Source organism: Rhinolophus sinicus, linkage group LG05 (assembly GCF_036562045.2).
Source record: "Rhinolophus sinicus isolate RSC01 linkage group LG05, ASM3656204v1, whole genome shotgun sequence".
In the NCBI taxonomy this organism is placed as follows: Eukaryota; Metazoa; Chordata; class Mammalia; order Chiroptera; family Rhinolophidae; genus Rhinolophus; species Rhinolophus sinicus.
In genome coordinates, this window is record NC_133755.1 from 16,768,970 (window position 1) to 16,829,917 (window position 60,948).

The window sequence follows — 60,948 nt, forward strand, 5'->3', positions numbered from 1 at the left end:
TGTCCTGCAAATTCTTCCCCTAGGTTGTGGTGTCTCCCAGAGGCACCATCCGCTCCGATGTTCTTGGTTCCTCAAAGAAACCTCCTCCTATCCACCACCCACCCCCATTCCACATGTGTTTGCAAGTTGGAGAAAAAGAGGTTCTGAGGTTGTAGGAAATGTGGCTGGTTTCCAACATACCGCTCAGCACTCTGTTCCTGTATATGCTGACAGCTCCTTCCTGCAAGCATCTGGGACTCTGCCGGAGAGTTTTCCCTGATCACTGGAGCAGGTTTGACTCATGAGCAGGGCAGACGGAGGTCTGAATGCTCTTAGGAGCAACTGTCAAACAATGATTGACTGGAGTTAGTGTGGAAATGTATATTTCAGTTACCTATTGCTCTGTAACAAACTACCCCCAAACCAGTGGCTTAAGACAACAACGATTTGTTATTTCTCATGATTCTGTGGGTGGGCTGGGTGGTTCCTCTTCTGCTTTTGCCTGGGTTCACTCACATAACTGCATTCAACTGCAGAGTTAGCTGGGCTGAAAGGTCCAAGCTGACGTCACTTCCATGTCTTGCAATTGGCCTTGGCTGTTGGCTTAGTATTCCTCCACTTTGGTATTCCTTTACATGGCCTTTTCTCCTTTATTGGGTTTCCTTGTCCAGTGGAGATCTCAGCATATCAAGAGGGCAAAGGCAGAAATTGCAAGGAGTCTGTCTCAAGGCCTAGGCTCTGAAGCTGGCACGTCACTTTTGCCATTTTTATTGGTCTAAGCAAGTTACAAGATCACCCTAAACTCAAGGGGCAATGGCTAATAGACCATGGTGCTCCTAGGAACAAGATAGACAGGGAGACAATAGGATGTTGCTCAACGTATATAATAAAAAAAAGATCAAGAATGAATTTGGCAGACACACAGACACACTCTAGTGTGAGCCTCCTTCTCCATGAGTCCCACTTGTGTATAATCCCCTCTCCTTGAGAACCCATGCCTTGCTTCTAGCCAATAAAGTACAGCCGAGGTGATGGGATAGTCACTTCCTTAATTAGGTTATAAAAGACTCCATCCTACTCAACTGGACCAAGTAATCCTCCTGCTGGCCTTGAAGAAGCAACCTGCTAAAAGGTGAAGTGCCTATAAGAGAAAGGACAGTGTGTCAAGAGCAGCCCCTTTGTCCTATGACTACAAGGAACTGAATTTAACCAACCATGTCAACTTGGAAGAGCACTCCAAACTCCGGAAAGGAGTTCCATCCAGAAACGAACATAGCCCATCAGAGACCTTGATCATAACCTTGTGAGTGGAGGATCTAGCTAATCCATACCTAGACTTCTGACCCATGGAAACTGTAAAACAAAGCAGGGTTTGTTTTCTGGTGCTAAGTTTGTGGTAATTTCTTAGGCAGCAATATAAAACTAATACAAGTGAGTAGAAAGCACAGGTCAGCCACTATGATGGAAAATCACAATCCCTCACAAAGTTTCCAGACCTGAGCCAGTTCTCACACCTAGAGCCCATCAATTGAAAGAGATGTTATGTTGAGTCCCCTTAGGAAGGACCCTGCAACAAGTATATACATTAGTGACTCCCTTCCTACTTTCACAAAAGGATTTATGGCCACTTACTACAATAACTGAACAATGCGAGAAAGGGAATATCCAGATTTTTCAAGAGCTCTGTGTTGACAGTGATACCAGGCAACTCAAAAGATCAGCAGGGCTCCCTATTGGAGGATCCACTAGATTGGAAAACTTGGTTCTCAGGTGAGGGCTCAGTAACCTCAAAGATGGGTGGGTGTCTGATGCTCCTCAAAAATGGAGGCAAGCAACAAAAACCAGAAAAGGGGTGACTGAGGGTGAGGAAGATGAAGAACGAGTGGTAGAGGAGGGAGATGATAAATGTCAGTGCAGCTGGGACTGGGTAATCAGTAACAGGGACTGAGACTAGTTCCATCAACTCACCTGAATTAGTTTTTATTGTAGATATTGTTGCTGGCTACCACTTTGAAGACTCAGTGATAAAATGGACTTCATGTGGGATGCGAGGAAATCGGAGTGCAACAAGGTGCGTGGGTGCTGCTTGCCACACACCTCTCCTCATTCTGAGGGCTTCTTCCTGCCAACACCTGCAACCTTGTTTTCTCTGGCCCTAGGTGCCTATGTGGCTCACACTTGGGACCCACTGAGATTGCCAGGGTGTTAATGTACTCAGCTTGCAAGCAATAACTGAAAGGCGTTGGTGTGTAAATAACCCAGCTCTGAAACAGGTCTGCACAGTCTCCTGGAGCTTCCCTGTGGGACTGAGCTCTGCAGTCATTAACTGCTCTGCTGGCTTCCTCTCTTCTGTGTTTCCTTCCCCACTCCCTGAAACTGAAACACTTAGGGAAGAGCTTTATTCTGGGAGTTACAAAGTTGGAATTCAAGCCCCAGGAGCTATAAGATCTGGGGAGAAATGAAAAAGAATATTATCTGCTAACGTAGTGGTCCCTCATGAGAATTGGATGAGAGAAGGCAAATAAAAATGTTTTATTACTGCAAAATGCCACATGAATTTAAGACATTACTAGCAGAAAATAATTAATAATAATTGTAATTGGGGGCAGCCGGTTAGCTCGGTTGGTTAGAGCACGGTGCTCTTAACAACAAGGTTGCTGGTTCGATCCCCACATGGGAAAAATCTAAAAAAGATTGAAACAACTACTTGACTTGGAGCTGATGGGTCCTGGAAAAACACACTTAAATAAAGAAAAGTTTACATAATAATAATAATAATAATAATAATTGTGATTGATAGGCACACAATCTATTTACTCTCCCGTGAATTTTAATACCACACAAAAAAAACAACCAAAAAAAAAAAAAAAAAACCTCTCTAATGGTGATACTTGCAGTCTCTGTGGCGTTGAAGGAAGACATTTCAGAGAGAGAGAGTCTATTCTGAGGGCCAAGAGAGGGTCATCTATCTATTCTACATATAAAGTAGTTCAGTCCTGTTCGGGTATTTCAGTTTTCCATTGAGACTTCTTTTGGAAAGAATCAGTGGTTCTTTCTACACGCACTCCCTCCCACAATCTTTGTAGTTTTGCCTAAATCATGGATTGTAGGCCCAAGAGTCAGGAATAAGGAGCTTCCCATCCTGCTGTGCGCCACCTAAGTTCCCTGAGGAGCCTTTTCTCACTTAGGGCCTGAGTCCAGCTCCAGCCGGTGTAGAAGATTCCCTAGGGATCCTTCTTGCTGGCCTGAGCTCAGAATTTGTCAAAGAGAAAGGCAGACACAGAGGAGGCCGACCTTTCTGCCCTCTGTGAGCCAAGGAGCTGGAGCTTCAGCAGAGCACTTATCACGCATGTCTCATCTCTCAGGTTGGCCTGGTTGGCCTTCGGCAGGGCAGGATTCCCTGGAAATAAACCTTCGTGCACTTTGGAGATCGATAACCCCTCCTGTGCGTAACCATAGGAAGGGTAGCTCTTATGGCACTTTCTTCAAACAATGGGTAACACAGTGTCTTCGGGAAGCAGGATTCTGTTTAGGAAAAACATCAGTGACTCACTTACCTTTTTCCTCTAGCTTATGAGTAGAATGGTGATCGCATCTATTGACACATCAAAGACAGCAAGAAAAGAAACAAATATTTGTCGAATGCTTATTATAATGGTAGCTACTGTGCTAGGCAGTGTTTTTCTCTTTCAAACTTATATTATAAAAAATTCCAAACATATACAGAAATATAAAAAAGTGTGTAATGACCTCCCATTTGTCCATCACCCAGTTTCTTTTCTTTTCTTTTTTTTTTTAAAGGAAGGCGCAGCTCACAGTGGCCCATGCGGGAATCGAACAGGCAACCTTGGTGTTATCAGCCCCACCACTCTAACCAACTGAGCTAACAGGCCATCCCCATCACCCAGTTTCAGCAAGTATTCAGGGCCAGCCTCACCTCATTTCATCTTTATCCCTACCCTTTCCAACCCTTCCCCATATTATTTTGAAGCAGATTCAAGGTATCATTTTATTTGGGAATATTATATGAATATGTATCTCCAAAAGATAAGAATTTTTCTACAACCTAACCACAAATCATTAGCATGCCTTAAAAATGAACAAGAATGCTTAATATCAAATAGCTAGTCAGTATTTCAATTTCTCTCTATATATACACATACACACACATGTGTTTTTTTTAAACCAATTCAGTCATTTCCCTTACCCGTTTTTGAACCCTTCTCTGCCTTTTTTCATCCACGTGCTTTCATATTGGTTGTCTGCCCTGCCTAGATCGCCCTTTCTTGCCTAACTAGCAAGACACAGCCTTCCACATCTGTTCCATTATTACCTCCTCCAGGAATGTCCCTTGCCAAACTCAGCAGTCGGCCATTACCACAGCACTAGTGCTCAGCTCTGTGGTGCATGTATCTGTCTCTCTTCCACGCTGGGAGCTCCTTGAAGACACGAACTTTATTCTCCTGGTCTTTGTAGCCCCAGTACCTACATGGTACCTGGCCCATAGTATTTGCTTTAAGCCAGCATATTATTTCTAAGAGGAGTTCCATTGTTCTCGGTGGTGTTGATCCAACCTTTTCTAAAGTTCAATGTCTTTTGCAAAGATGGTAATTTTTTCTCACTGATTTGGGCTGCGGGTTGACCTGGTGTTTTCAATCCGAAAACTTTTAGAAACCACTGTACGCAGGATTAATTGATTCACGTCTTTTTTTTAAGATTCCAGGATTGATTATATATATAGGAGCCTCCCTTTTTCAGTGGGGGATACATTCCAAAACCCCCTGTGGATACCTGAAACCACAGCTAGTACCGAACCCTATATATATACTATATACTTACATACCTTACCGCTGAAAGGAAGCACTTTCTGGCTGTTCATTGGCATATCTGAATTGCTAGCATCACTACTCTTGCATTTTGGGGCAGTTATTAAGTAAAATAAGGGTTACCTGAATACAAGCACAGCGATACTGCAACAATGGCTCTGATAACTGAGATGGCTACTAAGTGACTGACAGATACGCTGGACAAAGGGATGATTCACACCCCGGGCCAGAGGGCATGAGATTCTATCATGTAATCATAACGGCAGGTAATTTAAAACTTATGAATTGTTTTTTTCTAGAATTTCCATTTAATATTTTGGGACCATGGTTAACTGGGTAATTGAAACCACCGAAAGCAAAACTGTGGCTAAGAGGGGATGATTGTAAAACAGAAAGACTCAGGGAAGAGAAAGCCGCTTTGTCAATGAGCAGCCAGCTCTGGGATTAAGGTAGTAAGAGCTGCACAGAATCTAAAAGAAAAAGATATTATCCTTGCCCTCTAATTGGATACAATCTACAAACCTTCTGGTTCTCTGAGAAGGACTTTGGAATATTCTCCCAGTTGCCAAACTATAATTAATTAATAACAGTTTAACCATAGTTTTCAAGCACTTCTTTAACCTCAGAACTCCTTCAGGTTTATCTAGTCTGCAAGATCAATATGTTACACAGATTAAAAAAAAAAAAAAGGCTCCGAGGAGAGACGGTGAGCACATCTCTGGGGACCAGTCCTACTGGGCTTTCTGCATCCTGGGCCAGACTTGATGGTGGGGGAAGGGAAGTAGCCATGAAAATGGCGATAATGGTAAGCTATGCAGAGGTGAAGACTTGTTAATGGGAGTGACACTTAGCATAATGCCTTGGTCCTTGTAGGCCTTCAGAAAAAAAAAAAGCCATTAAATAAATGAATGAGTGAAGCTTCCTTCCTTTTTGAAGTGCCCTGATTATAATCCTTCACTGGTGAAATGAAGAATACTGTAAATGATCATTCCCCAAACTGGATTCCATTTTGTAGTTAGTAACGGGTTTTGTACAGGTGTGTGGGTGTGCACGCGTGTGAACTGAAGTTTTTTGGATAGCTTATCCTCCTCCACTCTCAAGCTTTCTTTTTAAATATTTCACTGATACCCTCCCCCCTTTTATTTCAGATAGAATGCAAGTTCCCAACAGCTTTTGCTAGGAATTATTTTCCCTTTGTAAAGCAAATTGAGTGGCGGCAGCCTGGGTGCTCTGCAATTCCCCTGGGAGGTATAGAGTTGGTGGTGGTGGTGGGGGGGGCTCTCGTTGCTGGGAGAGGCTGAGAATGACGAGTGACACTTCCCTGCTGCACTGAAGGCAAAAATCAATTTATTCCTTTTAGTCGTTATCACTGAACTGTTTTTATTATCCTTTCCACTGCATCCCATCCTACTAGAACGAAATGCAATCAAAACATGGATGTAATGTGACAAGGGGAAAGGGCCACGAACACTGCAAATTTTCTGTACTGTGACATACGACAGCCCTGATCTCTGCAAGAACAAAGATGAGTCAAGCCACTTTTGCAGATCAAAGGGAGCTGTCATTACTGCTCCACTGACCATGCTGTTAGGTATGGGAGAGAATGTCTGAGACACAAGTCACTCTTTCAAATGCTAGCTGAACTTTTAGAGTTCCCTGGTTCCCCATTGTTTTAGCATTAAGTTTTTAAAAGTTAAATACACAACAATAAAAGCAGAGAACCAGTTTTCCTTTGCAGAGATGACATTAAATCTTGCACCAGGCAAAAGGATTCGAAGGTCAGCTTTAACTTGCTTTAGCTCCCAGGACCCGGGAGGGCCGGAGGGTGGTGCTTGAGCACAAAGCGTTTCCTGCTGAGTTCCTTCTTCCTCTTCCACTTCTTTGCTCTTTGTGTCTTGGCCTTCCTGAATGTGAACTATTTACTCAATGATGTCCCTGATAATAGCTCTCTCACATAGCTCTTTCTTTCGTTCCTGCAAACCCGTTCTCTCTCTCTCTCCTCCTCCCTCTCTCTCATCTTAATCAGCCAAATAAATCAGTCGAACTGCAGAACTGAAGTTGGTTTTTTGTATGTTTAAGTATTCGTTTTATGTTATTCAGTCTTCATTTAAAAGGTATATAAGTAAAATATCATTTTTTTCTCAAAAATAAAAATGTTCTGTTTTCTTTTGAAATCATAATCCCCTCCCCTCTGCCTGTGGGCCACTGGCCCTGAAAAAAAAGAGAGAGGTGGGGAAGGAAGAAGGAAGAAGAAAGGAAGGAAGGAAGGAAAGAGGAACCCACACACTTAAATTCCGGCCTGTGAGAGCAGCCTGTATGCGTCCTCTAAAATAAAGGTGTTCTTTAATCAGCAATTCCAGGGTTGGCATTAGCTCAGGAAAGGGGGGTCACAAAGACTGGGCATCAAGAATAGCCATTTGATTTTAACAAATGTTTTTTAAATGACTGTTTGTGTGAATATATGGGACTCTAAAAACTGTTCCTTCTCTGCTCTGGAGAGACCAAACACGTGGCTGTGTGAGGAAGCATGTGATCAAAAGGCATCTTTGAAAGAGAAGAGTGCCCGCCAAACAGAACACATGTTCTACACAGTACCTGGTGTGTAGCACAGGTGTGTATACCTCTGTGTGCACACATGAGCGCATACACGTGTGTGTGTCCACATGCACACACCTGTATGCTAAGCAGCAACACTCTGGAGGCTTCCATGAATGCTGCCTGTAAACGGGGACCGGGCACCGTCCCAAGGTAGGTTGGGCAGCTCTTTGCTACTGATTCTTAATAGTCCCAAAAATACATAGATCAAAATATTAAAAGTATTATCTAGTTATTGTTTCATTTCCTGTGTGTGTGTGCATATGTGTGTATATGTTTATTTCAAATTTTCTGATTTGGCATGTATTGATCTTATAAATAAAAAAAATAATTTTACATTAAAAGATGTGTCTATGGTGATACTTGCCTACTTCCAGTCTCAATCAGGAGGAGAGACATCTTTGGGGTGGGGGTTGGGGGGTAAAGTGGCTCTGAGGGGAGGGCAGAAAAGGCAGGGCTAGGCTACCAAAGGGGAATGCAAGGTTGCTTTATAGCTTGAATCACTGCCTTAAAAGCTCTGGCCTACACCTATGGGGACATAGATAGATTTACTATGAAGCCCCTGCAGCTTAAACCTCAGGACTCCCGCCCCTTGCAGGGCCCTCTGGGGAGTCCTGACAATGCATTCATATGGTCATGTTTCTTTAAAAATTCTACAAGAGGGCTGGCCCGGTGGCTCAGGCGGTTGGAGCTCTGTGCTCCTAATGCCAAAGGCTGCCAGTTCGATTCCCACATGGGCCAGTGGGCTCTCAACCACGAGGTTGCCTGTTCGACTCCTTGACTCCCACAAGGGATGGTGAGCTGTACCCCCTGCAACTAACAACGGCAACTGGACCTGGAGCTGAGATTGAAACTAAGCTCCACAACTAAGATTGAAAGGACAACAACTTGACTTAGAAAAAGTCCTGGAAGTACACACTGTTCCCCAATAAAGTCCTGTTCCCCTGCCCCAATAAAATCTTAAAAAAAAAAAAATTCTACAAGAAAGATGTTTGAACTGTAGTCACTTAAGACCACGCTTTCCACTCTTACTTCCCTCATATTCTCCTGGCACGGCTGTAGGCATTTTTGAGGTGTAGCTAAAGGGAAGGGACATATCTAGTTTGGGCTAGTGGGATATATTTATGTGGTTCCCAGTCACTAGCATGTATAGATAAATTATTGCTAGATGACCTGGTGTAGGAATGGCTGCCAGGCATACGATTATCACCCATTCTGCCAACTCATCCACTCTAGTGACAAAACATGATGGTGAAGGGCCAGAGATCATAAACTGATAACAAATGGTCGGTATGACAGTGCCTGGCACCAGACATCACTGGGTAGTAAGGGAGTGACAAGGTCTGAAAGCTACAGAGCCAAAAGCTAATCTGTGGAAAATTCTTCCAATTATCAGACACACAAAACAGTATATGTGGAATATTTGGTTTTCATCAATGCCAGATCAAAATGGAAGTGTCCTCCTGTCAGGAATGTATGTGACACGGTGTATATGATCAGAAACACAGAATTCATACGTTTTCTTATTTTTGATGGAAATTGTGCAAAAGAGGATTTATCAGAATGCTTGTGTTTACAGGCACCATCTTGTAGCACTGCCAAAAGACCTAGTACATCTGTGTGTGTGCTGTATGTTTTCTGCATCCCCACAAATACATATGAAGATAATACATAAAATTTCTAGTAAGCCGTTACAATCAGGACGCTGTGAATAAACTGGCTAATGAGCATCATTATTTCAAACAGTGTTTAAGATTCGTTACTTTGTGCACACACACACACACACTTAATCATAATTCTAAAAATGTATGTGACATCACCAATAACAAGCTGGAGGAGAAAGAAACTTTTCTAAGGTCTTAGTAATAAAAAGCTTTTCAGTCAACAATGTTAAAAGAAAGACTGAATTCTTTTTTTCTATCTTTTGGCTAGAAAATATTATAAAATTGTTGGTATTTACAGAGGCATCCAAGAAATGCACAGTTGGAAAATACAGGGCAAAAAGTTTTGGAGAGGTTTGGCAGGTATTTAAATAATAAAAATATTATTTTTCTGAATTTTGTGATGCTGTGGTATTTGTCAGCTTTTCAATTGTGTAATTTGTAGTTTATTTTTTTAATTCTAAATAAATATTCACTTTTTTACCTAATTTTGTCCCATAATTTCATTCTTCTTAATAAGAGGTCTCCTTCCTCTCCCCAAATTGTGTACAGCCCAAGCTCTGCTGTCCATGACAGAGACACAGCTGGACTTCACAGAGGTCATTATGAAGAGCCCCAAGAACATAGGGCGTGTCTTGTGAACAGGAACAGGGCCAATACATACAGGTGGCCGTAATAAAACCCCTGAGTAATAGCCAACTAGAATGAAGACACAGATCCCCTCCTTGACGGTGGATATGACAAAATTCTGGCCAGTGGGGTTATGCAACTTCCAGGTTCCTATAAAGGAACAAGCCATGCCTCTCCTTCTCCTTTTCTCCCTTTCCACTGACTGGAATACAGACGTGGGGATGAGTATGTTGGCCGCGTGGACAAGGATAATACACTGAAGATGCTGAAACAACAATATGGTGGGAATGGAGGTCTCTAATCCTACGGGACAGACTTACCGGTTCCAAACACAGCCCTGGTCCACTTATCCCCATATTACTATGTGAGAGAGTAATAAAACTCCTATCTCAATTAAGCTCAGTTATTTTGGATCTCCATTAGGCAGCTGATCTTATATCCTAACCGATACAACCATGATAACGAGAACCCTTTACATTTACAGGGCTCTTTATCCTTTGTAAAATTCTATAGTATCTCTTATCACAAATAATTGCTGGTGAGGGGTGGGGTGGGGACAGTTCATCACTTTGACCTTTTCTCTGAGAAACTTGAGGCCCAGGGGCTTGAATGACTTGCCAAGGGTCTCTAATACACCCACCTGCCAGTGAGGACAAGAACCAGGTGGAAGCCAGATGTGCGCCAGTGAGCAGCTGCCTGGGCGATCAACATACTGGCTATTTTGCTTTTAGCTTTCAGAAATGTCCCCGACTATTTAATTTGTAAACCCCTAGAATAAGGTCAGTTCACATCCTTTCTTTTCTCATCCTCTTGTGCTTTTCTAAATTTGGTGTCGCACAGAGAGGAATATAAAATAGGGGAGGGTCCCTGCATCAAATATAATGTGTCTCTCCCTCCTCCTCTCCCTTTCTTCTTCCTTGTCTTAGTAATTCTGTCAAAAAGCCATTAGGCATGGCTGTGCAGAGCAGGTACTTGGCAGAGGTCAGTGCCCAGGTGAGAAGGGCAACCGAGCAGGGTGGCAGCCCTGTGCGGGTCAGGAAATTGGCCATGTACAGGGAATTGGACAAATAAGTCAATATATTTGGGTTATAGGAAACCAGGTTTCTCAACTGTCAGAGAAAGGAATTGTAAATATGAAAACAGGGACACCAAAATAAACCCTGAGATGTAGGTTGGAATTGGAGGAAGTGGTGTGAACGCACGGTTAGATAGGTAAAGGTAAAGTAAATGTAATTGTAAAGTGTGTGTGAATGAGCAAGTATGTATATACTCAGAGAGCCTGGGAGTAGAGCCAGTCATAGCAATAAGCATACCATTCTCCACTAGAAGAAATCAGGACTCGTTGGATGAGTCTGGATCATCTTTCCATGCCATAAAGTAAGGAAGTACTCAGAGAATAATGTGAACTTTTCAAAAGGACACAGAAGCCAGCTTGAAGGCATAGCCACTAACCCAAACTGGAATAATTTCAGCATCCAAATAAATAACAATAATAGATTATAATCCGTTGAATAAAATAGGAATCCATGAGTCCACATTGATATAAACAAACAAATAAGAAAGGAAAGCAGTTTCTCACAAGTGAATGTCAACTAACAAATGTAGAAAAAAGTGATAAAATTGAATGCCACCATTTAGCAACCATATAGCAACAATTAATTCAAGCAGGAAACATCAATGAATGCTAAAACTCAGTGGGTGAAATTTACAGTAGGACATTTACATAGTTTCACAGTTACCTCCTCACAAAATGCCTACTAATTACAAAGGGATAAAGAGTAACTACTTTACAGGGGAGAAGCCTGGCAGACACCACCTTAATAATAATAATAAGTGATCAAAGTTAATGTCACCACTAATAGGACAAAAGCAATGCCATCGCATCCAACCTGGTGGGATACAGTGAGAAAACCAGTGTCACGTCTGTGCATCATGGATCTGACCATGAGGAGACATCAGACAAACCTGAATCAAGAGACAGTCTACTGGGCCGGCCCAGTGGCTCAGGTGGTTGGAGCTCCGTGTTCCTAATGCTGAAGGCTGCTAGTTCGATTCCCACATGGACCAGTGGGCTCTCAACCACAAGGTTGCTGGTTCGACTCCTGGACTCCCGCAAGGGATGATGGGCTGTGGCCCCTGCAACTAGCAACGGCAACTGGAGCTGGAGCTGAGCTGTGCCCTCCACAACTAAGATTGAAAAGATACAATTTGACTTGGAAAAAGTCCTGGAAGTACACACTGTTCCCCAATTTCCCCTTCCCCAATAATAATAAAAAAAAATTCTTAAAAAAAAAAAAAGAAGAGACAGTCTACTGTCTGTTCTGTCTGTAAATTAAGGGGCCTGTAATATCAAAGAACGTTTAAGGGCACAAAGGTCAAGAACAGACAGAGGCATACTGAGGCATTCTAGATGGGAGACCAGAGATAGGACAGCCAAATGCAACACACATCCTCGACTAGATCCCTTTGCTATATGGGTTATTCTTAGAACAGTTGGCAAAACTTGAACAGAGACTTTTGGTAAAGAGTACATGGGAGCTCTTAGTATGATTCTTGCAACTAGTCCGTGAGTTTAAAACTATTTAAAAATAAAATAAACACACAACAAAAAACATAAACAGCGTGGTATCTGACTAGCAAGTCCCTTATGCCTTCCAGGCCCACCTTGCCTGTTAACCATTTGTGTGACTTTGGAAAATCACTTTCCTTATCTGTGTCTTCTTTTCCTTATTGCGAATGGGAGCTTCGGATGTGAACAAATAATCTCTTTGGTTTAACAGTCCAAACAAGGTTGCACCCCGTCCCCTCGCTCCACTCAGTTGTGAAGAAGAGACATGTGGTTGAGCACAGGGGCTCCAGGGGCTGTGCCCTCAAGTGGCTTTGTGCCCTCTGCCTCTACTGTCCTTGAGCACAGTTCTGGTGTCTACACAGGCAGGTGGCCCAGCGTTGGCACTTGTTGAAGGGCAGGCTCACCTATGAGCATGGGCATGAACAGAAATCACAAGTGGCTGGAACTGAGATTCTGACTTTAGTGCGTGTTTGGGGGAACCACCGCCTGCAGGTGCTGGTTTCAAATGCAGATTCCTGGCAAATCTCCCTAACACTGGCCTGAAGGGGTCTGTCTGGCATCATGGTAAGTCTGTAAGTGGGCAGACCCAGGTTGGTGCAGAAGCACAACACCCCCCCCCCCCCCCAGGGACTTGGATCTCTTGTGTCTCCACCCCGTCAACCTTTAAATGCTGTGCTTGTTGCCCCAGGGTTGCAATATGGCGGCTGCTCCTTGAACAAGCCTGGTGCACTCTTATCCACCAAGTTTGCATTTGATTCCCCTCTCCTGGAGTCCTCTTCAGATATCTGCACAGTCCACTTCCTTTCCTCCTTTGGGAATTTGCTCAGAGGTCTTAGTACGGGCCTTAAAACTGCACCCCACCCCCATTAGTACTTGGAATTCCCCATCTCCCTTCTCTATTTTTCTTGACTGCACTTATCACCATCTGATATGCAATGTGATTTTCTTGTTTAATGTCTTTCTCCCCACCCTAGAATGTAAGCACTGTAAAGACCTGGACTTCCGTGTGTTCTGTTCACTGCTGCATTTCCAGTACTTAGAACAATACTTGGAATATATATGGGCAAGAGTGCTCAATAAATATTTGTTTAATGAGAGAATGCACTTCCAGGAGGCATTTTTAAGTTCTAGGCAGAAAGAAGAAAAATGGGTGATGTCTAAATCAGAAAAGCAAAAACACTTCCAGAAATTCCTAGCCAACTTCCACTTACATTTCCTTAGCTAAAACCATGTCACATGGCCACCCACTGCTGCAGTGGCGTCTGGGAATATGAATATTTTTAGTTGAGTCCATTGCCCTCCACAAACAAACTGATTTTGTAAGTAAGGCAGAAGGGAAGAATGACACTGGAAAGGTAACCTATGTGTCTACCACACGGATCTTTCCCGGACCTTATGAAGTATAATCTCTGAGGGTGGTAATTCTGGTATAGGTGATCTGTTAGAATGAAAATGGCCAGAATAATAGAATGAGCCATCCTGGGTGACGGACACACTGGTCGTGGACATCTGTTTGGGTGACTGCCCAGAGCACACTGCACCCGCACTGCTCCCCCCATCATCTTTCTTGAGAAATAGTTTTACTTCCACCCCGGCCCCCATACACTTGGTTATAGCCGGACTCTTGGAGGTCTTGTTCATATATCATGTTCCCACCCACCTGACCCAAACTACTGAGTTGGAATCACATTACCATGAACTTGGCACTGGGACTGAGATCCTAAGTCTCTCCGGATGACTGGATCATGTAAACAGAGAGCTTCTGGCAGGCGTATCTTCTATGTCATGAACTAGAGCAGCTGAGGAAAGAGCATGAACCCCACACAGAAAGAAGTGTGATAAATAGAGACGGTCTTGGTTGTGTTTGACTTCCCAGAGGTGGGCCATTCGTGAGGCCTGGTTCTCTTCTTGCCGTTGGGGTCCACTGCACGCTTCTGGGTCCTTATTTTGTTCAGGCCAGTGAATCTTTAGTGGTGGCTAAGAGTTCTAACTAACACACCCCCCCCAGCCCTGGGCACTTGAAAACAGAAGGAAGTAACTCGAGATCAGGTGCCCGATCTCGGAGGTAGAAGTGAAACATGTTAGTTTCTTCATCAACAGTCGACAAGACACGAGTTAAGGGGGACTTCCTCTGGCTGTTTCGTGGGGCTCTGAAAAACCACCCTTGTCAGACACACAAGGGAGCCCACTGCCAATGGGGGAAAGGAGTGGTTGTAAAATAGGACATCTAGGTCAAGGGTCTGCAGATTGGGTTTTATTTCCAACCAGGCTGCCCTTCTGTTCCTGGCTTCCACTACTTGCAAAACATGGAGGGTGCCTATGAGTTCTCCTGAGGGGCAGCTGGCTAGAGAGGTGATGAGGCACAGAAGGAGAAAGCAGGGGCTTTAGAGTCTGGAAGTCTAGCTTCATTACTAACTTTTGGTCAAGGAACAGGCACACCTCATGTCATTGCACTTCACTTAATTGTGCTCCACAGCATAGATGCTGCGTTTTTTCACAAATGGAAGGCAAGCCCCTCCACCAGCAAAAAGATTACGACCCGCTTTATTACTGTGGTCTGGAACCAAACCTGCACTAGCTGAGATACGCCTGTAGTTCATTTCCCTAAATCTCATCTATAAACCCGGGACAATTCCCACCTGGAAGGATTAAATGAATTTGCATGTGTAAAGCTCCCAACACAGCACCTGGCAAATCCCTCTCCAGCAGCAGGGCTCCTCCATCCCCGGAACCCTGTTAAAACTTGGGGCCAGAGCCTGGCCCAGAGGCAGGGAGCCAGCCCCTCCAGAACCGTCAGTGCCAAAACAACAGGCTCACTGCTAACCTCTGTGCTCTCCCAGGAGTCAGGGGCTTTGTGTTTGTTTGTTAACAGCAACTACTTTTCATTACCTGTTAAACTACCACGCTACAGGGAGCTAAAACCCAGAGGGAGGGAAAGAAGCCGTGGGAAGAGAGGATAAGGGGAAGGCAGTCATTAAGTTATTTTAATTCAGCACCCACCGCGTGCCAGGCACATCTACGTACTTTACACACATTATTCGCTGTTTTAATCCCTCTTGGCTAACAAAAGGAGGTGCAGAGAGGGCAGAGCTGTCAAGTGATATTGACAGCTAATCTGCACAGCATCTAGGCAGTTTTGAAATCTGCTAATAGGTCAGAATTAACTGGTAGGGACTGCTACTTAGAGCATGAACAGCTCTGGCACAGACTTCAGATCAGAGCCTGGCACCTTCCTGGGCAGAGGGGTCCCGTTTTATTAAGCAGCCAAGGTGCTGATAACAGCAGCTGGGCTCCAAATGCTGCTGAACCTCTATTGGAAAAACAAGGGAGAGAGAGAAGGGAGAAAATGAAAAAGGGAGTAAAAGTAGGAAGAAATAAAGGGAAGAGAAGACAGGCAACCAACTCTGTAACGATACTCATTCCTTTATTATCGACTGTGTTAATTTGAACAGGGCTGGGGCCTGCAGGCTGCTCGCAGCGCTGAGCTGCAGCGCATTTCAGCTCAACCAAGGGGCCTCATCCTAAGCCAAGGAGACAGAAGGTAATGTTTTATATATATATTTATATATTACATATGTAATCTATGGGCCACTGCATTGTTAACTGTTGTCCTAAATTAAGACCATAGCAACAGACATGGAAATTTGGTCTTAATCAAGGCCCTTACTTTATCAACCAAATTCTGATACAGCAAAAGGAAAAGAAGAGAGAGACAGAGAGACTGAGCTCCAACCACCCCAGTGGCCCTGTTCCCAGCATATCTTACACTGAGTGTAGAGTGTCCCCTGTGGAGTTAAACACACACACAAACACACACACGTACACAAAACTGCAGGCAGGAGCTCCCCCTCCAACCACACCTCGGGCCCAGCCCTCAGACTGGGGGGGCGGGGGGTGGTGGTGAAGTTGGGTAGATTGTGCTGTACGACTGTGAGGGTCAAGTGACTAAACAATGCAGAGTCGATGTGTCCAAGTGGTGAATGGGGGCGACACGTGCTGCTTCACTCACAAACAAGAAAGAGGTCACTGGGAGAGGCTGTTCAGTGCAGGCCCAGAGGTCCCTCTGTGCCCGGGCCACCTGGGGGGTTTCTATACAGAACTCCTGTCCCAGCCACAGCCGGACCTCTGATCTGAGTTTCAAATAATCTCCTGGGCTCTGATGAAAAATGTTATTTCCTTGACGGACAGCAGCAACTGGCAATTGAGTTGCCCAACCATCTAGTCCAGTAATTACAGCAGAAATGACAGCATCATTGATGGAAACCAAACCATAGCTTGGTCCTTAGAGCAGAACTTGATTGTGTAAGAGGGTTCATTTCCTGATGGACAGAGAATAACCAGGTAATCAGCCCTCACCGCCACCGCTCCCACACCAAATTTCAGGCAAATCAAGTCAGTTTTATTCTTTTATCCCAATGACTAAAATCCTCATATTCTAGGAACTGGAGACCTGCACAATTAGGGTATTTTGGAATCCTAAACCACTATTTTTCTCTCATGATTACCTTTTCACCCCTCCACCAAAATACACATTTACAAAGTAAGCCAATGAAAATTCTTCTTCTTTTTGGTAGAAATTTACTTATCACTTGAGATACCTGGAGACATCTTGGGATGTCACAAGGGAAGTGAGGAGTACTTCTGTGCGGACCAATTTGCACAATGCTGAAGAAAGGGTCAGTTTTCAATAAATAGTGCCCAACAAATGTGATTCAGAAACAGGGGTAATAGGCAAAGGGTAGATTGTGCCGAGGTCTCCATCTCTGGTGTTAAAGGAAGGGGCAAGCCACAGATTTATACCTTTGTTTAGCCAGGGAGCGGATGACATCGCTCCCTCCCACTGGGAACTGGGGTCCAGGCAGCTGCAGGGAAAATGATCGAAGCTGGAAGGAGCATCTCAAAAATGGAGAGTTCCTTGATGGTTTGTTGACCAAAGTTACTTCGCAGAGGGAGACAGAAACAAAGGGCCTGGAGGTGGGACTTCAACTGCCCACGTTGTCTCCATTACTATCCCATTTCCTGCAGGTCCTGAGGAGGCAACAACTGGTTGGTTCACAATCCCCACCCAAGGCTTGGGAAGGTGGGCAGGAAGCAGAGTGTGGGAAGCCACGAATTCTTGCCGAAGCAGAAGAGCACGGGCTGTGTCCGTGAGGTCTTTTAAGTCCTTGAAAAGGAGTCCAAGAAGCCTCATGAGTTTGTCTGAGGCCCAGGAAGTGCTGGGAGCACTGGCAGGATGTCTCTTATCCTCAGGGGACACCTAGCATTTTTCTAGTCCTAGAAAGTGCATGGGAGCCGCTTACTGTCAGCGTAGGAGGAGATGGAGATTATGGAGGGAGACAGGTAGAAAAAGTCCTCTCTTATCAGGCACTGGCCACCTTCCCTTCTGGGGACAGCTGACAGGGAGGAGCTTGAGGTCTGAATGGGGCGGGGGTTCTAAAGTCAGCAGGAAAGGAGGCTATGCAGTGACCAGGGCTGGCTCAGGCGAGGGCCTCTCTCCCACACTAACTGAGCTCCACGAATAAATAACATGAATTAAATAAAGGAGGCTAAGAAGAGCAGGCAGAGGCACCGTCTGCCAGATTCTCACCCTCTCTCTCTCTCTCACACACACACACACACATACGTGCGCACACACACACACACACACACACACACACACACACACACACACAGCGGCAGATGAGATGATGGAGGAGGGCTGGCTGCCCCATCCCAGGACGGGCAGATGGGCAGCCTGACCGAAGGTTGTCACTCATGGTCTAGCACAGTCGCAGGGCGCAGAGCAGCAGAGGCCATTGAGGCATGTGTGGTGGAGGGTGGAGGCCGCTGAGGACTCTGGCACCTGTAGAGGGTGGGGGTGGGGACGAAGTGGGTGAAAGGGAAGGTGGGGAAAGCGCAGGAAACAGAAGAGTGAGGATTTTCCCTCCTCCCGTTGCCGCAAGATCTCCTCCCCCGCCCACCCTCCCCTCACACCCTGCACATGCGCCCACGCCGCTTCCCTGCCTCTATCCTAAGTCCACTGGCCACTCTGACGGGGTGGTACTGACCAGGATCTGGACTTTCGGACTTTAGACGTGGAAGGTCTTTCCAGAAAGCTGTCCAACCGCATGAGCCTCTCCATGTGTAGTGCACGGGGATCTTGTTCTTGGTCGTGAGAGAATTCCATCTCGAAAACAGCCGGAGGGGACACATCCAACTCCAAAAACATTATGTTTTCAGCCTGTGGTAAGAGGATCGTGCCAGATGTGAGCAGCTATCACGCCCGAGGGCTACCTCTTGGCACTCAGTACCTATTAGGTGTAGCAAGAGTGATGAGGTGGGAGGAGGCAGCAGAGGCCCTGAATATCAACTCCCTTGGGCTCTCTCTCCCCTCCCCCCTTCTGCTTTGCAGCTTCTTACCCTGTACCTGGGGTGGGACCCCATTGCCATGGCAACCCGAGCATACTGGCTGATAGGTCTCTTGTAGCCCACTGCAGATGTTGGCCGCTTCTTCATTTGGCTGTTATTGCTGTAGGGAAGAGGCTATATTAGAATGTATTTCCTTCAAACACAAAGGGGAAATGATACTATGAGGAATTAAGTATCATTTAGGTAGGCAGGAGGCCATGCAGACTGCAGGTCCTGGAACTTTCTACTCTTTGCTCTAATACAACCTGACAACTAAACTAGCATAACACAAGGAGGCACATATTTCATCACTCTCGTTGCTTCAATTTTTTTTTTTCCCCACAGTAAAAAGGGTTGACTGAGAGCAGGAATGAAAAAAAGGAAATTCAATCTTATTTTAGCTTTCAGATTCATACACTGATTTCATACATACTACACAAAACCACTGATGATTAGTGGTTCTGCTTTTCATTTTCCTTCATAGGAGTTAGCACAACAAAATGACTGAAAGCTCAAGGTTGCAATGGAAAGGTCCCAAAATAGCCAAAACAATCTTGAAAAAGTCCAAAGTTGGAGGACTCACATTTTCCAGTTTGAAAACTGATTACGAAGCTATAGTAATCAAGGCTGTATGGTACCGGCATAAAGATAGACATATAGATCAATGGAATAGAATTGCGAGTCTAGAAATGAACTCTCATATTTACCATAATTGATTTTCTATGAGTACCAAGACCGTTTAATACAGAAGAATAGTCTCTTCAACGAATGGTACCGGAACAGCTGGATAGCCACAGCTGTTGAATGAAGTTGAATGGTTACCTTGCACCGTACATAAAAATTAACTCAAAATGGATCACAGACTTAAACGCAAGAGGTAAAACGGGGCCAGCCTGGTAGCTCAGGTGGTTGGAGCGCCATGCTCCTAACGCCGGTTCAATTCCCACATGGGCCAGTGAGCTGCGTCCTCTACAGCTAAGGTTGTGAACAACATTGTGAACAACAGCTCTCCCTGGCGCTGGGCTGCGGTGAGCTGCCATGGGCTACCATGTATTGCCATGAGCGGGGCCGGTGGCCAGCGTGAGTGGCCGGCAGCCGGCGAGAGCTGCCATGAGCTGCTGTGAGCAGCCAACCGACAACTGGTGACCAACTGCCTGGGGTGCGGGGGGAAGCACAAGGCTCATAATACCAGCATGGGCCAGGGAGCTGTGTCCTACACAACTAGACTGAGAAACGACGGCTTGAACCGAAGTGGGGGAGGTGGGGTTGAGGTGGAAGAAGGGGGGAAAGAAAAAAAAGCTAAAACTATAAAACTCTTAGAATAAAACATAGGAGTAAGTCTTCATGATCTTAGATTATGCATCGGTTTCTTACATATGATATCTAAAGCTCAAGCAACCAAAAGAAAAAAATAAATAGTATTTTGTCAAAGCTGAAAACTTTTGTGCTTCAAAGGACATCATAAAGAAAGTAAAAGACAACCTACAAAATGGCAGAAAAATATTTGCAAGTCATGTATCTGATAAGGGACTTTTATCCAGAGTATATAAATAACTCTTACAAATCAACAATAAAAAAAAAATTGAAAAATGGACAAAGGATGTGAATAGCCGTTTCTTCAAAAATGATATACAAGTGGCCAGTAAGCACATTAAAAGAATGTTCAACATTATTAGTCATTAGAGAAATGAAAATCAAAACTACAATGACGTACTACTTTACTCCCACTAAAATGACCATAATCAAAGAAGACAGACAATAACATATGTTGCTGAGAATATATGTAGACAAATTAGAAGCCTCATACATTGTTGGTGAAATGGAAAAATGGTGCAGCTACTTTGGAAAACAGTTTGGCAGTGCTTCAAAAAGTTAAACACAGAGTTACCATGTAACCCAGTATTTCCTCTACTAGGTATACTCATATATTCAAGAGAATTGAAAACATCTTGCACAGGAATATTCATAGCAGCATTATTCATAACAGCTAAAATGTAGAAATAACCCAAATGCCCATCAACTGATGAATGGATAAACAAAATCTGGCATATCCATAGAGTGGAATATTATTCATCAATAAAAAGGAATGAAGTACTAATACATGCTATGTAATACGGATGACATTTACAAACGTTTTGCTAAGTGGAAGAAGCCAGACACAAAAGACCACATATCGTATGATTCCATTTATATGAAATGTCCATAATAGGCACATTCATAGAGACAGAAAGTATACTGGTGGCTGCCTAGGGCTGGGGGCATTGGGCGAACAGGGAGTGACTGCTAATGGGGACGGGGCTTCCTTTCGGGGTGATGAAAATGTACTGGAATTAGACAGTGGTGATGGTTGTACAGCTCTGTGAATATGTTACACCCACTGAATTATGCACTTTAAAGTGGTGAGTTTTATGACATGTGAGCTATTTCAACACAGCTGTTATGCATGTTTTTATATTTACTTATATATGTGGGATTCATAAACAATATATACGCTTATTTCTAATTTTTTGTACACTTATTTCTATTTTTGTATGCTAATTTTTCAATTGTACGCTTATTTCTAATTTTTTAACTATATGGTGTAAGGACAACAGTTTTTTGTGCTTAACAAACATGTTTTTAGATTTATCCATGCAGCTCTAAAGTTTAAGTATATAGTGAGTATTTTAAGGTTTCAATATAGCAACATATACCTACATACACATTACACATATATATATATATAAATATGTATACATTCTGTTGTTGATGGATATCTAGGTTGATTCCTCCCTGTCCCTTCCCCCCCATTAAACACAGTGCTGTACCTTTAGTACATATTCAACAGTTTCCCTGGGGTATATACCCAGGAATGCAATGGTTGCATGGTAGGGTATGTGCATTTCAAGTCTACTAGATATTGCCAAATTGTTTTTCAAAGTGGTTATACCTATAAGAGAGTTTCCATTGCCCTACTGTATCCTAGCCAACTCATTGTATGTCAGACTTTTTTACTTTCAGCAATTTGATGAGTGTGATGTATTACGTTTATTATTCAAAACAAACAAACAAAGGTAGGAAAGAAAGCAAGAAAGTTATTTCCATTAAAAAAAAATTACACAGGTCTTAGAGTAAGATAGGCCCGGATCTGAATGCTGGCTCCGCCTCCTAAAGCTCTGTGACCTTGGGAAGTGCCTTCGTATCTCTGCACCTCAGCTAGCTCAGCCCTGGACAGGCTGAGATGAGAGCAGACAGACATCGCACAGAGCACAGTACACAGCAAGGGTGTCAGATATGGCCGCTGAGATGATTATTTATTCTCAATGCCACTTGCTAATTTCAAGCAGGGATACAAATGAGCAATGAAAGAAGCCAAAAGGCAGACAGAAGACAGAAGAGGAGATGAAAGAGGCCGAGTAATTCAGATAGGACGTTCTGTCCTTGAACAGCAGAACAAGCCGTGCAGGAGCCAACAGAACAGTGCCTGCGTTCTGCAGCAGGGAGAAATAAGAATGTTCATGTGGTTCATTTTATCAAGGGTAACAAAGAGTGCTGGACCCCACTCGGGGTCCCTGCTGACTCCTCTTTATAGATGAAAGGAAGAAAAGACGACACTGTAGAAAGAAGCTCTAGCTCAATAGCCCTGCAGCCCGTGGGGCCTCAGAGGCCGTGCTTGTAGAGAGAGCGCGGTCAGTGACACCTGAGGGGAGGAGTGGGAAAAGCAGAACAAAACTTCTTATTTGGAAGGTGCGCCTACACATCCCATTTGAACTTTACAATGACCTCCTGAGGTATAAACAGGGCAGACACCATGGTGTCCAAGGTCAGACAATTAGGAAGAGACTAGGAGCAGAACCTTCCCAGATACTCTTTAGATGCTGCTGTCCTGTCTCTCAGGAGTACACACGGAGCGTCTGGGGCTGAAACATGCCTTGACGGCTGCAGGTTCTGGGAACAGGACAGCAGGACAGGGCTGGCCAGGCGAGCAGAGCAGTGGATCAGTGTGAATTGGCAGCCTGACCCGATAAAGATGCCAGGGCTATTCTGGGTGGCATGCGGGAAGAGGGGGCTGGGTGAAGGGGAGCCTGGAATTGGGACACCAAACTCTCCATCTACTCCCTCTTCTGCCCCGGGCCTACTTTCCACGATTGATCCCTCTGTAGTAAGCCGCTTGTGGCCAACAGCCCAGAGCGGAGGCTGGCTCTGCATACATGCACCCCTCCCAACAGAGACCTGCACCAACAGTCGGCATGTGCTTCGCAGACCCTAAGAGTTCTCTTAGGACTCCCCCTCCAAATGGCTACCATCACAGTATTTTTCCCCCCTTAATATTAGAAAGTCACCTCTTGGCTCCATCGCAGGGGCTGACCCGATTCTCATGACCAGACTGGCTCTGTCTGATCGATCACCCCCTTTCCTCTCCTGTTCTGAAAACAGGCATCGAGCGGCAAAGGGTGTGTTTTCCTCCCCGGTCTTTCACAGGTATCTACCACAGCAAACCTGACTTTTCTCCAGGATCTGGTCCCTCCGTCCCTGCAGGTCAGCCGTTCACTTTACAGCAGCATTTACTTGCACGTTGGAACTCACTCTCCACGTCCCTGCTCACTGCCCCAGCACCCAGCCTGGAAAGGCTGCCGCATCTCCCTGCTTCAGCTTCTTCACTGCCCACAGGTCCTGAGAAGAAGTCTAGGGATGCAACCCAGAGCTGAGAACGTTCTCGCTGAGGTCAACTCTGCCTCTGTAACAAAACCAGTTTAACTTCCTATCCTGATTCTATTTAGAGCAAGGAATGCTTTCTCTTTAAACTTGGAGGTAGCCTAAATAAAAAATGAAGAGGTGAAACAAAAACAACAAACCAGGGGGGGACCAGTGAGCTCAGTTGGTTCGAGTGGTGCTGCTAATAACACCAAGGTTGCCAGTTCAATCCCCATGTGGGCCAATATGAGCTGTGCCCTCCTTAAAAACAACAATGACAACAACAAAAAACAACAACAAACCAAACTGCCCTTCTATGGCACTTCTAAAGGACGAAGACAGACTGGTTTCTCTGGCATCCCCGTGTTTGTGATATTGACTTATCAGTATGACTGTAACCACGGATCGATCATCTTCTCTGTGCCAGGTACTGGCCTGGAGTCTCACATACATTATCTCACTCCAACCTCAACAATCCCCCAAGGTACATCTATTATCCCAACTTTACAGGTGAAGAAACTTGAGTTCAGAGAGGTTTAAAAAAAACCTTTCAAGGCTACAAGTAAGTGGCAGAGCAGGGACTAGAATTCAGAATGTTCTAAATCCAAAGTCCAGTCTCTTTCTACGGCACCATGATGCCTGTGAAAAGAATCTAGGGCGGCGGTTTGCAAGGCCAAAGGGCGAAAGTTACAAATAGAATTTTGTGAATTGTAAACCATGGGGTACAGACGTTGCCAAATATCCAACCCTTAGAGGATAGTTTCATATCAACACAATGAAAAATAAAGTCTACTATAAGAAATTAAAAATAAAAGGCCATACTTGTAAAATAGTTATTGCTAGAGCTGGTTGCAAAAATGTTTTTTCAAAGTAATGTTATGACAAAATTGTTTGTGATTAAGGAAGTCACCTCCCCTGAAGTTCTTGTGTATCAACTAGTGGCCACATAGAGATAGTGGAGAAAAAACAAAAAAAAGGGGTAGACTTCCAAAATAAGTTGATAAGGGCATGTTTCAAGAGTTGCCTGACAATAACCCGTTGTTTTAGAGCAGGGGTGTCCCAACTGCGGCCCGCGGGCCAACTGTGGCCCATGATCCATTGTTAATTGGCCCACAGCAAATTCCAAAAATATATTTAGTTTACTTAAATAAACCCGGTGAGGCAATACGTACTTCACCTTGAGTGAGTGGCCCGGCTGTTTGTGTATTTTACCACATATGGCCCTTGGTAAAAAACGTTGAAAAAAGTTTGGACACCCCTGTTTTAGAGAGAGGTGGGGGAAGAGTGCGTGGTGTAGATGCTTGTTGCTAGAGTAGGAGCAGGAATAATGTTTTCCCAACAAAAGCTTTCTAAAGGGACAGCATGACGTTAGGTAAATTGCCAACAATGCTTTCATCCTCTCCCTTTGAGCAGCCTTCAGTATATTCTCACTCCCAAAAGACCACAGGCCAAAGCAAAGCAAAATATCCTACACTTGAATTGAGCAAAAATGAGACAGTGCCCCGATTGGTTAAATATGCTTTGGGAAGAAAAAGAGATTTTCAGCCCTGATGAAGTTATGTTACAAATAGTGGGACCCAATGCTGAGGGAAGCACCGTCCTTCCCAGGGAGGCAGTTTTATCCACACAGCCCAGAGGCCATAGCTCCCTGAAATGGGGGAAGTTTCGTTCAAGGACCTCCCAGACTCAGTCTTCCCTTGAGAAATGAGGGGCGTGGGGCAGATGACCTGAGATCACGGCCTGCGGCTCCAGCACCCCGATGCTAGCCTCCAGCTCTCTGTGCTGAGTCAGAATCACAAAGGGGGTTCTAATTATGAGGGAATTGTTTTTAACTTCATTTTAACCACCAACTTGCTGAGTAAGAGAAGGGGCGGGAGATTAAAAATGTTTGTTTCATATAAAAACTTCCTAGATCTATTTTTACTTTTCTTTTGCATTTTTTGGTGATTTTTAAGAGTTCTGAGATAAATATTATTTACTGCAGTTATCAGACATAGCAAAAGGGACAGTGACTACACAAATTTATAGTAGTAATTCAGAATCGCACGTAGCTGATTACTTGGTATTTATTAATGCCTCTGAAATAATTGATTTATTGGAGGTTTTTCTTTGAGAAATCTATAATAACTTTGTATCATTTGTATTTAAGTGCAGTAGAGAACACTGATATTTCATAATTGCCTTAATACCTTTTACCTTTACTTAGATGTACTTTGTTACTTTCTGTACAAAATACATACTCTGTATGTATTCTGCATAAAATAGCACCGTTAAGTTGTGAATATACTTAACCATCATTTTGAAAAAACTTGTACATATGCAGAGGGTGCCAAAAAAAAGTATACACATTTTAAGAAAGGAAAAAAACTGTATTAAAATTGTGATACTCAATATATACTGATAACAAAAGATGAACACAAGTCATGTATATACATTTTTTTGGCACCCCTGATATTTATATCTTTACATTTTTCATATAAAATGTTTAGGAAACACAGTCCTATTGGGATCCAGCTAGAAGTGCTCCTAACATAAACCCGCAAATGCAGTTTGGGGAGGAATTCTATGCAGATTGAGTTCAACCACGCATGTCTGTCAGGAATGATTCTTCCCAAAGAAGTGTAGCAAACAAAACACTACAGTGTAAACTAAAGCAATAGGCTTTTGAGGAATGATCAGAGTTTTCTGGTTTTCCAATGGCAAAGAAAATATTGAATCTTTCTCTCTTTGTCTTATTTTCCTCCAGCAAGAAGGATGGTAGGGGAATCATAAGAGAGAGGAAAGTGGGGAAAGAGCGTCACAAGCAACTACCTCTATTGTGTTCAGCCCAGAACTATTGCCAGAGGGTTTTAGGAGACACACAAAAGAGCACAAATTCACCTTTAATGCAGAAGGGAGGGAGAAAAGGAACAAACCGAGGAAAAGGTAACAGTTAAACAGTAAACAAAGATACCTATGTATATTTTGGAGGGCTTCTTTTTAAAAGTTATTACTGGTATCTATTCTAAAAATTATTTAAATTATGCTATTTTAAAATAGCTGTTTTAATTTCAAAAATCTGTTAATGGTTTTTCAATGTATGCAAACCATTTTATTATTGCAAAAACAGGAAGTTTGAAAAGGTTATTTAGTTCAATAGTTATTTGAGTTATTTAAAAGGAAGAAAGCAAACTTCAAAAAAAGCAGAAATAAAGAATACACATTTATAATCATTAAGCAGAAAGCTCAGCTTCAGGCAAAGCACCCTCCATGCTTTCAAGTCTGGATTGTGTGCTTGAGGTGGTCAAGTCAAAATTGCAGGGACAATGTTTTGAGAAATGAATAAACTCCTCTGAAGCCTGAAACTACAAAACTCAAATTAAGACCACTCTCAATTCCAGATTAAAGAAGACTAAAGAGGCATGACAAATGCACTGCATTATCTCAGTGGGGGGTTAGGGGGGAGTGCCATAAAGGACATTATTGGGATAACTGGCTAAAATTGAGTACTGCCTATATAATAATGTTGTGTAATATTATAATATAAAATATAATAATATAAAATTTCCTGAATTTGATCATTGTACTGTGGTAATGAAAGAGAATGTCCTCATTCTTGGAAATACAGGTAGAGGGTAAGGATGTCTGCAACTTAATCTCAAATGGTTGGCAGGGTGGGGTATTAATAAAGCAAAAGGAGGCAAAGTATTAATTGGTGAATTTTGGTGAAGGGCATACGGGAATTCTTTGTACTATTCTTGAAATTCTTATTTTTCAAAATAAAAAGTTAAAAAACACGTGCCTTCTCAATCCTCTCTCATCTCATCTCTATCCAATGTAAAGAAATTCCTCCACCTGCAAACTTTCAACTCAGGAACTTTTCTAAGCACAAAATAACCAACCATGCAGAGCAGAAGTCGCATCAGCATCTCCCTCCAGCAGAGGGCGCTGGAGTAGTGGTTTTTCAAGCCTGACTTCCTTGTGGAAAGCCTCACCAGGAAGGGGGGGGAAAGTTAAGTCTTGGTATCCACCTAAGATCCTTTAAATCAGACTCTTTGGAGCCAACTTACAGGTGATGCCAGCTGCGACCAGGGTAGAGAATCTCTGCACTAGATGCTGTTCTACTGTGGGTCCCGACTTAGGTCGGAAGGGTAGATTTTAAATCCAAAGTCTTATACTCATGAAAAGTCTTATACTCATGAACTTGCCACTTACAAACTTGCATAGTGTCACCTTAGGTAGGACCAGCCTTTCAGAAAGTAGCCAGATGAAGTAGGCTTCTGATGCTCCAGTGAGAAGCTGTGGACCTACACAGCGAGCTTCCAGCCCCAGCTTTGGGAAGACTCCTGCCCTACCTTGGCATTAAGATTCCTAGGATAACGGGAGCAAAGAATCTCTGGGGAAGTGCACTGGGATCCGGTCTCCCACACACCTCCGTATACAGATTTCCCATTAAGGGGCAGTGATCTCCTAGCTGGGAGGCAGTCACTCTATTGGGTTTGAGTATCCGGTCTTGTTCTTTGTGGCCACCAGCAGAGGGCGCTGCACACCCAGCCAACGGACCCAAACTGTACCTAAGGGCAAGGATGTGGAAACAGGTGGAAATGCTGAATCACGGAGCTGAGTGAGGCTATAAAGACTGGGTCACACCTCTGTCACTTCCTGATCTGGTGACTTCTCTGTATTCCCCCCTGGACTATGAGCTTTGACCGTGTCTGATTTCCCTCCTGTCTGCAGAGTCTTGCACAGTGTTCTACACACAGCAAGGCAAATAAACAGTAACTCTTGTTGCTGTTCTTGGCACCAGACAAATGAATATTCACTGGCCAAATGTTAGCATTCACTGGGGTTGCCGAGAGGCGAGATCCTCCTCCTCTCCTCCTTAGGCCCCTCATGGGGGATTCTCTGCGTCCCAGGCCAAGGAGAACACCCCTTTTCTCAGAACATCCTTCCTTCACGGAGATCCCTCCATTCGGTCCTGAGAAATCCATCTTCCAGCGGTATCCTCCCCACCCTTCCCCAATCCATAAACAAACCTGTCTCCCCAAACGCCCCTGGCCACGCCCAACCTGGGTGGGCTTGCAAGGCCCTGGGCCCAGAGGACGGGGTGAGAGACTCACAGTCCGGCCGGCACGAGTGGCTGGAACTTCCACTGCTCCTCCTCACAGTCCAGGAAAAGCCGGTTCATGATCTTGTTCTTCTCCTCAGGGGGGATGAAGTTCTCGATGATTAGGTACCTGCGAACAGGAATGAGGTAGACATGGGGAACTGGGGAGTCAGAGACCACACAGGTATATGAGGGCTTAAGAATCAGAAGCAACAGATTATACAAAGAGGCAGAGAGAACAGAGGTGAAGAAACCAAAAGTTAGGGGAGGGGATCCCTATAGAAATAATAGACCTTGAAAATCACTGCTAAGGCAAAGAGTTTGGGTTTTGGGCTGTAGGGGTTCCTTCTGGCCAGCACCCAGCATGCACTTGGAGGGGGCGGTTTCATCAAATGCAGGCTGAGGAGGGAAAGAGAAGGAAACAGGAGGTAGAAGAAACTCCAGAACAGGGGCCTCTCCTCATCCCTCAGATACGTTCTATTCCTAAGACTCATGGACTTGTGGGTGAGTTGACAGTTGGCATGAGGCCTTCAGGAAGGAGCAGAGCCTGTCAGGGAGAGGCCTGGGGACAGAGGGATGGCTGTGAGGACCAGGAATGGGAGGAGGGGGCCTACTTGAGCTTGAGTTCCCGGGTCTGCTCATTCTGAGCCTCCTCCAGGTCCTGTCGCACACGGATGTACTCGTCATGCTGGTCTTGGATCTCCGCCTTCACCGCCTGCAGCTTGGCGTAGAGCTGGGGGGGGGAACGGGTGCAGCTCAGAGGATGCACAGCAAGGCCAGAAGGCCCTGGCACCCAGCTTGGGCCCCGAAGGCCGCAGGCTCAGGGGACACCAGCTCAGAACAGGACGAGGCCAGGTCTGGTCTGAAGCTCCCTTCTGCTGCCCCACCATGAATAGGGACAGGATACTCCGCCTACACTGTGGCCTGTCACCTGTCTCTTTCAGCTGCTGTCAGCATCGTGGAACATTCAAACTGGAAGGGACCCTTTTGGTCCAACACCCTCTTTTTATAGATGAAGAAACTCAGGCATTGGCTTGCTCAAGGTCACAGAACTAGTTAACAGAAGAGCCAGAAGCAGGACCCAAGCACAGAACTGCTGGTCCAGGGCTCAGGGAAAACAGGGGGCCTAAGACAGTTTGAAAGGTACCCACCCCACTCCTATGGTACCTCTCCAGGGGCTCTCAGAAGTCTGTGTGTGGAAGGCAGCTCTGATTGTGCTGTCCCACTGCTAACCCACTGAGAGCTGTGTGCCTGGAAACTGCCATTATGGCTGAGCTTCTGCCTGGCCTGCTCTGGGGGGGCCACATCAGCAACCCTAAGAGTTCTTCAGGATCTTCCCGGAATCCAGGCTGGAACTTGCTGCTTCTTGCCCTTGACCCTCATCTCATGTACACGTTTCCCTGGCCATGGACTTTGCGGGGTCCCGGTGGCCAGATATTCTCATCCCTTCATATGTCCTCAAGGGCCCTGTGTTCCCTCCCTGGAGCTCCCCCAGGCTCAGGCTCTGTCACCACTCCCCTGGCCCTGCTCTAGCTTCAGCTATCCAAACTGTGACCCTCTGGTGACAAGTTGCCCAGGACCATGGGACAACCTTGGAGACTGAAGTGGCGGTGTTTCCAGCCTGTCAGGCCCTGCCTGGCCCAGGAGAAAAGGCTCTATTCCACCCCAACGCCAGACCCTTGCTTTCCCTGCTCCTCACCCCAGCAGCCCCAGCAAAGTGGGGAAGAGGCCCTAACGTGCACAGCCCTTGGCAGGTGCCTGCCTCGGGCAGAGGCTGCCGGCGCTCGTGCACCTTGACCCCGTCGTGCCGTGGCGTCTCACCTTCTTGAGTTTCTTGGTTTTGACCTCCACCTCCTGCTGCAGGGACGTGTAGGTGCCCCGGAGCTCCATGGTCTCCTCATCTCTGAGCATCATCTCCTGCTGCATTTCCCGCTCACGGCGTTTCTAGACCAAGGCAGGGCACAGCTCAGAGCAGCAGCACGTACCGGGGAGGGCCAAGGGATCGCGGGGACAGGCTCACTCTGCCTACCCTGGGCCTGGCTTCGCTGTGGCCACAGCTGCCAGGAGGAAGAAGGAGTGTCCCATGGCCTACATGCGCTGCTCCCACCCCATCCTCAGTGGAGCATCTCTGAACCTTTGCCAGGCACTGCACATGTGGACAGAGACCCAGGTGCATTCCAGAGGCGTCAACACATGTACAGATAGACGTCCCTCACACTGGCTTCCCTGCTGCCCCACCCTCTCCCCATGTATATTACAGTTGACTGGTCAGACCAACCAATTGTGGTTCTTGATGACTTAGAACATAGTCGTACAGTTGGCAAAGAACTCGCACCCTTGTGGAAGGCCCCGGAGTTAGAACGAGGTGCCCTGTGGAAGCTGACATCGTGGAGAGCCACCTTTTTCTCTCGCCCACTGGCTAGCAGTACCCCTGCAGAGGCAGGCCCTGGGCTGGGGGACCCATGGGATCCAGGGCGGCGTGTGTTAAGTTCTCAGCACTGGTACATGGATCCTGAGTCCACGATGGCTTACGGCCCCGTGCCCCCGAGACGTGATCTCCAGGCCCCGCGCCCCCAGGGACCCGAAGCCCCAGGCCTACCTGCTCGGCAATCTCCTGCCTCTTCAGCTCCAACATCTTTTGTTGCTCGTTGGTGTGATCCATGATGTTTCTGCCCCCAATGAGCAGCTTGCTCTCCATGGCCTGGGGACACAGAGGGCTTTAGACACAGGCTTTTCAGAGGGACCCCCAAAGGGAGAGGTTTTCCCTGCTCTCTGTGATCCTTCTAGGAAGAGACACGACATGTGTCCCACATGTGACCTTGCGGCCCCCAACAAGAGGGAGTTTCTTCTTCCAGCCTCTTGGGCCCCAGCGTATCTCCCATTGTTGGCAGGACCATCAAGAGAGGGAGCCCCTCGGGGGATGTGGGGCACCTGATCTGTTTGCTTTGAATCCAGATGGAAGACGGTTCACCATGCCTGGTGGGGCGGGGGCATAGGTGGCCACCTAACCCTGGCAGTGAGCACCCAGCTAGAGTTCAGGGAGTGGGAGGCAGAAGATACAGTCCCGGGGCAGCCCAGCCTTTAGCTAATGGCTCCTGCCTCAGGAAGAGGGCTCTCCACACAGGCAACAGAAAAAGTCTAAAAGCCTAAGGTGCGAGACTCTACAACACTAGGGGCATATGGGGCCCCAGAAGCACATGAGCTTTGGATACGGCCAGGAAAAGACCTGCTTTCTACCCACTAACTACAAACCCCAGCGAAGTCACCCCCTCCGTCTGACATCTATAATATGGCGACCGCCTATGATCTAGGATGTCTAGCAAACCTTTGCCGCACACTGTCTGCTGGGGGCTGAACCAAGCCCTTCACAGACATTATCTCCATCCTCACCCTAAGAGAGAGGTGCTATGACTTTCCCCAGTCAACATACGAAGAAATTGAGCGTAGCTAGCCTGAGGTCACGTCGCTACCCCTAGTCTTATACTTGAGCCCTTAACGCTGTGTGAAAGCGCCTCGCCGAGTGCTTGGCACAGACATTCCGTAGGTACCTGTTGAATCTGAGGCTTAAAGGATGACAGGTTTGTATAAGCTGTGTACACTGTGACCATATAAAATGCATTGTCACTATTGTTATTCAGAGGGTGCTGCCCCAGGGCACCCCAGCTGTCCTCTGATTTCATTCCAGGCCTCCTGGAAGGTGGAAATCACCTTGAACCACCAGAAGAAATTGGCTGCCAACCCACTGGAATTTTTCCCAGTGGCACCAGCTGACTTGCTGTAGGGTTCTCAAAGCAGCGGGGTGCTGTCAGAAGGGGAGAGATGGGGCCCCTGTGAGAGCCCCATCACTGAGGACAGAGCAGGACAGGGGTTAAGGGTTGTTTTGGGAGGTCGGAGGTTGGACTATGTGAAGTTGCCAGAGGATACTGAGCCAAGCTGGGCCAATCAGAGCAGCACCACGCAGCCTGAGGCCAAGGAGAGAGCTGCTGCAGAGAACAGCGCCCTCCAGTGGCTGCTTGTCCTCACTGCCACACCACAGCCCCCTGCTGCTCTTGTACCTGCCCCAGGCCTTGCTCCAGGTTAATCAATCTCTCACCATCCACCCCACCATACATCACAGACCTGAACTCATCCTAGACTCTTCCTTCTCACTCACGGTGGCCACTTGCACCACCCTTTGAGTGAGCGACTCCTTAAATTTTGTGCCTTAGGCACCTTACCTACCTCACTCTAGTACCTGCCCTGCGTTTCACACACTCCCGACATCTGGCCAGTTGTTAAATACCATCAAGTCTGCCTCTGGGTATGGCTCGCACCATTCCCTCCTTTTCGTCCTACAATTCCTGCTGACTTCACTGCGATCCTCATGACTCACCTGGATCCCTGCCATGAGCCCCCCACTGCCTCAGTTTCCCCTTCCATCCATCTCCACATGACACCCAGGGGATCCACCAAAAACACAATTCAGAGCGTGCCTCTCCTCTGCTGCAAACTATTTCATGGGCCTCCGCTTCTTGCAGGATAAACCCCAAAGTCTGTGGCAGTTGCAGGCCAGTGGGCTGGCCTAGCCTCCCAATGCCCTCACACTGCTTACTCCGCCCTCACACCATTTGCTCGGCACCCAGCCCCGCCAAGGGAAGCCCAGCTCCCCGAATGCACTGTGCCTCTTCACAACACTGGGCTTCTCTTCCCACCCCACGTCCACCTGGAAAACCGCGGCTTCTTCTGCAAGACGCAGCGTGAGCATCTTGAGACGTTTTCTCTGATTCCCTCTGATCTGTACATTTCGTCCTTTGGGCCTCCTCAATAATCAGGACGCATTGCTGGTATTATACCATAACATCCCATCATTGCTTTACATCCTGTCTCCCCTGTGAGTCCCTTCAGGGCAGGAATCATGTCTTCCTCAGATCTCAATGTCCTAGGGCTTAGCACAGTGCTGGGCACACAGTAAGTGCTTAATCAGTGGTTGAGCAAACGAAAGGAATCCTTGGGGTAGCCCCAGAGGGGGGTTCCAGATCCCTTCTCTGGGCTCCAGAACAGAGCTGCCTCTTTAGCCCCGCTTCTCCTTCAATTGACCAACCCACACTCATTGTTGCGGGGCCAAAGGACAGAGCAATGGGGTCTGAGCATCTGGGGAGGGTCAGGAGGGATGGGCTGGCTGCGAAGAGGGACAGGAAGGCAGCAGCTCCCTCTTGTACACGAGGACGCTGCCCACTGCTGTGGGCCATGATGACCCATCCCTCTAATTACCAGGGAATGGAGTATCGGGGGACCTGGTGTCTGGCCTGGTCTCCCATTCTGGGACACACTTGTCCACTCCAGTCTTGAGTCCGTGCACTTCCATTGGCATGTCATGCAACTCTAGTGTTTGCTGTCTAATAAAAAGACACTAGTGCTCAAACTTGGTTGCATATGAGAGTCACTGGGGAGTTTTTAAAACTCCCAGCGCGACGCCACATCGCATTATCTTGGTCCTCTCCACGCATGGCTGTGAGAACTCCAGGCTAGCTGCTCTCGAGATGACTCAGTTAAGGAAGGCACAGGCAACGGTAGATGCCCTGTTTTTTCCTGCCTGATTTAAAGACTGGGACTAGGGTGGAGTGAGAAACACAGGACAAGGAACCAAGAGGGAAAAAACCCATTATTTTCTTTGCACCTGCTACATGCTGGGCGTTTCACATTTATTCCTTCTAATAACCCTGTAAGTAGTGGGTCTCAAACTTCAATGTACATTAGAATCACCTGGGAAGCTTTCAAAAGGCCCAGTGCCCAGGCTACACCTCACTGCCAGTTAAATTGGAATGGGGGAGAGGGAGTAGGTGGTGAGATCCAGGCACCAGTGGTTTTGAAAGGGTCCCAGGTGATTTCAGTGTGCGGTCAAATTTGACAATCACTGCTTTTTGAGGTCTCCAGAATCAGCATTACCTAGGAGCTTGTTAAAAACGCAGAATCAGGCCCTAGTGAATCAGACTCTGCATTGTAACGAGATCCCAGGTGACTTTAAGGGGCATATTATTAGCACCATCATTTTTCCAAAAGCTTAGAGAGGTTAAGTAATCCATCCAAGGTCACATCGTGGCCATTAAATATAAATGGAGAATCCAGACCCTGGTTGGCCTGGCTCCAAAGTGCACCCTCTTTCTATTGCAGACATTGTATTAAGTGCTTTAGGAAGCAGAACCTGCTACAAGAAAAGCAACATGTTTCCAGCAAGAGGAAATCATGTCTGACTAATCTCCAACGTTATTACAGTGGGGGAAGCCAGAGGCCAGAACTTTAGAGGTTAAAATGCTCCTGGCAAGGTTCTACATCAGAGGTTATTCAAAGTTACATGGTGGGGATAGGCGGTGGGCTAAGGAGATGGAGGGAGGGAAGTACTTTCTCCTAAGAGAAAGGTGGATTAGGAAAAGGAAACAAATAAACAGGCATCCCTCTAGATAGAAAAATGTTCACATGTTAACTTTTGGGACTGATCTCTGTTAGAAAGCATGTAGCTTCACAGAGGCTCCCAAATCCTTCCAGGTGAGAATTTATAGGTTGTGTGAGCCAACAAAAAATGTTAGATGAGCTTCAATTACATTTTACATTTGGGGAAAAAGTATTCCTAGATGTACTGTGGGGACAGAGCCAGGAGTGCAGTTTCCAGGCTCTCGGCCTCACGGGGAAAGGTGCTCACTCGGGTAGTAAATGGCCATCAACTGTGATTGGATGGCCATCAGCTGTGGTTAGTTGGCCGTCAGCTGTAACCAGTGACCAAGGTGGTTACTAATATAACTGCCGTGGCTATGCTAGCAGAAAGTGGGGACTAGCAAGAAGATGGTGTCTGAGCTAGCAAGCGCGGGTTGCAGTTAGGACAGCGGGTTGCGGATAGTGTGGCTCCTGCTTCCTGTGTCTCTAACCCAGCCACCAGCGAGACTATAGTGGTATGACTCCCCTATCTATGGCTCCGTGGGTGTTCCTTTTTGGCCTCACCCTATCCTGCGTTCTTATGTGGGGAGCGGGACCAGAGACCCCGCCTGACACCCTGCATGACATGTACTCATTAAAATGATGCCTGTGAGCAATCAGTTATAAGCCAAAAAAAGGGGGGGGGGCGGAGTCAATCTCTATTGTTCCCCAAGACATTGGTTTAATATGCTGCTGCCACAGCTAAAAAAACAAACAAAAAAAACCCAGTAGTGTCTGGCCAGGTACCATCATGAAGGTGTGTTGGAAACAAAAGTCATTCTACCCTCATATAAAACCATGATGCTGATGAATGTGGAGAACTGTGCACACTTCCCTCCCTGTATCTCTGGAGACAAAACGGAGAGAGAAGATTCAGAGAAAGTGGCCAAAACCATCAAGAGAAGGGCTATTCTAAGAAACTTAGAAAATAGGACTCCTTCGTCTGCAAAGACAAAGGAAGGTTAAGAGGATAGGCTGGGAAACTGTAAAATCAAAACAGGTGTGAAAAGCAAAGATCCAGATTTTCCAATCAATCCTAGGGTAAGAGTTTATACCTTGATTCTTTAGGACAAGGGAAGTTCTACTGCTTACAGAAAGTAACACATTTATAGAATCTGATACTTCAGGCGCAATGGATTAAATACTTAACCACTTATTAAGGGATTCTGGGGACACATTTTTAACTTTTTATTGCCTTCCTCTCCTTTCAGAAAAAATTGCACTAACATCAAAATAACCAGAGAAAGAAAACAAAATGAGAAAAGACTTCGCATTTCCTTCACCATAGCCAAACATCTTCCTTTATTTTCCCCACTTTTTCCAGAGTTTTTCATATGTACACATCATTTTTTCACATCTATAAAGATGATATAAATATAGGCTTAGGTCCTGCTCTTTCCACCTTATCAAATATCTCGTGTATTGTCTGTTACTTCCATAATGTTTATGAGTTTAATGCATAATATATTTAGAGTGGATAATTTATAATATATTTAATTAATCCCTATTAAAGATTATTATTGGTTGTTCAAGGTTTAAAATAAACACCCTTGTGCATATAAATTTTTGCCTTTTTAGATTACTCTTTGAAGAACATTTCAGGAGTGGATAAAGGGTTATAAACATTTTGTGTATCTTAGAACATACTGTCAAGTTACCTTTCTAACAGTTTACACCACTTAAACTACTGCCAGCAATAAATAATGGAACCACTTTATTAGAATGTCATATGCATGATTATCATTATTTTCAAAATCTGCTATAATAAAAGATATAAAATCGAGCCTCCCCATTTATTTTACATTCCCTATACATTCGAGGTGGTCTTGTGGAGGTCTGATCTCCCTTTCACAATATACCCATTTATGCTTTTTTTTGGTGGTTTTTAAGTGAGTAGGTGGACCTCAGATTCAAAACAATTCTGTTTATTCAACCTCCGCATTCTCCAGCTACCCACACCTACTCTCATGCTCATTCAAAATCCTGCCTGACAATGTCCAAATGGGTTCAAAAACTGGGTAACTAACCCATTTGGACGTTGCCAGTCAGGCCTGGAATTTGATGCATCAGCTAAGACTACCTGGCCCCCAAGACCCAACCCTCCTCCTCCCCCATCCCCGTGACCTGACTCCCAGGACTGGGTTCTGTGTTGGTTCCTGCTAATCTGCCCGACTGTTAGACCTCCTCCTTGGACCCAGAACTCGGCTTCAGGTTCGCTCCTCCTGGCTGAGCCCTGGGCTCCAGGACGAGAAGTCCTGAATGGCGCCTCCTGCCCCTTATCACCCGCATTCTGTTTGTCCACTGCCTGCCTTGCCAGGAACCCAGCACAGGCGTGGTCTGAATAACTGAATTTGCCTTATCACTCGCGCGCCAAGTCGTGCCCAATTGCCCAGCCCACGTGATCGGCCAAAACTGCCTGACAGAACTCATGTTGTGCTAGAAGAGGGGCTAGTCCTGGCATGAAATCTGTGGGTGGGCCTCAATCCAGAATCCAGGTGCAAGGTCTGAGCCCCCTCCTTCTCCCAAACCTCAACTCACACTGTCTGCTTCACCCCCACACTCTGAAATATGTCACGTATGAGATTCAATTCTTTGCTTAGAAACAGGGTTATTTTTTTTGTTTTGTTTTGCTTTTAATTTCCCCCATTTCTCTGAGGATACCAGTGGCCACCTTCTCCTTTTCCTCAGAGATCTCTATCCTTAACTGTCACCTCTGGAGGGCAGGGAGGACAGGAATGCCTCCAATACCTAGGCCCATTTCAGGCTGGGGGGCGACTAAACAGAGAGTCTGGGAGTCTGAGGGTCCTGGTTCCCCAGGAAAGCTTCCCTGGAGCTCTGAACGGCCCACACTAATGCTGCCTTTGTGATCTCTCAGAGCAAAGGAGAACAGGTGGGTGGAGTCTGTGCACAAGACTGGGTTTGGTCCTACTGGTTCTAAATGAGTCCAGTGTCACTAAAAGGCCAGCAGAGGCTGTGGGGGCGGAAGACACAGTTCTGGGAGCTCCAGGGCACCATGGTCTGACTCTGGAGAAAGGGATACAAATCATAGAGTAGCTAAGGTGACCTCAGGCAGTCATCAACCCCAACCCCCTTAGCTTTACAAATGAGGAAACTGAGGCCCAGAGATGGAGTACTCTAAGCCTGGAGTTCATAATTAAGGAATTTTTATGTGTATCTGCTCCAATATTGACTATGCACTTTCCAGATAATTTCCCAATTTGATCAGGGCCTCGATTCCAGGTATTAGAGGCAGGTCAGCTGCTATGACAACTAACAGCCAAGATCACCACAGGGACATGCCCGCTTGCAGACACAGCCTGGGGTAGTCAGAGGCTCATCTTTTCATATTCCAGGAGCAACTGGAGTATAAAACCAGAAGGTGGAGAAAGGAGGCCCCACTACTCATTAAGTGCTGATCTGGAAAGCCAGAATGTAGATAGCCAGGCCCAGCCAGCCACTCCTCTGAGAAGATACCATCAAGTATAATTTTACAAGGACAGAGAAGGCAAACAGGCCCTGCCTGGCCACTGCCAGCTAATCGGTGACATTTTGCAGGAGAAAGGAGTCTCAGATGCAACTTGCCATGTGCCTGCAGCTGGACTAGGTTCTTTTTACATTAATCATCCGATTTAATCATGACAAGAACCTTAGGAGATAAGTCTGATCCCTACTTGACATAAAAGTACAGCTCAGACAGGTGAAGTGACTTGTTCAAGGTTATGGTGCCAGTAAATGGCAGAAGTTACACTTGAACTCCCAATTCCAGGTCCAGTGTCCTTTGCCCTCCTCCACATCTTTCTCCCAGCTTCAGGCAGGAAAGCACCTTGGAGAGAAGCAGTATTTGGTATTGGCCCCTTTGCCAGCTCAGGAACCACCAGGAAAGCTCAGAGCACCATTTCTTTCTCTTCCAGCTGAAACAGGCAGGGATCTGCCCATCTACTTCAGAGAGCAAACCATGAGCGCGTCAGATCCGATCCTGATTCATCTTTCCCCGTTTCCCTTGCTCAGCTGTGGTGTTCTAGGGGGCTCCTCTTCAGCCCCAGGGATGCACATCCCGCCAGACAATAGATGCTGCTACAGAGTCAGAACTGGAGGAGACCTAAGGATGCACGAAGCGCAGACTCAGCATTTTACAGGAGTCAGAGGGCTTAGGCGGGTTGTGCCGGGTCATGCAGCCTCCAGCTCCCAGGCAATGCTTGGTCCTCCCTCTCCAGCTCTCACTACCTCTCATTCAGGCCATTCTCTAATCCTGGGCTCCTGACCCACTGCTTCCAAGGTCAATCAGCAAATGGTGCAGAAAGCAAGGAAAAATCTATTGACCATTTTTTAGAGTCCTTGGGAGGGGAAGTGACTTGTCCAAGGTCACAGGATTACCAATAACGGGGTATCACTGAGTATTATTATCCACCGTGGATTTCCCTCAATTATTCATTATCTTTAAGCCAACCTTCCAGTTAGGTGTTAACACTTTTATAATTTTCCTCCCTTAAAAAACTTAGATCAGCTTTTATTTAATTAACAAAGTAATATATGCTTACTATAAAAAAAAGATAAAAGTAAAAAAAAGGTAAAAAATAAAAGTACTTCTCCCTATTGAAATACTTGGAGATAACCACTATTAGTTAGTTCTTATTATTCCTGCCAGAAACTTCAGTAATTTAAAAACAAAGTCAACTATAATCAGTGATTTAGGTTTTCAGCCATGGGTACTCAAAAAGATTTGTTGATGATAGGAATGAATGGCACTCAGCTGAGGTCAGAGGCGGGGCTTTGCATCACATGGAAGGACAGAGATGAGTTAAGCATCTCAGCCTACACGAGCTCCCACGGGGGCCTGTTAGCCAGGGACCTGGCATGAATCCTTCCTTTCGAGTTGGTGTCACCACGTGGGCAGCCCATGGGCTCTGGAGTTGGGCAGACATAGGCTCATCTTCTGGACCTAACACTTCCGAGGCATACGACTGGGTTGTTCCTCACTTAAGGTACCTCAGGGTCCCCATTTGTCACCTGGAGATTAAAATGGTTCTACTTCACGGTTCTATCGTTGAGGACTGAATAAACAACGCCCATGATAAACAGAGCAGAGTGCTTGGCATTAAACATGCACTAAAGAGATGGTTATTACTACTACTCCTGTTATTACTCTGCAGGTCCACCTCAAGAAAGGAGAAAGCCTTCAGGTCGATTACCTAGTGCTATAGAAACAATTCAACCCAGAGCCTGGTACTCCTCTGTTGAGCACATCTGGAAGGAAAGAGAGACAACTAGAAAGGGAGACAACTCTTTAGTGTGACCAGGAGTCAATGACCAGGAATGTCGCAGGATATTAAAAATTCTAGATACAGCAAACCACAAGTGCAGGTGGCTGATAAGCTCCGAGCACAGGGGTCTGCCTTGCATAGCCCGTGGGGCTGAAGGATCTGTGAGAAGAGGAGCCCTTTTCTTATCCACTCACACAGGCCACCTGGTTCAGCAGCTCTCAGAAGTGCCCCAGACTGGCCAGGTGCAGCAGGCTGGCAGGGCACAGGTGGGAGAAGGGTGCCCTTCTCGAGCTGAATTCCAGGCCCTTCCTCCTAGCCCGCAGAGCACAATGAGGACATTATCACAGCTACTTCATCCAATCTTGCACTATCTGGGGGCTGAAAATGACTAAGAGCAATATGATAATACACTCCTCCAGCCAACACACATCAAGAGAAACCCAATACTGGACCAAAACAAGGCCTGTTGAGCCTTCATATAACTTGAAGCCCAGAACCTCTGATGGAAATGTATTAGTCTTCTATACTTTCTGCTGGTCACATCTTTACAAAATTCCCCCAGTCGTCACAACAATCCTGGTAACTGATCACACCCGCCAGGGACAGATAGGAAGGAGTATAAGTCACTGCTTCCATCAATGCCAAGAGGCCTGGGATTCTGACCTAGATGCCAGACCCAGCTTGGAGCACTGGGCACCTGTTGTCACTGGGTTCCCTCAAAGATCACGGATGACTCGGCGGGGATGGGGTCGGGGTGCACACTGTCCCTTGATCACTAGCCCACGCATCTCAGAGTACTGCTGTCTGCGTATCTCTAACGTGCAGCGGGAATGAGACTAGCTTTAGGAAAGTAGATGCTCCCTAGATTATTGGGGAGTCTCTGGAAACTGGGTACAGCCCTATTTGGGGACTAACCAAGACCAGGGCAGTGTGATGATATGGAGTATTTAACTCTCTCCTATTCAGTACGTTCTCTCCCAATTGGAGTTTCTTCTCCCCAGAAACCCTGCTGTGCGCCCCCTTATCCACTCTTCTTCCTTCTTTTTCCCTGACTCTGTAACTAACTCCATTTTTCTTTTCCCATTTCACTGTCTCCCTTTACTTCTTTCCTATTTTCTTCTCTCTTTCCTTCTTCACATTGTCTTTCTCTAATTGGCCATAATAGAGAGCTGAAAAATATCTTTTATTTTTGAATTCATACATTAAATTTAAATCCCGATCTTAATTTTCAAGAAAGATAAGCATTTTGAAAAATAAAAAAATAAAAAAGACGAAACATTTTATATTTTGCTTTAGAAGATGCTATCTCAACAATTAAGGACTTTTAAGAAGAGGGACTTTGACAATCACCCTATTCAATGGCTTTTCTCAACATGAATCCCTTTAGAGCATCTCTGACATTCAGTTTCTCCTTGAACAATTCCAGGGATTGGAGTCCATTCATTACCTCTTGAAACAGCCCAGTTCTAATCGTTACAAAGTTCTTCATATTGAGCTTAACCTGCTCCCATAACACCCACTTCCTGCTGCCCAGGACAAAAACAGTGCAATCAGCATAATGGCAGTGAGGCACATATTAGGATCAAAGGATAAGGGCAGACCAGCTGGTTGTGAGGTTCTCCCACTGGAGTAGCTTGGGCAGGAAAATTGAAGAGATATATTATAGCCAGACTCTGGTGGGCCTTGAATGCCAGGCTAAAACGTGTTGTGTTTTGGCATATTAGGAAGTTGGCAAGTGAAAACTCCCATTTTGTCAATTGGAGATAACAGTACAAAGTATGCCAGGAACTGTCCAAAGTGCTTTGATGTCAATTATCTCATTTAATGCTCCAAATAGTACTGACATAGGTACTATTATCCCATTTTATAGATGAAGAACTGAGGTCTCAAAACTAGTAAGTCACTAGACCCAGGCCTGCCTGACGCTGATGCCCATGCTCTGAACACAGCACTCGACAAAATGTTAGCAGACAGACCAGAACATGAGGCCTCAATTTGGGAGTGACTCATACAGAGAGAGAGAGAGAGAGAGAGAGAGAGAGAGAGAGAGAGAGAGAGAGAGAGAGAGAGAGAGAGAGAGAGTCAGAATAGAGGACTGCAGGCTCAATTTAGCCCTCTACTTCTAAAGATGAGCCCCCAATATCCATTTCCAGCCTTGTGCTTGCTTCTAACTTCCACTGATCCATTGCCAGCTGCCCACTGGATTTTGTCACCACAAATTCAACACGTCTACACCAGCTCCTGTCATTTTTCACCACCTTCCCAACAACCAGTTCCCAACCTGATATTCCTAATTCTTCAAGCATAAAAGAGGGTCATATTTTGTTATCAAACCGACCTGGACTCAACTAGCGTTGCCATATACAAACCATGAGGCCTTGGACAAGTTACTGAACCTTAATGGGTCTGCTTTCTCATCTATAAAGTGGGAACAGTAACAGGACCTTTCTTGGAAGGTGCTTGTAGAGATTACATGAGATAACTTGTCTATAATACATACTATAGTGCTTGGCACCTAGTAAGTATTAGGTAAATGGGATTATTCTTGCTATCACTGTTGGTTCTCAGGTTGAAAACTCCCTCTCCTGTATACCTTTTTATGGTTAACCTGATGCTGAGAGGTGGGAGGAAGAGGGACCCCAAAAGGGATGGTAAAAAGTCAATGCAGGGGTGGCCGCATGGCTCAGTTGGTTAGAGCGCGAGCTCTCAACAACAAGGTTGCTGGTTCAATTGTCACATGGGATGGTGGGCTGCGCCCCCTGCAACTAAGATTGAAAATGGCGACTGGACTTGGAGCTGAGCTGCGCCCTCCACAACTAGATTGAAGGACAGTGGCTTGGAGCTGATGGGCCCTGGAGAAACACACTGTACCCCAATATCCCCCAATAAAATTTATTAAAAAAAAAAGTCAATGCAGTTTGTGCTCCCTCTGGCTTTGGGGCAGTAGGTCTCTTTTCTACACCCAGAGAGAGAGTTGGGTTCTAGCCAAGACCCCCTGCTCTTCACCCTCCAGACCTACTTACTTGGAGATCAATAAGCAATGCTGTTGTTTCTACCTCTTCCGCTCCTCTTTAGTTCAACGAGTCTGCATTCTGTGTCATTGCAGCCCTTGTCTCCCCCAAACACCCTCCTTTTCTTCTAAGTATCTAGAATCAAAGTTTTAGAAATCGTCTAGTCCAATCCCTCAAAAAATGAATTTTAAAATTAAAGCAGTCATTAAAAAATTTTTTTCTCACCCAAGTCGAGTCAAGTAGGCTCCTTCCAAGCAATCTGCACGGATTCACCAGTTCTCATCGCAGAATGTGCACTGTGCACAAACACTTGAGTTTTCTCTGTGCAGAGCCCACCTCAGCATGGGTCTGTCTGGGACTTCCCTTACTCCCCTCCCTCACGGGCCTAGTTTGTTGTCCAGCCCCCCAGAGACATCTGTAAGTATCATTTGCTAATGATTGACAACAAACAGGGCACTGATCACAATCACAAACCCTCACACATTTGTACCCCCTAAGATCCCCTGAGGCCCACGGTAAATATGAGAGGAGAGATGAAAGGAGACTCTAAGGAGAGAGGCGTGGTGTTTGTATACAGTGAGGGGAGAACAAAGGGAACAGGGAGCCTGGAGGTGGCAGACAGGGAAAGCAGGCGAGACAGACAGTTAGATGAGTCCGAGAGTGAATGAGGGCACTGGGTCGCATTAGCTATCGCTTAGCTGCCCCCAGAGGGTGGTGTGAACTGGAAGAAGGGAATGGGAGAGGCGAGAAGGGGAGGTGTGAACTGGAAGAAGGGAATGGGAGAGGCGAGAAGGGGAGGTCATGCCAGAACCAGAGTGGGTTGTAGATGGGGAGCAAAAAGCTCAGCTCATTTCCAGGAGGGACCTGAGCTCCAGCCTTCTGATCTGGTCTTGCCACTGGTGTCCTTGAGTTTTTCTTGCCTGGCTCTGCTCCCAGGGCTGCGGAGTTATGGCAAGGCAACTGGGATGGCAGGGGAAGGAAGGAGTTAAGCTAACTGCAAAGATGTCAGCTCCGGAGAGCACCAGACCCCTGCTTGTGGCTGCAAATACCCTGTGTTATTTGGTGCTTTCAACATATTTCAAAAGCCCTCACACTAATGATTTCATTTAGTCTTCAGCACAACCCTGTGAAATAAGCAGCCCTGGGATTATCTCTAACATGTTCCTTCTCTCTTTACCCTGTGGATCCCTCAAGAGCCCTCAAATTGTTTCCTCCATCCTAGAAACACCTAACACTGAACCAGGTGGTGCCACAGAGGCTACAAGGAGGATGGGGTCCTCTGTCTAGACTCCATTCTGGGCTTGCTCATTGCTCTGTCCTGGGCTGGGCCTGATGAGAAGTCACAGGATATGGAATCATTCCCCTCCCGGAATTTCCCAGCCACCCCTCCCCCTTTGCTTACATCTGAAAGCCTGGCACACAATAACCATTTCACCCACTCCCCCGAGAGCTATGTCAGACTTCTCCTCCTTAGGGAATGGAAACCTGAGGCCTCAGAGGCAAAGGCCTTTGCCCTGAGTCACATAGTGAGCAAACATGGAGGGCTCCATGATGACTTAGAAAGAACACAGGTCTGGGGCCATCAAAAAACCTGGGTTCCAGTCCTGGCTCTCCCACTATCATCCAGGGTCACTGAGACAGTCACTCAACCTCCCCAGTCTTGGTTTTCATTAACTGTCAAATGGAAATAATACTTATCTCTTGGGGTTGCTGGGAGATTATAAGAGATCAAGATGTCCAAGTATTATATAAAAACGAATTACCCTGATTATCAAGTAGCATAGGTAACATCGGGACTCTGTGTAATGGAAAGAGGCTGGGCCAAATATAGCGTCGGAGCTCTCCTTAACTTACCTATGTGGCCCTGGGCAAGTCCCAGGCTCGGTTCTCCAGGGCCCTTGCCAGCTCTGAGGGCTATGCCTCTGGTGCAGGACTTCTGGCATGAGCTGCCCTGATCTCTTGACTGTCCTATTATCTGTGCCTCACACTGCCTTAGATCCACGAATCTTACAGAGGGAGCCAGTCAGTCGCCAACACTGGGAAATCCCATTGTTCCCAGTGGGAAGAATCCTTTGGAGTCTTAGCTCCGTCCCCTCCACCCATTTCCTCAGGGAATGAAGTCTGCTTCTATCCTCTCTTAGCCTCCATTACCTCCCAGCCTTAAGGGGTGGTGGTGGGGTGTGAAGGGGAGCAAGGGGTGTGGCAGTGGGGTCATTCTTGGTAATGACCCCAATGACAGATGGCCCATGTAAGATTTCCCAGTGGAAAGCAGCAGACTCCCTGGATTCCCTTCCTCCTAGGGAGACTGACTGTCTTGCCTTTAACATCCTGCTTCTCTCAGATGGACCCACATGTGCAGGCTCCTGATTGTTTCTTTGAGGAAGTGGCTAAGCATAACCCTTTCTGAGCTCGTGGAGGTGAGTTAAATATTCAATCTGCAAGGCCAGAGCCCCTGGTGCAGCAGCAGTCCCATAACACAGACAGTGGCATCCAGCTCATCTGTCACCTTCCAGCGGCTACAGCTCTCCCTCTCCAGACTGGGCTTCCCTGCCTCAGGAGCCCATGCTCCTGAGAAGGAATAAGGAATGGCAATGTTTGGCTTTCCCCAGGAAGCGAGCAGCTCATGGTTCCTTGTGTCCTTCCTCCCACCCGCGAGTGTCAAGGACTCCAGGGACCTAAAAATGCCAGGAACATCTGCAGCACTGAAATTTAGCAGGTCTGTGGCTGGCCTGTTGGGGCCTCTGCAGCTCAGCTCCACCTCCGGCCTGGAGGCTCCCAGGGGAGGATCAGCTCCGGAAGGACAGAGGCCCGGATACCTCTCAGGGCGCCGGGGAACTGGATCTTACTGGGATAAGGCTTAGGTGTGGGGGTCAGCTGGTTTGCTTCTCAAATTAATACAGGTCAAAAATGATTGGGTGGGAAGAGTCTCAGAAATCTCCCAGGCCAACCTTCTATTTTACAAAATCAGAAACAGGCTTGAGGAAAAAAGGAAGCAACTTACACAAGGTCTCTCAATAAGCTGTAGAAGAGCTGGGCCGAGGCTCTAGGTCTCCGGTGTGGAGCCCGATGCTCTTTCCACCCTCTGAGTGATTCCTCAAATGATACCATGCAGTGGCACCTGCCCTGCGTGGGCCCCGTGGACTGCTTTCGCAGGGAGCAGAATCCATTCCTAGTCCCCCCTTGCCATCCAAGAACTGAAAGAGCACGAGGCCCATGGGTTCCTGCTCAGCTCTGCCACTTCGTAGCACGGAACCATGGTCATATCATTTCTCTGAGCCTTAGTTCCTCACCTGGAAAATGGGGATTTGAGGACCAGCACCCTGGATGGCTACTGTAAGGATCAAATGAGATCGTGTACGTGGGGCATTTTGTTAACTGTGAAATGCTATCCAAATGTCAGATATTATTAAAACAGTGTAAGGTCTGAAGGTGCTGCAGAGGGAGGTCACAGGGAGGAGGCTCTGCAAGAGTGAGAACCCACCCCAGATGAGGCTGAGGGCCTGCCTGGCTGTCCCGTGGACCTGACCGCTACTAGGGGCCACTGGCAGAGACTGACATGCAGCAGGGCAAACCAGCCCAAGCTCATTGAGACCACCTGCCTGCGTTGCTGTGTGTGTGTGTGTGTGTGTGTGTGTGTGTGTGTGTGTGTCCGTCCTCTTAGGTGCCCCTGGGAGGCTCTGCCTGGAATTTACCTGGCTGCTCCAGGGGAGTATTTGGTAGGAAGGCAGTGTATGGTGCAGGGGGAGGACACCATGCTTCAAGACATGTCACAGACCTGCTGGCTCAGATCCCTCTGGGGACCTTTGGATGCCCCTGCTCCCTCTGGGGCCCTTACCTTGTACTTGGCTGCGAGCAGCTCTGTGGCCTGCTGCTCACGTCTCAGGTCCTCCAGCATCTTCTCCTTCTCCTCCAGCAGCTTCTGCTTCTCCTCGCTCACCAGGCTGCGGTCATCTTGGATGGCCGCCTTCTCCTCCTCCAGCCGCTCCTTCTGCTCCTGCAGGTAATTCTCCATGTTCTTGTCCAAGGCCGACTCCAGGACGGGCGGGGGCGGGCGGTGGTTGTTGTTATTGTCATCCTCCTCTTCGGCCACCCAGGCCTCGATCACTGGCCCCTCAGGGTACCCGGCCGGGGCTGACACCGCCTTCTTCCTGCGGCTGCTCTTCCTCCGGAGCCGCTTCCCCAGCATCCCTTTCTTCTCCAGCTGAGCCTTCAGGCGGGCGATCTCCTCCTGGAATTCCCGCAGCAACGTGTCCTTGGGGTCTTCGTTCACCCGGGGCTTGTTCTTGATGTTCTTGGCCCGGTTGGCAAAGCGCAGGGTGGAGAGGCTCTCGTCGTAGCTGTGAGAAGCTGGCCCCAGGGTGGCCACCATGATGGTCTTGGCGTTCCCCCCGAGAGAGTCCTGGAGGAGCCGGGTCAGCTTGGAGTCCCGGTAGGGAATATGGGTGCTCCTGTTGCCCGCCAGAGCAGCGATCACGTTGCCCAGGGCAGACAGCGAGAGGTTGATTTTGGAGGCTTCCTTAGGCCTCTCTCCCCCACCACCGCCCCCTCCACCGCCGCCAATCCCGGTGGACTGTGTGGTCGTCCCCCCAGCTGTGTTGGGGCCTGCCTTATTCTGCCGCTCACTGCCAGCCAGGTCCACCAGATTGAGCTTGCCCACACGGATGTGGTCCTGGCCATCAGAGCCACGCTCACTGCACTCCACAGTGATGACGAAGATGGCATGGGAGCGGGAGCTGACCTCATTCATGTGTGTGCTGCCCACCGCCCGGGTCTGGTTCCCCAGGTTCATCACGTGCTCGATCTCCTTGACATTCTTGGTGACGAAGGAGGAGAGGTCCTTGATGTAGACACCTGTGTCCGGGTTTTCCTTCAGCTCCAGCCTCTTGCCGGGCTCCTTGGAGAGCAGGTCTCGAATCTCCTCCTGGTAGATCTCCAGGTAGGAAGCCCTGACCAGGTACTGCTGGTTTTGGGAGCGCGAGATGTGGGTGAAGATGTGCTCGAAGGCATTGGGGATGACCCCACGAAGCTCCGGTTCCACCCAGGTCCCTTGCATGGTGTAGGTCTTGCCAGTGCCCGTCTGGCCATAGGCAAACACTGTGCCATTGAAACCCTGAAGCACAGAGTCTACCAGGGGCCTCACAGTTTCATCATACAAATCAGCCTGCTTGGAGCTGGCATCATACACGGCATCAAAGGTGAAGGTCTTGGGCAGCTCCCCCAGGGCAGCGCGGGGGTTCCGCAGGGTCACCTGGCCCAGTTTCACATCCATGGTCAGAATCTGCTCGTGACCAGCAGCGTCCTCCTTCCGGCTGAGGGGTCGGCACCGGGCCACCACCTTCAGGGCCTCGCTGGCCTTGGTTTTACTGGCCATCTTGCTCCTCTATCTTTCCCGGCCCGCGGCCCCCTCCGCAGCCCGGGCAGTCCGGTGGTCCTCCCTAGGTAGGTATCAGCAGGGCCGGCCCAGCCCCCAGGCGCAGCTCTTCAATCTGCATGCAGCCTCCTAGGGTGGGGATGCTGGGAGGTGGCCCCGCCGCTGCTGCAGTCCGGGCCTCCTCCAGTCTCCGCTGCACCGGCTGGGCACAGAGAATTAGGCAGAATCCCCGGGCAGCTGCGGGAGCCGCGCCGGCCGAATGGCAGTGCCGGGAGCCCGCCCCATGCTGGGGCAGAGGAGCGCTGCCGTAAACAGCTATGGCAACAATGAGATAAAGGAAGAGGAAAATGGGATGGGGGTGGGCGGCAGGGCTGTCTTCTCCTCCTCCTCCACCCCCGCCTCTAGGGATCCATGGCGGTGGCAGCAGGTCCTGGGCGGCCGGGGGTCCCGGCCCTCCAGAGGTCAGAGGCTCACCTGGAGTCCTCTCCCCCAGCTGGGGGATCATTCATCGCAGCCAGCGCTGCTGCTGCTGCCTCTGCCTCCGCCTTCTCCGCTGCCGCCACCCGAGAATGAGAGAAAAACAGAAGGGGATGGGGCGGAGCAGCGGCGGCGAGAGTGATGTTGCAGCCGCGCTGCGGCCCCAGCTAAGCCGCCCGGCTGGGGTGGGGCAAGGGGAGGGGCCGCGGGGCGGGAGATGCGAGCCCAGCGCTGCCGGTGCGCGGGGTACAGGGGTGCATCGCCGACCCGCACCCCCGCAGACCCCTCCGGAATGACAGGCTCGGGGGCCGACCCACGTCCTGCGCCCACCAGGCGGGTGCAGCGCAGCCACCGCCCGCCGTCACCCCACTGGGCCTGAGCATGCTGGGAGTTGTAGTCCTGCCTTTGTTAACCCGGATCCGGCAGGTTGCTGCTGCCTTCCCCAGTCCGGGAGGCCCCACCCTTTCTGGCATGCAACCGCCGGGAATGACTGCTGAGGTTGCAGCCGCTTACCTGGTGGGGGAAAGGGGGTGATACACCACCCAACATTGTTGCTCCACAGCCACCATCCTCCATCTCTCCAATGTTCCAGCCTTTCTGCTTGCAGATGGTACATGTCACTGCTCCCTTTCAGGGTGTCGCCGGGTATCCTGACTCCCAAATATTTCTTGACTCTGTCCTTTCTTCTCCCTACCCTGGTTTACTTCTGGCCTTCCTCTTCTCCCTCCTGGAAACACCTTCCAGCTGATTCTCTCCTCACCTGTTCTCTGCTCTTGCAACCTGGTCCCCTCCCCTCCTCCTCCACCTTCCCTATTGTATAAAAGGCACTGCATCTTCTGACCCCTGCCTTACTTCCCAGCCTCCCTTCCAGCTACTCCTGTACAGAATCTGTATTCAAAGAGTTATCCAGCACCTGCCAAAACCCAGGTCCCATTCAAGGAACTGGAGCTTCCTGTCCTCAAGGAGCTCCCATTCTAGAAACCATGTTTTGTTTAACTGGCTGTGCCATGCTGCGTCTTTATGCCTTTGCCCAGAGGACCCTGTCACCCTCTGCACTTGCTGCCCTGCCACTTGGGAGTTCAAGCACCTCCTCTGTGAAGCCTTCCTGACCAATGTCTTTTCCGTAGCAGAAACAGACACAGAATTTGCATAAAACAAAACTTGGGTTCCAGTTCCAGTTCTGACCTTTACACAGTTGTGTGAATCGGGGCATCACTTACCTTGCCCCAGCCACAGTTTCCTATTCTGTTTAAAGAAATTAGGACAGGGGGAGAGAAATAATACCTACTTCAGGGAGTGGTTGTGAGGCTCAAATGAAACAATGAATCATAAAGTGTTGTACCAATGAGAAGACTTATTTTTAAGTAAGCCCTTAATAACGCACATAGCCTTGGCTTGCCTGATAGTTCCTGCTTCCTCCAGCATTCTGGATATGCCAGGTCTGCGCTTGGTGCTTCTCTTTGGGGTCTTCATATTTTCTGCCTGTAGGATATAAATCGAGTGTAATTCCTCAAGTTCAAGGACCAAGCCAGTGGCCTACCCATGTTCCACTCTGCAGAGGGGAGTTGAATCTGTGGACTTGGGCCCCAGTTAGCTTTACCTTCCATATGAGATCCAGATTGAGGAGGTGCTGTTATCTGAAATCTCGAGGTGCTTCTTCGTGGAGCCACCAGAAGAATCTGCCTACAAAACATTTCCAATCATGTTATTCTCTAGAGAGCCTAGTTGTTCAGTTGTTCAACTCTACAGAATCTGTCTCCTTACTTCTTCCCCATCTTCAAATCCCCAAGACCTGAATGCCAGCTCAAATGGAAGCTTGAGGCTTAGCTGGTGGCTGGCACACTTCTGACGTTTCCTGGCATTCCTAGCCCATTCTTTAATCAAACTCCACTGCTTGTGATTAACTTGGCTTTCAGACCAATTACTGGGTGGGATTTGGGCTTTGTAGACTAACCTCTCTTGGCTCTGGCAACCTGACTTTTGGATGGACCATTTGACTCTTGAACTATTTTCGTGTTGCACTTGGCTGTGGTTTTTGGACTATCCTTTCTCTGTTTTGGCTAACTTAACTGATACTCCAGCGCTGGATAAAAGGGATTCCGACCCTGTTCTCCCCACCTGATGTTACCACTTGGCAGGGCATTTGCCCAGATCCTCCCATATGAGAGGGAGACTGGATTCCCATTACTTACAAGATTTATGACTCTGAGTCAATTATTCATCTTCTATGAACAGCTATTTTCTCAGTGGGAGAAGTGAGGATAAAAATGTTTACCTGACTCACAGAGTTTACAAGAGGATTAAGTGAGATAATGTATGTGAAAACTCCCAGAGCATAGAAGTCATTCAAGAAATAATTTCCCCTCCTTTTGTCCCTTGCACTCCGGTGGTTCACATTCTTTGTCTCCCTTTTCAGCATTGTATTCAGCCATCCTTCCTCCCCTTACCCTCTTAAATACTCAGGTGTCTAGTCCCTCTGGTTTAAGATTATCCAAACACTACTTTTTCACATCTCCATGCCTTTGCTCATGTTGCTCCTTGGCCTGAAATGTCCTCCTAACTTTGTCCCTGTCTACAGAGCCTCACCTTCTCTTCATGCCACCACTCGATCTCATATGGCTTCTACTCCAGCCGCTCAACAGAAATTTCCCTTACCAGGGACATCAATGAACTCCACGGCCAATTCCAGTGGTCCCCTTTCAATAATCCACTTCCTTCTTTGTCAGACTCTCACTGCCCATGGTTTTCATGGCCCTGAACTTTTCTGGTTTTCCTCCTACAGCTCCTAGGAGTTCTGGTTGCTCAGTTTCAATCTCCTTAACCAATTGATCTCATTCAACCCCAACATTAAGTGTTGGAGTTCACTGAAACTAAGTCCTACATCCTGTTTTTCTTCTCATGCCACCCTCTAGTGATCACTGCAGCTGTGGCTTCAATTATTGTCTAAATGATTCCTAAATCTGTATCTCTGGTCCAGACTTCTCCTCTGAGCTCCATATCTATATATCCAATTCGCTAGTGGACATAGCCACTTGAATGGCTCTTATGCACCCTGAAATTCTACCATTCTCCCATCCAAATTTGGTCCTCCAAGAATATTTGCTAGCTCTGTGAACAACTCTTTCCCCACCCTCAATATATCCATCCAAACACCAAATCCTATCAACTCAACTTCCTAAATATTTCTCAGATCTATCAACTTCTTCTCCACTTCCACAGCCAGTATCATCTCTCGTCTGGCCTCCTACAGTAGCCTCCAATCTGGTCTGCCTAGGTCTGCTCTTGTCTCCATCCATCCATTCTCTGTAATCTTTTAATAACACGTGACTGATCACATCACCCCATGCTTAAAACCTTTCAGTGCTTCTCATGGCTCTTAAGGTAAAGTCTATGTGATGAATGCAGCCCCCAAGGCCCTACAGGATTTGGTACCTTCTCATGTCTCCTGTCACATCTCATGCCACTCTCCACTTTGCTCTCTGATCTCATTACAATGGCCTTTTCCAGCTTCCAGCCAACTTCCTACCACAGGGCCCTTACACATTCTGTACAGCTGCCCAGAACAATGATCCTCATCCTCTTTGCCTACATACCTACTCTTCATCCTTTAGCTCTCAGCTTGAATGTCACTTCATGAGGGCACCTTTCCTGACTTCCTCATCTAGATTATGTCCTTTTGTAATATGTTCTCATTCATCCCTGTATTTCTTTCACAGAACTTAGCATAATTGTAATTAATAATTATTCATCCACCTTCTCTGTTGTTCTATGAAGACATAATATGTCTGTTTCATTCATTTTTTGTATCCATGTGACTAATCTAGTTCCTGGCACATAGTAGGTGCTCAATAACTATTTTTTATGAATATGAATATTACCTCTTCTGGGAAGCCTCCTTTGACTCCTCTGATTCTACCTTCTAACTAATCTTTCCTTTCCTCATGATTCTACGGCTCACTGTTAACTAGTCTCACAGTTAGTCTGACTTGTACTATGGTTAACTGCATCTGTCTCTCTCAACATAATGTATGTCTCCCTGAAGACAGACACTGTGGTTTTTGTCTTTGTGTCTCATTTCCCCTTACCTAGCACAGGACTATATACACTTTAGGTAATCAATGTCAGTTGCTAGGTGAATGAATGTTCCAAGACCTTCAGGGCAAAAAAACAGGGAGGCAAAATAAAAAAGCAATAGTGATAAATTCTTACATTTGAAGGAGTTACAGTTAATAGAGTATTATCACATATGTTACTCACTTGATCCTCACATCAACCCCATGAAAGAGGAAAATATTAATATTGTGAGGACGCTAAGCTTCAGGCTAATAAAGTGACTAAGGAAGGAAACCCACCCACCAAGTGGCATAGTCAGTCTCCAGACTCCAAACCTGCAACCCTGGGGGTCTTTCCCCTATGTCACAAGGAATGCTTACTGTGGAGATGGCAGAGCAGTTGCTTCTCAGTCCTGGTTTCAGCGACAGTTTCATTGGAGTTCAGACCCATTTTTGACTTGAAAGGAAGAAGCTTCCTTCACTGCTGAAAGTTGTTTTTTCCCCAGGGGATTCCCAAACCAACCTCTTCTTCCAGCATGGTTCCAGTCACAGCCAGGCTGAGATTATGCCAAGAAGACAGAGTTAACTCTTTAGTAATCCTGAGGGCTGCAAATTTTCAGGTCCACGTAATTCAGGATTTGGGTTTACACTGTAAAACCATGTTCTATCAGCAGAGGGAGACATGACTATGTGACAAAATCAATGGATGAGATCCAAATTTCTGGGCTGTCGCGCACTGTGATATTATCTAATTCAAGAGACCCCCAATTGTGTCCAAGTCTAGATTAATTATAGTTCCTCTTTTCTCAATACCTTATTTTCCCCTTCCTCTGCTGTAATTTCTGGTGAGTAGGATTTGAGTCAACTCCCCATGCCCTCCCTGAAAAGAATAGAAAAATCTGAAATTAAAAAAAAATCTAAATATTAAAAAAGCGCTGTCCTTAGGAGCTACCCTTTATTGAACACCTATTAAAGGGATTGTGGATGATTTATCTTAACCTTCACATTAACCCAGGTGGTACTGGGACTGGAGTCTAATTTCCCCAACTCCAAAGCCTATACTCTTCCCACCATCCTGTACTGGGCCCCGGGCTCAGCTCTCAATCCAGGCTCTACCTGGACTAACTCCACCTTCTTCTTTCAACATCCATTTCAACTCTTGCCTCCTCAGTAGAGACGTCCCTGCCTCCTGCAGCCCCAGGGGTCGCTTTCTGTCTTTACTTCCTGTGACAATTAGTGTCTACTTTTTTTTTTTAATGGCATTATCCATCCGTCCATGAAAATATTTTGTCTCCCCCAACTGGATTTCTTCTACTTTGTTATACTTAATGTTCTCATGACAAAACTAATTTAAGAACATGTTTTGAAGAGTTTTCACTATACTATATATAGAATTGGGTATCCTATTTTTTGTTTTTTAATATTATACACATTATCAAATCTTCTTCCTCTTACTTTACGTGCAATCCATTGACAAATCCTGTCTGGGTTCTGGCTGCAAAATCTATCAATCCTGACTCCAAAACACTGCGTGGTACCACCACTGCCACCCTACTTCATGCCACCTTTCTCTCTTGCCTGGACATTACGGTCTCATTTTAACAGGATTCCCTGCTTCTACCCCTCTACTCTCCCTTCTCCACAGAACAGCTAGAGTTTTCTAAACTCTAAAATATAAATCAAATCATAACACTTGTTGCTCATAAGCTTCCAATGGCCTCTCATCACTCTCCGAATAAAATCCAAAATCCCTTACCGGAGCCTATAGGCCTTCTGTGGTCAGGTCCCTGGTCACTTCCCCCCTTTCATGTCTTCATACTCTCCCCTTTCCTCACTCTGATCCAATAACTCTGGCCTCCTTATCCTTCAATCCTGCCGAGCACTTTTCTGTAGTAGGGCCTGTGCACTGGCTCTTTCCTCTGCCTGAAGGCTTTTTCTCCCATGGCTGCACGTGGTTTCTCTCCCTCACTTCATTCAGTTGTGTTTTCAAATGGCATCTCCTCAGAGAAGCTTTTTTGACCATGCTTCCTAAAATATCTCTTCATCATTCTCTTACTATCCTTACTCTGCTTTGTTTATTCATAGCACTTGCCACAGTGACATTCTAGATGTTTCTATATCTGTTTGTGGATTATCTTTCCCTTAGGATGCGAGCACCATGACAGAATTTTCTTCTGTATCTCAGTGCTTGGAAATTTGACTGGTTCATCATAAGCCCCCAGGAGACATTTGTTTAATGAACAAATGAATAAATGAAGTTATTAATAGTCTTCACGATTGTCATTTGGAATGGGTGCGTATTTTTTATTGTGAGACACTAGGTTGAACCATATAAAACTGTCATTTTGTAGATTAAAAAATGGTTGAATAATGGCAATTCCACATAGTTCGGTCAAACAAAACACACTCAGAAGTTGCATCACATAAATATATATACCGCTTAAAGAATTATTATAAAACAACATCCCTGTACCGGCCATTCAGGCCCAGAACAAGACATTGCCAGCATCCCAGGAGCCCCCTGCAGGGCCCTCTGCAGTCACAATTCCCGTCTTCCTCTCTAAGGTAACCACTTTCCTGGCTTGTATGATAATCTCTCCCTTGCTTTTCTTTGTTCTTTTACCATCTAAAGAGCACGGTTTTGTTTTGTCCCTTTTTGAGCTTTACATAAAGTCATCCAGTGTGTATTCTCTTGTATCTGGCTTTTTTTCTGGTTTCTTTTATTTGAGAAATTCATCCATGCTGTCTGTCGTGTGTAGTGTTACTACTATATGTCATTGTATGACTGCACCACCTATCGTCTACTCTTGATGTACATTTTGGTTGTTCCCAGTTTGGGGTTCTTACAAGTTATGCTGCTCTGGGCCTTCTTCTTCAGGCCTCCTATGCACACTGAACACATTTCTGTTGCACATATACCTGGAGTGGAATTGCTGGCTCCTAGGGAATGCATATCTCCAACTTCGGCTGATGGTGTCTGTTTTCCCAAGTGGGTGGAACACACTTTGCGCTGCCAGCAGGCGATGAGTACCTTCACACCAGTTGCTTCACATCAGAAAAAACACTTCATATTGGCCTTCTTAGTTTTAGAGATTTGGTATCTCATTGTGGTTTTCATTTGGATTTCCCTGATTACAAGCAAAGTTGAGCACCTTTTCATATGCTTGTTGGCATTTCAACATCCATCTTTTGAGAATTCTCCCTTCAGGCCCCTTGCTTATTTTTCTACTGAGTTGCCTGTCTTTTTCCTTGGTTTTAGAAGAGTTCTTTTATATTCTGACTTTGAGACTTTCGTTGCTTTTATGTGTTGCAAGCATCTTCTTTTTTGGCTTGGCATTTCATTTTTTCCATGGTGCCTTTTTATAATCAGGATTCCTTAATTTTAATGTAGACACATTTATCAATCTTTTCCGTTGATTGGCACTTTTTGTGTTTTGCTTAAAAATTTCTTCCTCTACCCCAAGGTCATTGAGAGAGTTTATATTATATTCTAAAAGCTTTGTTGTTTTGAATGGCTACTTAACTTTGAGATCATAATTTATTTCAGATTATTCTCCCTATTGTTGCACATTTAGGCTGTCTCTGGTTTTGTTTTTTTATAAACTATTACAAATGCTGTGGGAACAACTCCCATTACTCTTCTCAGTCTCATCCAGCCCCTCTGGGACTTGGGAAAAGGAAGTGGAGGATGAGGTAGGGTGGGTATTAATTGCCAATCTAGCCCACTAACATTCTAGATTTGCTCTTTCTTGAATTCCAGATCACGTTTCCCACTGCCTCCCCAGCTTTTCCTCTGGAGTGCTCCCCATCTTCACCAGCTTGGGGGGATGCTCCTATAGCCAAAAGTCAGGAGACCAGGACTGAGGCCACAGTTTGGCCCCCAGACATTTGACCTTGGCAGGAAGAGCGCCTGAATCTCTGCCTCCTCTGGCTCCTGTGGCGATCAAGGCTCAGAGTCCTGCATTTCCAGACTGTCCGTCTGGTGCCCTTTCCCCTGACTCACCACCACCAATCAGCAGTCAGACCAAGGTCCTGGCTTTTGCATCCTGGAATGTTGCAGGGGCAATCTCCTGGTGTGATTCACCAAGAGCAAGAATTTTTGGTCAGACTCGGGGAGACCAGCTTGGGGAAGGGGACATGAGTGTCCTCAGCCAGGAAGCTTCTTCGGAGCCTCCTCGTCCCCAGAGATCTCTGCCTTTCTGAGTTCACAGTCTTCCTCATCCCGGAGGGTCATTATGTCCCCCCATGAGAGGGAGCCCCCTCCATCTGCTTTGCTGTTATTGTCCCGTGTGGTGCTGTTTCTCCAGCTGTGAGCAGCTACAGGTCAGGAATATGCAGATATTCCTCTGCCTCGCCCTTGCCCAGTGGCTGGACATAGATAACACTTGGAAGTTTTGAAAGGGAGGCAGCGGATGGGGTTTGTGGAGTACTTAGGTAATAGCACACTTTGTGGTTAGAATCACACCTGGAGGAGGGATCCCAGAATGGTCCAAAATGTGCACCTCTAGCCCATTGGTTGACCACTGTCACAGAGAAGTGACGAAGGAGCTTGGGCAAAGTCCCTCAGGCCCTGGCAGGTAGATTTTCAAACACCAAGCCTGTCTCACCGGCAAAGGCTTAAGTGTCCTCAGAAATAGCTCCACCCAAAGGTCATACTAACTGAGGGAAAGTTAATCCCCTATGAAGATCCTGTCTGTACCCTCTGAAGGTTTAGAATCTAAAGAGAACAACAGCTGGTACGTGCTGGGAGAAGAGCAGCTCCAGGAGCCGGGAGCAGGCCCTGAGCTGGAATCAGGAAACCTGAGCTCAGGCCTGGCTCAGCGACAGTGTGCCCCGTGACACTGGGCGTCCTGGTGACTTCATTCCCTTAGCCTGTGCCCTTATGTCCCCAGCAAGGGGCAGCCCTGCCCAGGCACTGCACAGAGATGGTGTCAGAACAAATGACATACTATATACGAAAATACTTTGAAAAGCTTAAGGTGTTATCATGACATGAAAGATTATTAGAAAAAAAAGTTCTGAAAGATGAAAGGGGCAGGCCTCTGATACTTCTCAATGTAATTTACTGTGTAGTAGGAACAATCCCTTATTTGTTCAGTACTTGATAATTCACAAAGGGCTTCTAGGTTCTTTATCTCACTTGAGACTCACAGTAACTCAGCGAGGCAGGCAAGGTGGGGATTATTTTCCTTGACCACTGATTAGGTGAAGAAAAGGAGGCATAGAGACCATCAGGATTTTCCCATGATCCTATAGTCACAGATTTAGGACTAAACCCCCCTTTCTATAGCTCTCTATGCTCCTTATGATGAGCCCATTATGGTGCAACCCCATGAAGCAATTTCCCACAAGACCTGTGTAAACACATCCTAGCAGGCCCCAGAACCCTCATGTGACTGGAAGGGGCGGGGCAGGAGGGTGGAAGAGAGAAGAGAGGTGTGGTTATCTCATAAGCAATGGAAAATTATTAAAAGGTTTTAAGCAGAAAAATACTATGATCAGCACTATATATATATTTTTAAAAATGCTTTCCTTCTCCACGTTTTCCTTCTTTTCCTACTCCTTCTTTTCTCCTTCTCTCCTCTTTCTCCTCTTTTTCTTTTACTTTATCTAATTCCCTAGGAGGAGAAAGAAAGGAAAATTCTGGGACCTTCATCCTGAGAATCCTTAGGTGTTCAGCCAGCTGGAGCCTGACTGCCTGGCTCCTTGCATTTATAGGATGCCAGGATCCTGCCCAGAGACTCCCCTCTCCAGGAGGGCAGTTCTGCAGGCTTCATGCTGCAGGAGCATAGCCAGGATTCAGTCAAGGACAGCGATGTAGCAGGCACCTGCTCCGAACTGCGTGCCTCCCAAAAGGCTGGAACCAGGCCCCGGGAGCCCTCCCTGGCACTCTGGGAAGGGCCTTGGCCCAAGAATTGCCTGCAGTGGCCCAGAACCTGGCATCCTGGTATGTGCCCTTCTCCAGTGGGGGCCTGTCCGTCAGAGTTCCATGCTCTGCGGACAGACCACTAGCACGTGACCAGGTGACTGATGTGTACATCCTGGGATGCCTCTTCCAGGCTGTCTACTGCCTTTTCCTCCCCAGCTTCCTTCATCTACCAGCCTAACATTTGTCTGTGTCCCACGCAGATCACATGCCTGGCAGCTGGCTCCCAAGTTAGAGGTTTTGAGGAGGATGTAAATAGAAAAAGCTAGCACATGTGTGTGTGTGTGTGTGTGTACATGTGCATGTGTGTATGTGTGTGTGTGTATATGCATGCGTGCGTGCATACATGTGTGTGTGTGTATGTGCATGTGTATGTGCATGTGTGCACGTGTGCGTGTATGTGCATGTGTACATGTGCAAACGTGTGTGTACGTGTGTGTGAATGCATGTTCGTGTGTGTGCTTGTGTGTGTGCACGTGTGCCCATGCATGAGTGTGTGGCGTCTTGGGAAGAAAAAGTACGCGCTCTCTCTATAGATAACCTCTGCCTAATTGATCTTGCTCAGTACCATATTCCCAGTACTGGGCAAGTAGTTGGCACCTAACAAATATTCTTTGAATAAATGAATGAATGAAGAATGAATGAAGCAACACTAGAACTGGAGGTATCTGTTGCCTGGATGTAGCAACTAGAAAGTTCTTGGAGACCTCACTAGCATGTTTCTAAAGCACACCAGCAGGGCAGGCCTGGTGCTGACGGTGGAAGAGTACAGAGGAGGTAAGCAAGCGAGCACAGGCAGCTTTTAAGGAGTTTGGAGTGAAGAAAGGGAGCCAAAGGGCCGCAGGAGGGGTGGGGGTGGGGTTGGGGTAGGAGAGCCTGTCGGAGCTGAAAGGAAGAGTCCTGTAGAGAATGTCACTGGCTACCCCCTTCTTGCTCTCCCACCCACGTCAGCACAGCGGCCTCAGATTTTGACCTTGCTGCTTCCCCTTCCCAGAATAACATCAGTCTCTGTCTTCTCTTGCTTTCCTTGAACACAGACCTTATAGCTCACCCACACCAGGACCTGTTCATCACTAAGTTAGTCACTTCTAGATATTTTTGACAGCCTTTCCAGCTGGCGCCCCTGCTTGGCTGCTTTAACAGTGGCCTTGCCTCCCTGTGGGATTCCCAGAACACTCCAGCTTCCGCCCACTGTGCCCTCCCTTCAAGGAAGCAGAAGACTCCGGTCTGCACATGCAGAGAAGAGCAGAGGAAAGGCCACCTCCATCCCAGAGACAGAGCGGGGAGCCTCATGTTTGACGTTCAAGTTCCTCACTTGAGTTGCTGCAGGTTTCTGCTCCTTCCAACCAAATGATACTACAGGCCCATAGCTTGGACATTCCCACCTGAACGACTTCAAAATGTAACCACGCACACCCTTTCAGACCCTCAGCCAGGCACTCCTCTTTCAACTACCCTGTCTCTGTCATCATTCCCAGTACGTGGAGCTGTATTTTTGTCATGCCCTCGTTCACCCAGGAAGCTCCTCTTACCTTTCCATTTCCCTCCATCCCTATTCCCACTGCTCTACTGCAAACTTTCTTACCCAAAGCCTGCATCTCAGCACCAGTTTCCTTCCTGCATCTCTGATTCCAGAGTCTCTCTTCTCTATCCCATCTGCAGACCTCCACATTATTTTCATTTTTTGAAATTATGCATTATGTCATGTATTCAGATGAACATACAAAACATATTTGCATAATGTAGAGTAAATGTATGTGGAGGGCTGCATCCATCCCCCCAGCTAAGAAACAGAACACTGCCAATATCCACTATTTTCTTTAAATGTCTCTTTTAAGTTGTTCAAGAACCTTTGGAGGTTCCGTATTCTTTGTCTAATTTCCGCAGCATGTCTTTAAGCCAGCCCCCCCCCCCCCATCAGGCTGGCCTCACTGCACTTAATAATCCTCTCATCATTACACTTAGTCTAAGAGAACAGGATGAGAAACATAAAACC

The 60,948-nt window shown here is 46.8% G+C and overlaps 1 protein-coding gene across 1 annotated transcript; it reads right to left on the minus strand.

Annotated features, from left to right (window-relative positions):
• Positions 1 to 15,667: 15,667 nt before the first annotated feature.
• On the minus strand, positions 15,668 to 49,745 carry KIF3C (kinesin family member 3C). Its single transcript, XM_019712710.2, has 9 exons — positions 48,972 to 49,745; positions 46,962 to 48,812; positions 31,007 to 31,108; positions 30,229 to 30,351; positions 29,022 to 29,140; positions 28,421 to 28,537; positions 18,660 to 18,768; positions 18,308 to 18,480; positions 15,668 to 18,102 (listed from the first exon to the last, which is right to left on the minus strand). Exons 2-9 carry the CDS (start codon positions 48,495 to 48,497, stop codon positions 18,009 to 18,011), a joined length of 2,373 nt encoding a protein of 790 aa, XP_019568269.2. The 5' UTR covers positions 48,498 to 48,812; positions 48,972 to 49,745; the 3' UTR covers positions 15,668 to 18,008.
• Positions 49,746 to 60,948: the final 11,203 nt, after the last annotated feature.

Bases quoted from the DNA above. Each gene is read 5' to 3' on its own strand.
- KIF3C (XM_019712710.2), bottom strand. From the start codon at position 48,497: ATGGCCAGTAAAACCAAGGCCAGCGAGGCCCTGAAGGTGGTGGCCCGG. The intron at 18,769-28,420 runs GTGAGTCTCTCA...TCTTCCCTACAG, and splicing joins CCACTCGTGCCGGCCGGACT to CAATAACAGCCAAATGAAGA. The intron at 18,103-18,307 runs GTCAGTACCACC...CACCCTCTACAG, and splicing joins GTCCGAAAGTCCAGATCCTG to GTGCCAGAGTCCTCAGCGGC.